Here is a 55,000-nt window from a genome sequence, read left to right on the forward strand (position 1 = left end):
ACACCGTGTCATACTACGTAGTTTGTTCTGAGGAAAATGTAGGAAAAATTTAGTAAATTGTGCAAAGCCGAAGGGAAGAGACCAGCGTATGTAGCACGGAAGATATATATTTTTGTATCTTGCTGAAGAAGAAAAGGGCATCTAAACGACATTTCCAAGCTGTATGTTTTTTACCGTATTTTTATTCAGCCACTGACAAAACAGATTGTTTTCTAACTGCTGAAAGTTCCATGTATTTTTAGATGTTTATTTTCTGTATTTGGGTCTTTTCATTTAATATTAAACATTTGACAGTTGCCTCACCCTAATACTTGCAATTCTTTAATTTAAATTGTTGGTGTATCTTTAATATGCCAGCAACAGGGCCGTTGTTGCAATCTTCTTTCATTCGCAACAACATTCTGGCTGGTGATTAAATGAGGTAGACATAATGAAATGGCAGAGAAATGAAGATGAAATAAGACCATATTGGATTTTTTTTTTCTCAAGGATTTACCTCAAACTTCACTCTCAAGACAGACAGTATCAGTGAACTAGGCAGAAGTAGTACTTTATGCTATTGAAGGCCTGAACAATCTTGCTCCTTTTAGTTTTGTTGCACCTCTAAAAGCAGGCCAATTTACATTATTCCTTTTGGTCCATAGATTTTTGTGACATAAAATTTACGGCATAGTTCAAACCTCAGCCAGAAAAAACACTGAAAATGTCTGTTAGTTTGTTCAGGATCTTTGAAAAACTTGAAACTGATGTGACTAGCAGATGAGTTTGCAATCAGCATAACATAAATTACACTTGTTAATATCTTGTTTTGTGGATATTTTGTTGAAAAATACAAGTTAATAAGAATCATTTATCGACATGGCTTTGTTTTAATTATCCAAAACTCAATGCAAAATTTCTATTAGAAATCTGCATTTGGAAACCCATGACAGCAGTAACACAACACCATGAACATTTTCAGAATGCTTCATTAATGTGAATAAACCAAAACAATAAATAAGAAAAATAGTCTAGCAGACTAGCAAACTGCATACACTCTGCGATAACTGTGTTGGCCTAAAAAGTGGCATTTATACTTTGTTACAAATGTGTCGCAGTGCATTTTGAGCTTGTAATTTGTCTATTTTCAGAGTGCAATGATCAAGCATTCTTGTGACCTCCTACCACTATGGAATGGAGGTGACAATGGCCATGATGTAAGGCCAGGTAAGCAAAAGCCTGTCTGACTTGCCTCCTAACAGAACGGTCACTCAGCATGTATGAAAGGTTATTTATTTATTCATATATATATAGTGTAAGTGTATATATATTCTCAACAGCACGCACCAACATGTTGCCATAAAGGCAAACGGGCATGTAAGGGATGGACAAAATGCTACCTTTCTGAAAGGAACAGTCTGCAATAACATATACATGTAGACAAGGACAGAGAACCCCTATGTGGAATGTTATAGTAGATCTGAGATTTAAGAAAAAAATCATCTGGAAAAGAAAATGCAGCTATGGTACAATACATTCAGGGCATCTTAGACATGGGACACGTTAAGATACAGCATGTCACTGATCTATGGGTTCAATAAATGTATTTAATTGGTTATGGAATAACATCTATATATATAACAGCGACTGAACACAGCCTTGCTGTATCTAATCTGGTCCTTGGTTTGGTTCCCTGATATCTTCGTCTGGTCCTCCATCGGTAGCTGGAGAGGAGTCCTCCTCTGTGTCCGGACTAACCAGCTTGGCTCTGAACTCCATCCTAGCCTGACGGTTGGATTCCAGAAGTTCGTGCAGTTTGCCGTTCAGACTGTCATTACGTTCCTCTAAATCATCCAGGCAGGAGTTAATCTGATCCAGCATGGCGTTGATGGAAGCATATTCTGTCACGGAAAAGAGGAAACGTTAAAGTGCAGTGTAAAACTGTGAAACAATTTAGTTGAGATGAAGCCATCATTGGCATACTGTATCCTGATTAAACAATGACCGTGACACAAGTCCCACTGATGTCAATTACCAAGTAAACCATGAGTTTGTTTTACTGAATAGTGGATAAGGTTAGAAATAACATTTAGGGTTAGGCATAGTTTTACTGAGGTTACGTTTAGGAATAGGGGTAGGTTTTGGCACCATTTGACTGAGGTTAAGGTTAGGAATAAGGTAGGCTACAGGATTTGTGCCCGGGGTGACTGTGTTTTGGTATTCTTAGAGAGAGATGTACTGCAAACTGTAATGAAGGTGGTACTCTTATTTTGCTATTTCTATCACAAAGATGCACTAAAATGCATTAATTGAACGGGTTCCAAGGGCCTCCTCTCCAGCTAAATGATTTAAGGGTTAGGAACCAAATGGACCCTTAGGGCTATGCCAAATTAACATTGAGGATTTAACAGTGTAGTTTAAGGTCTTTCTGTGATTAAATAATTGTATACATTGATTGATTGAATAATAAGGATACTTTAACAATTTGCAAATAGTACAGTTGTACTGGTACGATTATACAGTGATGCAAAAGCACAACACAAAAAGGGCTTGTTTCCATTGTGGTCCTGTGTATTCAATTCATCAAGACATTCAAAAAATATCATCAACACTGTACAGTAAACTGTATGACCAGTCAAATGGATGAGTTCCGTGGATATCAATGGTAGAACGGTAGAGATTTAAGAGAGACACTAGAGTAAAGGCAATTGTTAATTCTCATGTTAAAATGTTTTCGATCTTCACACAGTTGACACAAGGGTGAGGATATTAAGGGATTTTAAGATTCAAGGTGACAGCAACATTACAGTAAACTAGATGGTACCTTCTTCGTTGAATTCATCATCGTCGATAATACCTTCATCTATCGAGATATCGGGATCTCCATTTGGTCCAGACATTTCTGAGGTTTAATACGGGTTTATAACAGATCCTGTTTGTGTTTAATCTTGGACACCACCGTGTAGGATGTTTAGTTTGTTCATATGCTGCCCCTGTCGGCTTTATTTTCATCAAACTACATGACAATGGATCCAACAAACTAAAGCAGAGCAATTGAGAAACCACGCAAACAAAGACAAACTGTGTAATCCATAGAAATGTGGATGTTAGTGAATCAGTCAAGATCGAGGAGCTTATTTGTTGTTCGCAAGAAGAATCATGGGATTATAAACACCCTTTTACTTTACTTAGTCTTATTTTCACAATTGTTTGAAATGTAATTCTATGAACTTCTTTCCATCAGGGTCAAATTTTTTAATTCCGGTAGCTGGCTTCCTTTGTCGCCTCTGCAAAAGGTTCTATAATTTTCAATCTCCGGGTCTACACTCCCACTGCAAGTCCTTGAAGCATTTTCAAAACCTCAAGGTTAGTCTCTTAAGACTTTATTACAGTAACTTGATTTAGGGCCAGTAGAGGTTGGGAGAGGCCCTCATTGCGCGCTACTCAAAGATTTGCCATTTCAGATCATGGCAAGTGACAAGCCAGTGGGACAATGACATGAGTTATATTTCGTTGTTTTCGGGTGTTTTGTATTTATCATTTTAAAAATGATTTAAACTAGTGAAAACAGCCGATCTACAAGCACACAATGCCTCGCAAGTACATTTTATAGATGATAAATACAAAACGGTTTTGGGCATACAAGGTTTCCACCCGACAACGACTATATGCTATAAATATAAGGTGCTGGGAGTGAAAATTATAATGTAGGGGTGCCTCGGATTAAAAAAATATTCATGGGGTGCCCTGAGACAAAAAAGTTTGGGAACCCCTGACACAGGGCTTAAGTGGTTAAAGTACAACAACATCTACACTCAGAATATACACAGACACAGCCTATAGATACTGTGTATAGGTCATTACATTTTTCTCAAAATGATTTTTGTTTTTACATTGTGAAATGATTTAAAAAATGTTGCCAAAAAGAGAGAGAGAGAAAAAAAATGCTGACATTGACGTGACTCCTTTCTAAATAATAGGACTTGTTATTGCATTGGGTTCCGCCCTCTGTTCAACTCAGTGAGTTGAGAATGGAAACACTGCCCTCATGTGGATTCTTTCATATCACACTGTAACACTGTTAGTGAACAAACACTCGGTGGGAAGGATTCCTGTCACAATATAGAGCCGTTTAACACTGTTACTGAACAAGCACTCTATAGCAATGATTACTGCAGCAGCGGCAGCAGTGTTGTTTCTCCAACACAGACTGGTTGGACTTCCTGGTCAGGTGAGCAGGCTGGGTGTGAATTCCTTGGCTACAGCGACATCTGTTGATGGGGACCTACTGATTGGTTTTATTTCACCAGACTCTACCTAGCTCCAGTGGGTTGGGGCGGCCGCGGCCGCTTCGCGGCCGCTGCCAGAGCACGCAGTCCGGCTTGGGTGCCCTCCGAGACCTCGGTGTCTGAGTCTGGAGCTCTGTGAAAAAAAAGAAAAAAGAAAAAAAGCCAGCTGCTGAGCGGGCGTGCGTGCGTGCGTGCTTGCGTGCGTTCAGTGCAATGTGAATGCATGTGACCAATTGATAGGAAGATAGATAGATACGTAATAAACATGAACTAAAAGGAGATCCCAGTAATGTTTTTGGCTTATTTCCACAGGGAAGTCATTCATGAATGAACGAATTATTGATATAGGACTGTCATAGGTACAGTGTCATTGACAGTACAGTTCACTGGTACAAGGTCAACTAAAAGGTGATCCTAGAAAAGACTAAGTCAGGGGGAAACAATTTAAAAAATAAAACAATAAAAACAGCCGATCTACAAGGCTGCATGTGGGCTTGTGGATCAGCTGTTTTGGGTAAATGTGGGTTTGTATTGATCCCTTTATCGAGTGATTGATTGAAGACTTTACGACAAGTTTCATGACAGTACAGTTCACTGGTACAAGCTCAACTAAAAGGAGCTTTATTTATTGAATGAATTATTTCCCTGTCTCCACACCAGGCCCAACTGCGCCGCCACTGACTGATAAATTGCGACCGTCGGGTCGCAGTTACTATCGAAACCTCGACCGGCTGTCTGTCTGTCCGTCACACTTTTGCCCTGCTCATATCTCTGCAACCGCTGCCCCGATCCGTGCCAAATTTGGCACACACAGTCCTTGCCTGCCAAACTACGATTCTCACATGGCCCTCCTCTTCTAGCGCCACCATGAGGCCAAAACTCATTCTGGACACTGCTCCTACAAATCTTGCCCTAAAATCACACAAATCGGTACACACTTGCTCTACGCTCATGTCATCAACATGGATCTGTCCCATGTAGCGCCACCTTCAGGCCGATTTTTTTAAACCCATTTTTGGACACTACTTCTACAGATTTTGCCCTAAAATCACGCAAATCGCTACGCAGTCAGTATATATTAGGGAGTCTTACTGGTTTAATTATTTATTTCCCGACTATGTTTCCGAGACTGATTATTTATTTATTTATTTCCCGACTATGTTTCCGAGACTGATTATTTATTTATTTATTTATTTCCTGACTGTTTCCGAGACTGATTATTTATGTAATTAATTATTTATTTATTTCCGCCCCTGGACTCCGCCCCCCCCAGGCGTCTGCCTATCGATCGGCTGGGCTTTAAAGAGCCATAACTCCGTTTTGCAGCGTGCTACCGTCTCCAAACTCGCTTTCTGGCTTCTCGTGTTACTGGTATTAAATACCACATACAAGCTCACGGAAGCTCCATCCAACTTCTGCGCAATGCATTATGGGATGTTGGAAAGTTGTGGATACTAGCAACAGAGTATTTAAATAAATAAATAAATAAATATATAATGAATGAACGAACACATGAATAAATAAATAAATAAACAAAGAAAGTGTGTGTGTGTGTGTGTGCATGCATGCATGCGTGCGTGCGTGCGTGCGTAATTACTGCCTCCTCGTTAAGAACCCCACACATTTAGGCAAATTCTTTCTTTCTTTCTTCCTTCCTTCCTTCCTTCCTTCCTTCCTTCCTGTAAATGAGGCCGCATGACAAGCGTTCTCGTCACCGCGCTGACGGGGTAATTACACGCAAATACAAGGGGTGGAGTCGAACTTAACGAGTGGGCGTGGTTTCAACTACAAGCTCACAACGCGTCACATCAAGACGCGTTGTGAGCTTGTAGATCTGCTATTAACGAGTGGGCGTGGTTTCAACAAGAGGGAGGACTCTGACTTAACGAGTGGGCCTAACGTAATGAGTTTTGTGGGCGTCGCACGCATTAATTATGTAAATTAAGCCGACTTATGCAAATGGGGGGGCGGGGCATGGTTTGGAAATGCATTTGGGTATGGTTCGCATACATTATGCTCGCATACATTATGCTAATGAGGGCGTTAAGGTGGGTTTCCCAGCGCGTAAAAAATGCAGACGACCGTATGTAAATGAAGGGGAGGAGCTTAGTCGACGTATGCAAATTGGGGGCGGGGCATGGTTTGGAAATGCGTTTGGGTATGGTTCGCATACATTATGCTCGCATACATTATGCTAATGAGGGCGTTAAGGTGGGTTTCCCAGCGCGTAAAAAATGCAGACGACCGTATGTAAATGAAGGGGAGGAGCTTAGTCGACGTATGAAAATTGGGGGCGGTGCATGGTTTGGAAATGTGTGTGGGTGTGGTTCGCATAAATTATGCTAATGAGGCTGTTAAGTGGCGTTTCCCAGCGCGTAAAATATGCAGACGACCGTATGTAAATGAAGGGGAGGAGCTTAGGCGACGTATGCAAATTGGGGGCGGGGCATGGTTTGGAAATGCGTGTGGGCGTGGTTTGCAGACATTATGCTCGCATACATTATGCTAATGAGGGCGTTAAGGTGGGTTTCCCAGCGCGTAAAAAATGCAGACGACCGTATGTAAATGAAGGGGAGGAGCTTAGTCGACGTATGAAAATTGGGGCGGGGCATGGTTTGGAAATGCGTTTGGGTGTGGTTCGCATACATTATGCTAATGAGGGTGTTAAGGTAGGTTTCCCAGCGCGTAAAAAATGTAGATGACCGTATGTAAATGAAGGGGAGGAGCTTAGTCGACGTATGCAAATTGGGGGCGGGGCATGGTTTGTAAATGCGTGTGGGCGTGGTTTGCAGACATTATGCTCGCATACATTATGCTAATGAGGGCGTTAAGGTGGGTTTCCCAGCGCGTAAAAAATGCAGACGACCGTATGTAAATGAAGGGGAGGAGCTTAGTCGACGTATGAAAATTGGGGCGGGGCATGGTTTGGAAATGCGTTTGGGTGTGGTTCGCATACATTATGCTAATGAGGGTGTTAAGGTAGGTTTCCCAGCGCGTAAAAAATGTAGATGACCGTATGTAAATGAAGGGGAGGAGCTTAGTCGACGTATGCAAATTGGGGGCGGGGCATGGTTTGGAAATGCATTTGGGTATGGTTCGCATACATTATGCTCGCATACATTATGCTAATGAGGGCGTTAAGGTGGGTTTCCCAGCGCGTAAAAAATGCAGACGACCGTATGTAAATGAAGGGGAGGAGCTTAGTCGACGTATGCAAATTGGGGGCGGGGCATGGTTTGGAAATGCGTTTGGGTATGGTTCGCATACATTATGCTCGCATACATTATGCTAATGAGGGCGTTAAGGTGGGTTTCCCAGCGCGTAAAAAATGCAGACGACCGTATGTAAATGAAGGGGAGGAGCTTAGTCGACGTATGAAAATTGCGGGCGGTGCATGGTTTGGAAATGTGTGTGGGTGTGGTTCGCATAAATTATGCTAATGAGGCTGTTAAGTGGCGTTTCCCAGCGCGTAAAATATGCAGACGACCGTATGTAAATGAAGGGGAGGAGCTTAGTCGACGTATGCAAATTGGGGGCGGGGCATGGTTTGTAAATGCGTGTGGGCGTGGTTCGCAGACATTATGCTCGCATACATTATGCTAATGAGGGCGTTAAGGTGGGTTTCCCAGCGCGTAAAAAATGCAGACGACCGTATGTAAATGAAGGGGAGGAGCTTAGTCGACGTATGAAAATTGGGGCGGGGCATGGTTTGGAAATGCGTTTGGGTGTGGTTCGCATACATTATGCTAATGAGGGTGTTAAGGTAGGTTTCCCAGCGCGTAAAAAATGTAGATGACCGTATGTAAATGAAGGGGAGGAGCTTAGTCGACGTATGCAAATTGGGGGCGGGGCATGGTTTGTAAATGCGTGTGGGCGTGGTTTGCAGACATTATGCTCGCATACATTATGCTAATGAGGGCGTTAAGGTGGGTTTCCCAGCGCGTAAAAAATGCAGACGACCGTATGTAAATGAAGGGGAGGAGCTTAGTCGACGTATGAAAATTGGGGCGGGGCATGGTTTGGAAATGCGTTTGGGTGTGGTTCGCATACATTATGCTAATGAGGGTGTTAAGGTAGGTTTCCCAGCGCGTAAAAAATGTAGATGACCGTATGTAAATGAAGGGGAGGAGCTTAGTCGACGTATGCAAATTGGGGGCGGGGCATGGTTTGGAAATGCATTTGGGTATGGTTCGCATACATTATGCTCGCATACATTATGCTAATGAGGGCGTTAAGGTGGGTTTCCCAGCGCGTAAAAAATGCAGACGACCGTATGTAAATGAAGGGGAGGAGCTTAGTCGACGTATGCAAATTGGGGGCGGGGCATGGTTTGGAAATGCGTTTGGGTATGGTTCGCATACATTATGCTCGCATACATTATGCTAATGAGGGCGTTAAGGTGGGTTTCCCAGCGCGTAAAAAATGCAGACGACCGTATGTAAATGAAGGGGAGGAGCTTAGTCGACGTATGAAAATTGCGGGCGGTGCATGGTTTGGAAATGTGTGTGGGTGTGGTTCGCATAAATTATGCTAATGAGGCTGTTAAGTGGCGTTTCCCAGCGCGTAAAATATGCAGACGACCGTATGTAAATGAAGGGGAGGAGCTTAGGCGACGTATGCAAATTGGGGGCGGGGCATGGTTTGGAAATGCGTGTGGGCGTGGTTTGCAGACATTATGCTCGCATACATTATGCTAATGAGGGCGTTAAGGTGGGTTTCCCAGCGCGTAAAAAATGCAGACGACCGTATGTAAATGAAGGGGAGGAGCTTAGTCGACGTATGAAAATTGGGGCGGGGCATGGTTTGGAAATGCGTTTGGGTGTGGTTCGCATACATTATGCTAATGAGGGTGTTAAGGTAGGTTTCCCAGCGCGTAAAAAATGTAGATGACCGTATGTAAATGAAGGGGAGGAGCTTAGTCGACGTATGCAAATTGGGGGCGGGGCATGGTTTGGAAATGCATTTGGGTATGGTTCGCATACATTATGCTCGCATACATTATGCTAATGAGGGCGTTAAGGTGGGTTCCCCAGCGCGTAAAAAATGCAGACGACCGTATGTAAATGAAGGGGAGGAGCTTAGTCGACGTATGCAAATTGGGGCGGGGCATGGTTTGGAAATGCGTGTGGGCGTGGTTTGCAGACATTATGCTCGCATACATTATGCTAATGAGGGCGTTAAGGTGGGTTTCCCAGCGCGTAAAAAATGCAGACGACCGTATGTAAATGAAGGGGAGGAGCTTAGTCGACGTATGAAAATTGGGGCGGGGCAGGGTTTGGAAATGCGTTTGGGTGTGGTTCGCATACATTATGCTAATGAGGGTGTTAAGGTAGGTTTCCCAGCGCGTAAAAAATGTAGATGACCGTATGTAAATGAAGGGGAGGAGCTTAGTCGACGTATGCAAATTGGGGGCGGGGCATGGTTTGGAAATGCATTTGGGTATGGTTCGCATACATTATGCTCGCATACATTATGCTAATGAGGGCGTTAAGGTGGGTTCCCCAGCGCGTAAAAAATGCAGACGACCGTATGTAAATGAAGGGGAGGAGCTTAGTCGACGTATGAAAATTGGGGCGGGGCATGGTTTGGAAATGCGTTTGGGTGTGGTTCGCATACATTATGCTCGCATACATTATGCTAATGAGGGTGTTAAGGTAGGTTTCCCAGCGCGTAAAAAATGCAGACGACCGTATGTAAATGAAGGGGAGGAGCTTAGTCGACGTATGAAAATTGGGGCTGGTGCATGGTTTGGAAATGCGTGTGGGCGTGTTGCGCATACATTATGCTTGCATACATTATGCTAATGAGGGCGTTAAGGTGGGTTTCCCAGGGCTTAAAAAATACAGATGACCGTAGTGAGCATTCGTTCCACGAACGCATTCATTCAATGAATGAATGAATAAATAAATAAAGTGCACGTGCACACACGTGTGTGCGTGCTTGCGTGCGTGCGTGCGTGCGTGCGAGCGAGCGAGCGAACGAACGCACGTGCACACACGCACGCACGCACGCACGCACGCACGCACGCACGCACGCACGCACGCACGCACACTTTATTATTTATTCATTCATTCACGCACGCACACACGCATGCACACTTTATTTTTTAATTAATTCATGAATACAGCCTGCGATATGCGTGAAATCTTGCAAGCACATTCCCACTAGGTCAAGGAACAGATGCCTCCCTTCTCACATTGGCCTGTTATAGCGCCACCAGCGGGTCAACTTTTGCATAACACATTTTTGGAACAAAATGCCTCAAATCATGCATGCAGCTAATTTCAGTAACGTCAAAGAGAGCACTGCCTGCGATCTTGACATTTTGTACTTTTATAGACATTGTTTTCTGGCTTGAAGCGAGCCCACAATTGTTTCGAAGGAACAATATTTTCTAGTTTCCATATGATATGCACATGTATTCAGGGGGGTAACTACCGCTGACGCAGCTGACGCATGCGCATTAGGGCCCGGGACGTCCAGGGGCACACGCAGGTGGAGGAGAAAAAATAAATAATCTAATAATAACAATGTATACAGACGGAGCCGCTTCTGTCCTGATCTGTTGCATTTCCTGTAGTAGGCTGCTACCATTTCAAAATAAAACATGTGTTGAATGATCACTTTACAAATATCCAATACAATGACTCTTGTTTTGAAATGTCCACTGGTATGACAGGAAGCTATGACAGGGCCCCTTAGTGCTGCTGACGGAACACAGGCTGAAGAGACGTTCTGAACTTCTGAAGTAAAAACAACACTCTCGGGCATTATGGAATATAAAGTTTCAACACACGACTTTGGGGAACAGTTAATATTTGCCATGCTCTCTAAAACCAAGACACTGTGGAATATGGAACAAAACGTGCCCAACTGGTCTTGTTGTTGTCATCCACCTTACTTTAGCAGGTGAGTTAAGTAATTAATATAAATAATGCTGGTTTGCAGTGATGCATCACTGTCAATTAAACTGTGTGCTGTCATTAATGTAGGCCTAGTTGTCTTAATGGATGATATTTATAATGCTGTTTTGGAAAAACGGCGTGGTGATGTTTGTAGTGTGAAGACTAATGTCAGAGTTGTTGTGTTGGAGTGCCATAGGGAAGAGTTCATTAGCACCACAGAGAGATGGAGACAGTGAGACACTACTTGGTTGGGCTACATATTGTCATGAATTAGATGGCGAGTGTGTTGATGTCTTCTGTTGGAGCCTGGTGTCCCGCATTTGCGCTGTCTGCATTTGCGCTGTAGAAAAAAGGTGGTGGTGGTTGTTGTTGTTGTTGTTGTTGTTGTTGTTGTTGTGGGGCACTTGGTGAAAATCTTGCATCGGGGCACACCGGGGGCTAGTTTCGCCACTGTGTATGTCCAAAAAAAAATGATTTAAACTAGTCAAAACAGCCGATCTACAAGCACACAACGCCTCGCACTGTAGATCTGCTGTTTTCACTACTTTTTGTGCAAACAGTAAAATTTTTACTTTTGTGCAAACAGTTTCATTTTTTCCTAATGGCCCGGCCTGGACCGACCGATAATGAACCGGCCGTTCGGGAGTTGTCCCGCTTTTCCCAATGGCCAGCACGTCCCTGGAGGTTACACATTTCTCCCACATTAAAGGAGTGTCTTTGTTGTTATTGCAAAGTACTATTATATAGCATATAGGTGTTATTGTTTTGTTTTAATTGTTTTGAGAAGCTGCTATAGTACATGCCTCTTTGTGGTTCGGTAAAATTATTTTTATTGATTCAATGAATGTAATGTCTCAAACCATTCCAGATCTCTAAATGCACGTGTGCGTATGACACTAACATACATTTATGTACTGTACATCAAGTTAGTTGTTATTCTAATACATTTACTTAAAAATAAACTGTGGTACTCTTTCACTTAATAGAAGTACAGAAGCCTGCACAACCAGCGGGTTTCATCAAAGTCCACTACAGCCTTTGCCTCTGAAGACCACCTCAGCTCTGTATCAGACACCACCACAGACTTGGATGGAAGTGGCAGCCACATCATCACTGACTCCAGTGAGGTTGATGACGTAAAGAGTAATAATCAGTTCATGCGGCCTACTGTTACCATCACCCGAGTGAGACTACCAAAAGACCGCCAGAGAAAAAAGAAACCAGAATCCACCTCAATGCCACAGAGTATCGACACCGCTGCTACAGCAGGTTCCAGCTCCACACACCCAGCTTTTGACCCTGTCACCACGATGGAGCATGCAGTGTCCCAGGCTTGTGTAGCTTGGGAGAGTTCATCTGAACTGTGTGAAGGGCCACTGTCACAAGCACTGGAGGCTGTTGAAGAGGCCACAGAACAGCAGGTTCAAGAAGCTTCTGTTTCACCAGAGGAGATTTCTGTACCAGAGAAGACTGTTGTACCAGAGAAGGCCAGTACAGGGAAGGCCAAAGCAACAAACAAAAGGAGGTCAGGCCGGGCAACATCAAGACGCTGAAGATCATATTGGTAAAAAAAGAAAAGAAAAAAAAAAGAATACAATTGCTGCCTTAGGGCTTAGGCTACCCAACAAATGGTGTAACAGTCTCTATTAAGTTAACGGTTTTATGAAGCAGACTGGCCTGTTTTTCAGTTATTTATATTTTAAGATTAACTTCACCCCAAGTCACATAATTCAGGAAACTTGTGTTGCAGTGGCCTCTACAGGTTGAAACTTTCAACTAGGTTACACTGCTGGTAACCTCGCCTACCAGGCTTTCTGGGGGAAAGCCTGGTGTTCGTTCACAACAGGCCGTTTGGTTTCCGCTAAAGCGCGGAAACCACTTGAAGAAGTGGCGTCGCTTTGATTTAGTTCCCTCCGTTTGTTTCCCCAATCCCTATTAAAATGCTGGAGCAGCCTAGTGTAGTCTTGCCAGTCGCTAACAGTTGGACAAAAAGATGCATATACCAAACAATTTTTTCAAAAGCAAAACTACTCCGCATCAAGGAGGTTATTAGGTAGGCCCTAAAAGTATGTCCTTGAGCGCAGGAGAATATTTTGGGTTAAAACTGAATCCGGTTTGATCTTTCCGGCAAATTGTAGTCCTTTGAGTACTACAACATGACGTGTTGTGGTTTCCGCTCCAGACCGGTTACAACCCCGAAAGGTGAAGTGATCCCAGACTACACTGCTGGCCATACCCCAACATCTATCTACATGACACCTGAAAAACATCTATTAACTATTACATCTTTATTGGGTTGTCGCCAGCATTGCCAGGTAGAGGGCAGACCTTATGGGGTGGGATGGGCTGTTGGGGCTTGCTCAGGGGCACTTCGACTTGTACTGTATACTCCCGGGGAGTCCCTTTAGGCAAACGCGAGACATTCTGATTACCAGACGGCCTCGGCCACTCTACACACTAAGTTACGGTCACCCCCCAACCTAGTTGAAAGTTCCAACCTCCACTAAGTGCATCAAGTCTACGATGAAAAGTATACAGTACTAGCTCAGACCTGTCACCTAATGCGAGATATGATTAACCACATGGAACCTATGGAAGAATAGGCGAACACATATTGAAAATAGCAGATCTGGATAGCAAGCTCATAACGTGTCGTATTGCGTTGTTAGCTTATAGATGGGCTATTTTTGCAACAAGCTCAAAGCGTGTTGCAATGTGGTGTGTTTTGAGCTATATTTAAGGATTGTTGTTCTTTCAAAGAATTTGCCTAAATTTAGGATGCCAGGGTTAGTAAGTGTGGTTAACAAGATCCAGGAGAAACCTTTCATTGGTTCATGTCATACCCTGGTGGTCTGGCATAATCCATTGAGTATGTACGACAATTTCCCAAAGCATACTATGGTTTGTTTGATTTTCAAAGAAGCCATTCAATTCCATAAATGTTAGTAGCCTACATGGGGGAAAAAAAAGTCTTGGTCAAAGTTTGTTATTGTTGTGTTTTAATTATTTAAGTGTGAATATAAAAAGTAAGTGCAAAAATAGTCCCCGCAGAATTTATGAACAGAATTTAATTGTCCATGACTAATTGCTTTAGATTGTTAGTTTGTTACACAAATGTACTTCTAATGGTTTCGAAGGATGTGGTGCAATCCACAGCTCCTCCTGGCTTAGTGTTCGAAGTGTGCTTGAGCAAGACACTGAACCATGACTGCTCCCTGGGTGCTGTTCAATAGTGCCCGCGGCTCCTAATTGCTAGGATGAGTTAAATGCAGAGGACAAATTCCTGGTGTGTGCAAATGTACTTGAACAATAATACAACAACAATAACGCTTCAATATGGGATACTCTCCATTTCAAATAGTCATTTTAGTCCTTTGGACCATTTGGTATCTTTACCGTTGTTGGAGAGATGGTTGGAGGATTTTTTTTTATGGGTAGTATTAGGACAGCTGTGAACTCTGCTAGTTCTGTGACAGATGCAAATAAAAGCCCGTCTGAAATCACATGAGCAAAGGCTCAGTAGCGTAATTTTCTTTCTGCCGCAGGGACAGGAATCCTGGACTTCAGCTTTAGTAGTCATACATTTTCATTTGAAAATGTCTAAACAAAATGCGGTGTACTGTAGATTGTAAAAAATGAATCTGTAGGAAATTATGGAGGCGTTGTTGATTGACTGGCTGCTTGTGAAAGCTGTGATGTAAGGCCAGGATCTCTGTTTTGTCAGTTTTCTTGCTGAATTAATTTTTCTTTTATTGGAAAACGTACTTGAATACCTTTCTCTTTGTACGGAAGAGGATTAGGGCCACTTGAAAATGTTATTGGAGTTCTGAGATTAAAGTCAGAATTTCTCAGAAGTCTGAGAATAAATTCAGGAATTATGGAATGGCATTATTTAATCTCGGAATTCTGAACTTCTCTTACTTTGTTTCTTACTCGCCACTGCTAAACTGTTGAGCTTGGCTACTTTTTCAGTATGATGAGCTACATTTGTGTTCCAATCTGATGTAGCAAATAAAAACAACAAAAACAGAACATCCATTATGAATGTATTATTTGATGGATACATTTATGAACACCGAATATCTTCATGGTGATATTGTTACTTTTTCCTTTCTTTTTTCTTTTTTTCAGGAGATTTCGATTCTTAGTAGTAGTTTTGATCATTTCAAATTATTTGGGGTTTAAAACAGGAATATTTTGTTCCATGTGAATTGTAATAACTAGTCCCATGCCCTTAAATTCATAATGAAAATGTACCAGTTAGGCCTATACAGTATCACAATATACATTTTCTTTGTAATGCCATGTTTAATTTGGCTTTTAAGTACTATCCACCAGGCACTGAGTTGACCAAAGTTTTTATTTCCCAATCCTGCTAGTTGAAGTTGTAGTAGTAGACTAACCTTTTAGAAGGAACATGTTTGTTTCCCATTATGATTCAATGCATTGTCTACTTGACATCGACAATGCAGATGTTGAAGTTGTATTTCATCCCTAATATTTTTTTCCATGACCACATTTGCGGGTTTTGAGATTTCCTGTAAAAAGAAATACCTAATATTTTCCTGGATTGCACGCAATGACATGCTTGGACATACATCTACACCACAAAAATAGCATTGTATTAGAGTAAACAATCCTAAACCCCAAACTAAGCTCACAATGTGTCGCAGATGCAACACGTTGTGAGCTCATAGATGTATTTCTGACACGCAACACCATCATACGATGGAGCATAAATTAGGCAATTAACATCACTTCTATCATTGTAACATGTGGGCTTTATTGACTGAGATGTCATAGTTCATACCCTGATAATAGAGAAGTATTTCTTGTAACTATAATAAACTAAGTTGAACTGTGTAGTCAATAATCATCCCTTTTAGTCACGGTGTCAACTCACTCACACCGTGTCATACTACGTAGTTTGTTCTGAGGAAAATGTAGGAAAGATTTAGTAAATTGTGCAAAGCCGAAGGGAAGAGACCAGCGTATGTAGCACGGAAGATATATATTTTTGTATCTTGCTGAAGAAGAAAAGGGCATCTAAACGACATTTCCAAGCTGTATGTTTTTTACCGTATTTTTATTCAGCCACTGACAAAACAGATTGTTTTCTAACTGCTGAAAGTTCCATGTATTTTTAGATGTTTATTTTCTGTATTTGGGTCTTTTCATTTAATATTAAACATTTGACAGTTGCCTCACCCTAATACTTGCAATTCTTTAATTTAAATTGTTGGTGTATCTTTAATATGCCAGCAACAGGGCCGTTGTTGCAATCTTCTTTCATTCGCAACAACATTCTGGCTGGTGATTAAATGAGGTAGACATAATGAAATGGCAGAGAAATGAAGATGAAATAAGACCATATTGGATTTTTTTTTTCTCAAGGATTTACCTCAAACTTCACTCTCAAGACAGACAGTATCAGTGAACTAGGCAGAAGTAGTACTTTATGCTATTGAAGGCCTGAACAATCTTGCTCCTTTTAGTTTTGTTGCACCTCTAAAAGCAGGCCAATTTACATTATTCCTTTTGGTCCATAGATTTTTGTGACATAAAATTTACGGCATAGTTCAAACCTCAGCCAGAAAAAAAACTGAAAATGTCTGTTAGTTTGTTCAGGATCTTTGAAAAACTTGAAACTGATGTGACTAGCAGATGAGTTTGCAATCAGCATAACATAAATTACACTTGTTAATATCTTGTTTTGTGGATATTTTGTTGAAAAATACAAGTTAATAAGAATCATTTATCGACATGGCTTTGTTTTAATTATCCAAAACTCAATGCAAAATTTCTATTAGAAATCTGCATTTGGAAACCCATGACAGCAGTAACACAACACCATGAACATTTTCAGAATGCTTCATTAATGTGAATAAACCAAAACAATAAATAAGAAAAATAGTCTAGCAGACTAGCAAACTGCATACACTCTGCGATAACTGTGTTGGCCTAAAAAGTGGCATTTATACTTTGTTACAAATGTGTCGCAGTGCATTTTGAGCTTGTAATTTGTCTATTTTCAGAGTGCAATGATCAAGCATTCTTGTGACCTCCTACCACTATGGAATGGAGGTGACAATGGCCATGATGTAAGGCCAGGTAAGCAAAAGCCTGTCTGACTTGCCTAACTCCTAACAGAACGGTCACTCAGCATGTATGAAAGGTTATTTATTTATTCATATATATATAGTGTAAGTGTATATATATATTTTCAACAGCACGCACCAACATGTTGCCATAAAGGCAAACGGGCATGTAAGGGATGGACAAAATGCTACCTTTCTGAAAGGAACAGTCTGCAATAACATATACATGTAGACAAGGACAGAGAACCCCTATGTGGAATGTTATAGTAGATCTGAGATTTAAGAAAAAAATCATCTGGAAAAGAAAATGCAGCTATGGTACAATACATTCAGGGCATCTTAGACATGGGACACGTTAAGATACAGCATGTCACTGATCTATGGGTTCAATAAATGTATTTAATTGGTTATGGAATAACATCTATATATATAACAGCGACTGAACACAGCCTTGCTGTATCTAATCTGGTCCTTGGTTTGGTTCCCTGATATCTTCGTCTGGTCCTCCATCGGTAGCTGGAGAGGAGTCCTCCTCTGTGTCCGGACTAACCAGCTTGGCTCTGAACTCCATCCTAGCCTGACGGTTGGATTCCAGAAGTTCGTGCAGTTTGCCGTTCAGACTGTCATTACGTTCCTCTAAATCATCCAGGCAGGAGTTAATCTGATCCAGCATGGCGTTGATGGAAGCATATTCTGTCACGGAAAAGAGGAAACGTTAAAGTGCAGTGTAAAACTGTGAAACAATTTAGTTGAGATGAAGCCATCATTGGCATACTGTATCCTGATTAAACAATGACCGTGACACAAGTCCCACTGATGTCAATTACCAAGTAAACCATGAGTTTGTTTTACTGAATAGTGGATAAGGTTAGAAATAACATTTAGGGTTAGGCATAGTTTTACTGAGGTTACGTTTAGGAATAGGGGTAGGTTTTGGCACCATTTGACTGAGGTTAAGGTTAGGAATAAGGTAGGCTACAGGATTTGTGCCCGGGGTGACTGTGTTTTGGTATTCTTAGAGAGAGATGTACTGCAAACTGTAATGAAGGTGGTACTCTTATTTTGCTATTTCTATCACAAAGATGCACTAAAATGCATTAATTGAACGGGTTCCAAGGGCCTCCTCTCCAGCTAAATGATTTAAGGGTTAGGAACCAAATGGACCCTTAGGGCTATGCCAAATTAACATTGAGGATTTAACAGTGTAGTTTAAGGTCTTTCTGTGATTAAATAATTGTATACATTGATTGATTGAATAATAAGGATACTTTAACAATTTGCAAATAGTACAGTTGTACTGGTACGATTATACAGTGATGCAAAAGCACAACACAAAAAGGGCTTGTTTCCATTGTGGTCCTGTGTATTCAATTCATCAAGACATTCAAAAAATATCATCAACACTGTACAGTAAACTGTATGACCAGTCAAATGGATGAGTTCCGTGGATATCAATGGTAGAACGGTAGAGATTTAAGAGAGACACTAGAGTAAAGGCAATTGTTAATTCTCATGTTAAAATGTTTTCGATCTTCACACAGTTGACACAAGGGTGAGGATATTAAGGGATTTTAAGATTCAAGGTGACAGCAACATTACAGTAAACTAGATGGTACCTTCTTCGTTGAATTCATCATCGTCGATAATACCTTCATCTATCGAGATATCGGGATCTCCATTTGGTCCAGACATTTCTGAGGTTTAATACGGGTTTATAACAGATCCTGTTTGTGTTTAATCTTGGACACCACCGTGTAGGATGTTTAGTTTGTTCATATGCTGCCCCTGTCGGCTTTATTTTCATCAAACTACATGACAATGGATCCAACAAACTAAAGCAGAGCAATTGAGAAACCACGCAAACAAAGACAAACTGTGTAATCCATAGAAATGTGGATGTTAGTGAATCAGTCAAGATCGAGGAGCTTATTTGTTGTTCGCAAGAAGAATCATGGGATTATAAACACCCTTTTACTTTACTTAGTCTTATTTTCACAATTGTTTGAAATGTAATTCTATGAACTTCTTTCCATCAGGGTCAAATTTTGTAATTCCGGTAGCTGGCTTCCTTTGTCGCCTCTGCAAAAGGTTCTATAATTTTCAATCTCCGGGTCTACACTCCCACTGCAAGTCCTTGAAGCATTTTCAAAACCTCAAGGTTAGTCTCTTAAGACTTTATTACAGTAACTTGATTTAGGGCCAGTAGAGGTTACCAGGGACGTGCTGGGCCTCTGATTCAGCTCGGGAAATAGAGTTGGGAGAGGCCCTCATTGCGCGCTACTCAAAGATTTGCCATTTCAGATCATGGCAAGTGACAAGCCAGTGGGACAATGACATGAGTTATATTTCGTTGTTTTCGGGTGTTTTGTATTTATCATTTTAAAAATGATTTAAACTAGTGAAAACAGCCGATCTACAAGCACACAATGCCTCGCAAGTACATTTTATAGATGATAAATACAAAACGGTTTTGGACATACAAGGTTTCCACCCGACAACGACTATATGCTATAAATATAAGGTGCTGGGAGTGAAAATTATAATGTAGGGGTGCCTCGGATTAAAAAAATATTCATGGGGTGCCCTGAGACAAAAAAGTTTGGGAACCCCTGACACAGGGCTTAAGTGGTTAAAGTACAACAACATCTACACTCAGAATATACACAGACACAGCCTATAGATACTGTGTATAGGTCATTACATTTTTCTCAAAATGATTTTTGTTTTTACATTGTGAAATGATTTAAAAAATGTTGCCAAAAAGAGAGAGAGAGAAAAAAAATGCTGACATTGACGTGACTCCTTTCTAAATAATAGGACTTGTTATTGCATTGGGTTCCGCCCTCTGTTCAACTCAGTGAGTTGAGAATGGAAACACTGCCCTCATGTGGATTCTTTCATATCACACTGTAACACTGTTAGTGAACAAACACTCGGTGGGAAGGATTCCTGTCACAATATAGAGCCGTTTAACACTGTTACTGAACAAGCACTCTATAGCAATGATTACTGCAGCAGCGGCAGCAGTGTTGTTTCTCCAACACAGACTGGTTGGACTTCCTGGTCAGGTGAGCAGGCTGGGTGTGAATTCCTTGGCTACAGCGACATCTGTTGATGGGGACCTACTGATTGGTTTTATTTCACCAGACTCTACCTAGCTCCAGTGGGTTGGGGCGGCCGCGGCCGCTTCGCGGCCGCTGCCAGAGCACGCAGTCCGGCTTGGGTGCCCTCCGAGACCTCGGTGTCTGAGTCTGGAGCTCTGTGAAAAAAAAGAAAAAAGAAAAAAAGCCAGCTGCTGAGCGGGCGTGCGTGCGTGCGTGCTTGCGTGCGTTCAGTGCAATGTGAATGCATGTGACCAATTGATAGGAAGATAGATAGATACGTAATAAACATGAACTAAAAGGAGATCCCAGTAATGTTTTTGGCTTATTTCCACAGGGAAGTCATTCATGAATGAACGAATTATTGATATAGGACTGTCATAGGTACAGTGTCATTGACAGTACAGTTCACTGGTACAAGGTCAACTAAAAGGTGATCCTAGAAAAGACTAAGTCAGGGGGAAACAATTTAAAAAATAAAACAATAAAAACAGCCGATCTACAAGGCTGCATGTGGGCTTGTGGATCAGCTGTTTTGGGTAAATGTGGGTTTGTATTGATCCCTTTATCGAGTGATTGATTGAAGACTTTACGACAAGTTTCATGACAGTACAGTTCACTGGTACAAGCTCAACTAAAAGGAGCTTTATTTATTGAATGAATTATTTCCCTGTCTCCACACCAGGCCCAACTGCGCCGCCACTGACTGATAAATTGCGACCGTCGGGTCGCAGTTACTATCGAAACCTCGACCGGCTGTCTGTCTGTCCGTCACACTTTTGCCCTGCTCATATCTCTGCAACCGCTGCCCCGATCCGTGCCAAATTTGGCACACACAGTCCTTGCCTGCCAAACTACGATTCTCACATGGCCCTCCTCTTCTAGCGCCACCATGAGGCCAAAACTCATTCTGGACACTGCTCCTACAAATCTTGCCCTAAAATCACACAAATCGGTACACACTTGCTCTACGCTCATGTCATCAACATGGATCTGTCCCATGTAGCGCCACCTTCAGGCCGATTTTTTTAAACCCATTTTTGGACACTACTTCTACAGATTTTGCCCTAAAATCACGCAAATCGCTACGCAGTCAGTATATATTAGGGAGTCTTACTGGTTTAATTATTTATTTCCCGACTATGTTTCCGAGACTGATTATTTATTTATTTATTTCCCGACTATGTTTCCGAGACTGATTATTTATTTATTTATTTATTTCCTGACTGTTTCCGAGACTGATTATTTATGTAATTAATTATTTATTTATTTCCGCCCCTGGACTCCGCCCCCCCCAGGCGTCTGCCTATCGATCGGCTGGGCTTTAAAGAGCCATAACTCCGTTTTGCAGCGTGCTACCGTCTCCAAACTCGCTTTCTGGCTTCTCGTGTTACTGGTATTAAATACCACATACAAGCTCACGGAAGCTCCATCCAACTTCTGCGCAATGCATTATGGGATGTTGGAAAGTTGTGGATACTAGCAACAGAGTATTTAAATAAATAAATAAATAAATATATAATGAATGAACGAACACATGAATAAATAAATAAATAAACAAAGAAAGTGTGTGTGTGTGTGTGTGCATGCATGCATGCGTGCGTGCGTGCGTGCGTAATTACTGCCTCCTCGTTAAGAACCCCACACATTTAGGCAAATTCTTTCTTTCTTTCTTCCTTCCTTCCTTCCTTCCTTCCTTCCTTCCTGTAAATGAGGCCGCATGACAAGCGTTCTCGTCACCGCGCTGACGGGGTAATTACACGCAAATACAAGGGGTGGAGTCGAACTTAACGAGTGGGCGTGGTTTCAACTACAAGCTCACAACGCGTCACATCAAGACGCGTTGTGAGCTTGTAGATCTGCTATTAACGAGTGGGCGTGGTTTCAACAAGAGGGAGGACTCTGACTTAACGAGTGGGCCTAACGTAATGAGTTTTGTGGGCGTCGCACGCATTAATTATGTAAATTAAGCCGACTTATGCAAATGGGGGGGCGGGGCATGGTTTGGAAATGCATTTGGGTATGGTTCGCATACATTATGCTCGCATACATTATGCTAATGAGGGCGTTAAGGTGGGTTTCCCAGCGCGTAAAAAATGCAGACGACCGTATGTAAATGAAGGGGAGGAGCTTAGTCGACGTATGCAAATTGGGGGCGGGGCATGGTTTGGAAATGCGTTTGGGTATGGTTCGCATACATTATGCTCGCATACATTATGCTAATGAGGGCGTTAAGGTGGGTTTCCCAGCGCGTAAAAAATGCAGACGACCGTATGTAAATGAAGGGGAGGAGCTTAGTCGACGTATGAAAATTGGGGGCGGTGCATGGTTTGGAAATGTGTGTGGGTGTGGTTCGCATAAATTATGCTAATGAGGCTGTTAAGTGGCGTTTCCCAGCGCGTAAAATATGCAGACGACCGTATGTAAATGAAGGGGAGGAGCTTAGGCGACGTATGCAAATTGGGGGCGGGGCATGGTTTGGAAATGCGTGTGGGCGTGGTTTGCAGACATTATGCTCGCATACATTATGCTAATGAGGGCGTTAAGGTGGGTTTCCCAGCGCGTAAAAAATGCAGACGACCGTATGTAAATGAAGGGGAGGAGCTTAGTCGACGTATGAAAATTGGGGCGGGGCATGGTTTGGAAATGCGTTTGGGTGTGGTTCGCATACATTATGCTAATGAGGGTGTTAAGGTAGGTTTCCCAGCGCGTAAAAAATGTAGATGACCGTATGTAAATGAAGGGGAGGAGCTTAGTCGACGTATGCAAATTGGGGGCGGGGCATGGTTTGTAAATGCGTGTGGGCGTGGTTCGCAGACATTATGCTCGCATACATTATGCTAATGAGGGCGTTAAGGTGGGTTTCCCAGCGCGTAAAAAATGCAGACGACCGTATGTAAATGAAGGGGAGGAGCTTAGTCGACGTATGAAAATTGGGGCGGGGCATGGTTTGGAAATGCGTTTGGGTGTGGTTCGCATACATTATGCTAATGAGGGTGTTAAGGTAGGTTTCCCAGCGCGTAAAAAATGTAGATGACCGTATGTAAATGAAGGGGAGGAGCTTAGTCGACGTATGCAAATTGGGGGCGGGGCATGGTTTGTAAATGCGTGTGGGCGTGGTTTGCAGACATTATGCTCGCATACATTATGCTAATGAGGGCGTTAAGGTGGGTTTCCCAGCGCGTAAAAAATGCAGACGACCGTATGTAAATGAAGGGGAGGAGCTTAGTCGACGTATGAAAATTGGGGCGGGGCATGGTTTGGAAATGCGTTTGGGTGTGGTTCGCATACATTATGCTAATGAGGGTGTTAAGGTAGGTTTCCCAGCGCGTAAAAAATGTAGATGACCGTATGTAAATGAAGGGGAGGAGCTTAGTCGACGTATGCAAATTGGGGGCGGGGCATGGTTTGGAAATGCATTTGGGTATGGTTCGCATACATTATGCTCGCATACATTATGCTAATGAGGGCGTTAAGGTGGGTTTCCCAGCGCGTAAAAAATGCAGACGACCGTATGTAAATGAAGGGGAGGAGCTTAGTCGACGTATGCAAATTGGGGGCGGGGCATGGTTTGGAAATGCGTTTGGGTATGGTTCGCATACATTATGCTCGCATACATTATGCTAATGAGGGCGTTAAGGTGGGTTTCCCAGCGCGTAAAAAATGCAGACGACCGTATGTAAATGAAGGGGAGGAGCTTAGTCGACGTATGAAAATTGCGGGCGGTGCATGGTTTGGAAATGTGTGTGGGTGTGGTTCGCATAAATTATGCTAATGAGGCTGTTAAGTGGCGTTTCCCAGCGCGTAAAATATGCAGACGACCGTATGTAAATGAAGGGGAGGAGCTTAGTCGACGTATGCAAATTGGGGGCGGGGCATGGTTTGTAAATGCGTGTGGGCGTGGTTCGCAGACATTATGCTCGCATACATTATGCTAATGAGGGCGTTAAGGTGGGTTTCCCAGCGCGTAAAAAATGCAGACGACCGTATGTAAATGAAGGGGAGGAGCTTAGTCGACGTATGAAAATTGGGGCGGGGCATGGTTTGGAAATGCGTTTGGGTGTGGTTCGCATACATTATGCTAATGAGGGTGTTAAGGTAGGTTTCCCAGCGCGTAAAAAATGTAGATGACCGTATGTAAATGAAGGGGAGGAGCTTAGTCGACGTATGCAAATTGGGGGCGGGGCATGGTTTGTAAATGCGTGTGGGCGTGGTTTGCAGACATTATGCTCGCATACATTATGCTAATGAGGGCGTTAAGGTGGGTTTCCCAGCGCGTAAAAAATGCAGACGACCGTATGTAAATGAAGGGGAGGAGCTTAGTCGACGTATGAAAATTGGGGCGGGGCATGGTTTGGAAATGCGTTTGGGTGTGGTTCGCATACATTATGCTAATGAGGGTGTTAAGGTAGGTTTCCCAGCGCGTAAAAAATGTAGATGACCGTATGTAAATGAAGGGGAGGAGCTTAGTCGACGTATGCAAATTGGGGGCGGGGCATGGTTTGGAAATGCATTTGGGTATGGTTCGCATACATTATGCTCGCATACATTATGCTAATGAGGGCGTTAAGGTGGGTTTCCCAGCGCGTAAAAAATGCAGACGACCGTATGTAAATGAAGGGGAGGAGCTTAGTCGACGTATGCAAATTGGGGGCGGGGCATGGTTTGGAAATGCGTTTGGGTATGGTTCGCATACATTATGCTCGCATACATTATGCTAATGAGGGCGTTAAGGTGGGTTTCCCAGCGCGTAAAAAATGCAGACGACCGTATGTAAATGAAGGGGAGGAGCTTAGTCGACGTATGAAAATTGCGGGCGGTGCATGGTTTGGAAATGTGTGTGGGTGTGGTTCGCATAAATTATGCTAATGAGGCTGTTAAGTGGCGTTTCCCAGCGCGTAAAATATGCAGACGACCGTATGTAAATGAAGGGGAGGAGCTTAGGCGACGTATGCAAATTGGGGGCGGGGCATGGTTTGGAAATGCGTGTGGGCGTGGTTTGCAGACATTATGCTCGCATACATTATGCTAATGAGGGCGTTAAGGTGGGTTTCCCAGCGCGTAAAAAATGCAGACGACCGTATGTAAATGAAGGGGAGGAGCTTAGTCGACGTATGAAAATTGGGGCGGGGCATGGTTTGGAAATGCGTTTGGGTGTGGTTCGCATACATTATGCTAATGAGGGTGTTAAGGTAGGTTTCCCAGCGCGTAAAAAATGTAGATGACCGTATGTAAATGAAGGGGAGGAGCTTAGTCGACGTATGCAAATTGGGGGCGGGGCATGGTTTGGAAATGCATTTGGGTATGGTTCGCATACATTATGCTCGCATACATTATGCTAATGAGGGCGTTAAGGTGGGTTCCCCAGCGCGTAAAAAATGCAGACGACCGTATGTAAATGAAGGGGAGGAGCTTAGTCGACGTATGCAAATTGGGGCGGGGCATGGTTTGGAAATGCGTGTGGGCGTGGTTTGCAGACATTATGCTCGCATACATTATGCTAATGAGGGCGTTAAGGTGGGTTTCCCAGCGCGTAAAAAATGCAGACGACCGTATGTAAATGAAGGGGAGGAGCTTAGTCGACGTATGAAAATTGGGGCGGGGCAGGGTTTGGAAATGCGTTTGGGTGTGGTTCGCATACATTATGCTAATGAGGGTGTTAAGGTAGGTTTCCCAGCGCGTAAAAAATGTAGATGACCGTATGTAAATGAAGGGGAGGAGCTTAGTCGACGTATGCAAATTGGGGGCGGGGCATGGTTTGGAAATGCATTTGGGTATGGTTCGCATACATTATGCTCGCATACATTATGCTAATGAGGGCGTTAAGGTGGGTTCCCCAGCGCGTAAAAAATGCAGACGACCGTATGTAAATGAAGGGGAGGAGCTTAGTCGACGTATGAAAATTGGGGCGGGGCATGGTTTGGAAATGCGTTTGGGTGTGGTTCGCATACATTATGCTCGCATACATTATGCTAATGAGGGTGTTAAGGTAGGTTTCCCAGCGCGTAAAAAATGCAGACGACCGTATGTAAATGAAGGGGAGGAGCTTAGTCGACGTATGAAAATTGGGGCTGGTGCATGGTTTGGAAATGCGTGTGGGCGTGTTGCGCATACATTATGCTTGCATACATTATGCTAATGAGGGCGTTAAGGTGGGTTTCCCAGGGCTTAAAAAATACAGATGACCGTAGTGAGCATTCGTTCCACGAACGCATTCATTCAATGAATGAATGAATAAATAAATAAAGTGCACGTGCACACACGTGTGTGCGTGCTTGCGTGCGTGCGTGCGTGCGTGCGAGCGAGCGAGCGAACGAACGCACGTGCACACACGCACGCACGCACGCACGCACGCACGCACGCACGCACGCACGCACGCACGCACACTTTATTATTTATTCATTCATTCACGCACGCACACACGCATGCACACTTTATTTTTTAATTAATTCATGAATACAGCCTGCGATATGCGTGAAATCTTGCAAGCACATTCCCACTAGGTCAAGGAACAGATGCCTCCCTTCTCACATTGGCCTGTTATAGCGCCACCAGCGGGTCAACTTTTGCATAACACATTTTTGGAACAAAATGCCTCAAATCATGCATGCAGCTAATTTCAGTAACGTCAAAGAGAGCACTGCCTGCGATCTTGACATTTTGTACTTTTATAGACATTGTTTTCTGGCTTGAAGCGAGCCCACAATTGTTTCGAAGGAACAATATTTTCTAGTTTCCATATGATATGCACATGTATTCAGGGGGGTAACTACCGCTGACGCAGCTGACGCATGCGCATTAGGGCCCGGGACGTCCAGGGGCACACGCAGGTGGAGGAGAAAAAATAAATAATCTAATAATAACAATGTATACAGACGGAGCCGCTTCTGTCCTGATCTGTTGCATTTCCTGTAGTAGGCTGCTACCATTTCAAAATAAAACATGTGTTGAATGATCACTTTACAAATATCCAATACAATGACTCTTGTTTTGAAATGTCCACTGGTATGACAGGAAGCTATGACAGGGCCCCTTAGTGCTGCTGACGGAACACAGGCTGAAGAGACGTTCTGAACTTCTGAAGTAAAAACAACACTCTCGGGCATTATGGAATATAAAGTTTCAACACACGACTTTGGGGAACAGTTAATATTTGCCATGCTCTCTAAAACCAAGACACTGTGGAATATGGAACAAAACGTGCCCAACTGGTCTTGTTGTTGTCATCCACCTTACTTTAGCAGGTGAGTTAAGTAATTAATATAAATAATGCTGGTTTGCAGTGATGCATCACTGTCAATTAAACTGTGTGCTGTCATTAATGTAGGCCTAGTTGTCTTAATGGATGATATTTATAATGCTGTTTTGGAAAAACGGCGTGGTGATGTTTGTAGTGTGAAGACTAATGTCAGAGTTGTTGTGTTGGAGTGCCATAGGGAAGAGTTCATTAGCACCACAGAGAGATGGAGACAGTGAGACACTACTTGGTTGGGCTACATATTGTCATGAATTAGATGGCGAGTGTGTTGATGTCTTCTGTTGGAGCCTGGTGTCCCGCATTTGCGCTGTCTGCATTTGCGCTGTAGAAAAAAGGTGGTGGTGGTTGTTGTTGTTGTTGTTGTTGTTGTTGTTGTTGTGGGGCACTTGGTGAAAATCTTGCATCGGGGCACACCGGGGGCTAGTTTCGCCACTGTGTATGTCCAAAAAAAAATGATTTAAACTAGTCAAAACAGCCGATCTACAAGCACACAACGCCTCGCACTGTAGATCTGCTGTTTTCACTACTTTTTGTGCAAACAGTAAAATTTTTACTTTTGTGCAAACAGTTTCATTTTTTCCTAATGGCCCGGCCTGGACCGACCGATAATGAACCGGCCGTTCGGGAGTTGTCCCGCTTTTCCCAATGGCCAGCACGTCCCTGGAGGTTACACATTTCTCCCACATTAAAGGAGTGTCTTTGTTGTTATTGCAAAGTACTATTATATAGCATATAGGTGTTATTGTTTTGTTTTAATTGTTTTGAGAAGCTGCTATAGTACATGCCTCTTTGTGGTTCGGTAAAATTATTTTTATTGATTCAATGAATGTAATGTCTCAAACCATTCCAGATCTCTAAATGCACGTGTGCGTATGACACTAACATACATTTATGTACTGTACATCAAGTTAGTTGTTATTCTAATACATTTACTTAAAAATAAACTGTGGTACTCTTTCACTTAATAGAAGTACAGAAGCCTGCACAACCAGCGGGTTTCATCAAAGTCCACTACAGCCTTTGCCTCTGAAGACCACCTCAGCTCTGTATCAGACACCACCACAGACTTGGATGGAAGTGGCAGCCACATCATCACTGACTCCAGTGAGGTTGATGACGTAAAGAGTAATAATCAGTTCATGCGGCCTACTGTTACCATCACCCGAGTGAGACTACCAAAAGACCGCCAGAGAAAAAAGAAACCAGAATCCACCTCAATGCCACAGAGTATCGACACCGCTGCTACAGCAGGTTCCAGCTCCACACACCCAGCTTTTGACCCTGTCACCACGATGGAGCATGCAGTGTCCCAGGCTTGTGTAGCTTGGGAGAGTTCATCTGAACTGTGTGAAGGGCCACTGTCACAAGCACTGGAGGCTGTTGAAGAGGCCACAGAACAGCAGGTTCAAGAAGCTTCTGTTTCACCAGAGGAGATTTCTGTACCAGAGAAGACTGTTGTACCAGAGAAGGCCAGTACAGGGAAGGCCAAAGCAACAAACAAAAGGAGGTCAGGCCGGGCAACATCAAGACGCTGAAGATCATATTGGTAAAAAAAGAAAAGAAAAAAAAAAGAATACAATTGCTGCCTTAGGGCTTAGGCTACCCAACAAATGGTGTAACAGTCTCTATTAAGTTAACGGTTTTATGAAGCAGACTGGCCTGTTTTTCAGTTATTTATATTTTAAGATTAACTTCACCCCAAGTCACATAATTCAGGAAACTTGTGTTGCAGTGGCCTCTACAGGTTGAAACTTTCAACTAGGTTACACTGCTGGTAACCTCGCCTACCAGGCTTTCTGGGGGAAAGCCTGGTGTTCGTTCACAACAGGCCGTTTGGTTTCCGCTAAAGCGCGGAAACCACTTGAAGAAGTGGCGTCGCTTTGATTTAGTTCCCTCCGTTTGTTTCCCCAATCCCTATTAAAATGCTGGAGCAGCCTAGTGTAGTCTTGCCAGTCGCTAACAGTTGGACAAAAAGATGCATATACCAAACAATTTTTTCAAAAGCAAAACTACTCCGCATCAAGGAGGTTATTAGGTAGGCCCTAAAAGTATGTCCTTGAGCGCAGGAGAATATTTTGGGTTAAAACTGAATCCGGTTTGATCTTTCCGGCAAATTGTAGTCCTTTGAGTACTACAACATGACGTGTTGTGGTTTCCGCTCCAGACCGGTTACAACCCCGAAAGGTGAAGTGATCCCAGACTACACTGCTGGCCATACCCCAACATCTATCTACATGACACCTGAAAAACATCTATTAACTATTACATCTTTATTGGGTTGTCGCCAGCATTGCCAGGTAGAGGGCAGACCTTATGGGGTGGGATGGGCTGTTGGGGCTTGCTCAGGGGCACTTCGACTTGTACTGTATACTCCCGGGGAGTCCCTTTAGGCAAACGCGAGACATTCTGATTACCAGACGGCCTCGGCCACTCTACACACTAAGTTACGGTCACCCCCCAACCTAGTTGAAAGTTCCAACCTCCACTAAGTGCATCAAGTCTACGATGAAAAGTATACAGTACTAGCTCAGACCTGTCACCTAATGCGAGATATGATTAACCACATGGAACCTATGGAAGAATAGGCGAACACATATTGAAAATAGCAGATCTGGATAGCAAGCTCATAACGTGTCGTATTGCGTTGTTAGCTTATAGATGGGCTATTTTTGCAACAAGCTCAAAGCGTGTTGCAATGTGGTGTGTTTTGAGCTATATTTAAGGATTGTTGTTCTTTCAAAGAATTTGCCTAAATTTAGGATGCCAGGGTTAGTAAGTGTGGTTAACAAGATCCAGGAGAAACCTTTCATTGGTTCATGTCATACCCTGGTGGTCTGGCATAATCCATTGAGTATGTACGACAATTTCCCAAAGCATACTATGGTTTGTTTGATTTTCAAAGAAGCCATTCAATTCCATAAATGTTAGTAGCCTACATGGGGGAAAAAAAAGTCTTGGTCAAAGTTTGTTATTGTTGTGTTTTAATTATTTAAGTGTGAATATAAAAAGTAAGTGCAAAAATAGTCCCCGCAGAATTTATGAACAGAATTTAATTGTCCATGACTAATTGCTTTAGATTGTTAGTTTGTTACACAAATGTACTTCTAATGGTTTCGAAGGATGTGGTGCAATCCACAGCTCCTCCTGGCTTAGTGTTCGAAGTGTGCTTGAGCAAGACACTGAACCATGACTGCTCCCTGGGTGCTGTTCAATAGTGCCCGCGGCTCCTAATTGCTAGGATGAGTTAAATGCAGAGGACAAATTCCTGGTGTGTGCAAATGTACTTGAACAATAATACAACAACAATAACGCTTCAATATGGGATACTCTCCATTTCAAATAGTTATTTTAGTCCTTTGGACCATTTGGTATCTTTACCGTTGTTGGAGAGATGGTTGGAGGATTTTTTTGTATGGGTAGTATTAGGACAGCTGTGAACTCTGCTAGTTCTGTGACAGATGCAAATAAAAGCCCGTCTGAAATCACATGAGCAAAGGCTCAGTAGCGTAATTTTCTTTCTGCCGCAGGGACAGGAATCCTGGACTTCAGCTTTAGTAGTCATACATTTTCATTTGAAAATGTCTAAACAAAATGCGGTGTACTGTAGATTGTAAAAAATGAATCTGTAGGAAATTATGGAGGCGTTGTTGATTGACTGGCTGCTTGTGAAAGCTGTGATGTAAGGCCAGGATCTCTGTTTTGTCAGTTTTCTTGCTGAATTAATTTTTCTTTTATTGGAAAACGTACTTGAATACCTTTCTCTTTGTACGGAAGAGGATTAGGGCCACTTGAAAATGTTATTGGAGTTCTGAGATTAAAGTCAGAATTTCTCAGAAGTCTGAGAATAAATTCAGGAATTATGGAATGGCATTATTTAATCTCGGAATTCTGAACTTCTCTTACTTTGTTTCTTACTCGCCACTGCTAAACTGTTGAGCTTGGCTACTTTTTCAGTATGATGAGCTACATTTGTGTTCCAATCTGATGTAGCAAATAAAAACAACAAAAACAGAACATCCATTATGAATGTATTATTTGATGGATACATTTATGAACACCGAATATCTTCATGGTGATATTGTTACTTTTTCCTTTCTTTTTTCTTTTTTTCAGGAGATTTCGATTCTTAGTAGTAGTTTTGATCATTTCAAATTATTTGGGGTTTAAAACAGGAATATTTTGTTCCATGTGAATTGTAATAACTAGTCCCATGCCCTTAAATTCATAATGAAAATGTACCAGTTAGGCCTATACAGTATCACAATATACATTTTCTTTGTAATGCCATGTTTAATTTGGCTTTTAAGTACTATCCACCAGGCACTGAGTTGACCAAAGTTTTTATTTCCCAATCCTGCTAGTTGAAGTTGTAGTAGTAGACTAACCTTTTAGAAGGAACATGTTTGTTTCCCATTATGATTCAATGCATTGTCTACTTGACATCGACAATGCAGATGTTGAAGTTGTATTTCATCCCTAATATTTTTTTCCATGACCACATTTGCGGGTTTTGAGATTTCCTGTAAAAAGAAATACCTAATATTTTCCTGGATTGCACGCAATGACATGCTTGGACATACATCTACACCACAAAAATAGCATTGTATTAGAGTAAACAATCCTAAACCCCAAACTAAGCTCACAATGTGTCGCAGATGCAACACGTTGTGAGCTCATAGATGTATTTCTGACACGCAACACCATCATACGATGGAGCATAAATTAGGCAATTAACATCACTTCTATCATTGTAACATGTGGGCTTTATTGACTGAGATGTCATAGTTCATACCCTGATAATAGAGAAGTATTTCTTGTAACTATAATAAACTAAGTTGAACTGTGTAGTCAATAATCATCCCTTTTAGTCACGGTGTCAACTCACTCACACCGTGTCATACTACGTAGTTTGTTCTGAGGAAAATGTAGGAAAGATTTAGTAAATTGTGCAAAGCCGAAGGGAAGAGACCAGCGTATGTAGCACGGAAGATATATATTTTTGTATCTTGCTGAAGAAGAAAAGGGCATCTAAACGACATTTCCAAGCTGTATGTTTTTTACCGTATTTTTATTCAGCCACTGACAAAACAGATTGTTTTCTAACTGCTGAAAGTTCCATGTATTTTTAGATGTTTATTTTCTGTATTTGGGTCTTTTCATTTAATATTAAACATTTGACAGTTGCCTCACCCTAATACTTGCAATTCTTTAATTTAAATTGTTGGTGTATCTTTAATATGCCAGCAACAGGGCCGTTGTTGCAATCTTCTTTCATTCGCAACAACATTCTGGCTGGTGATTAAATGAGGTAGACATAATGAAATGGCAGAGAAATGAAGATGAAATAAGACCATATTGGATTTTTTTTTTCTCAAGGATTTACCTCAAACTTCACTCTCAAGACAGACAGTATCAGTGAACTAGGCAGAAGTAGTACTTTATGCTATTGAAGGCCTGAACAATCTTGCTCCTTTTAGTTTTGTTGCACCTCTAAAAGCAGGCCAATTTACATTATTCCTTTTGGTCCATAGATTTTTGTGACATAAAATTTACGGCATAGTTCAAACCTCAGCCAGAAAAAAAACTGAAAATGTCTGTTAGTTTGTTCAGGATCTTTGAAAAACTTGAAACTGATGTGACTAGCAGATGAGTTTGCAATCAGCATAACATAAATTACACTTGTTAATATCTTGTTTTGTGGATATTTTGTTGAAAAATACAAGTTAATAAGAATCATTTATCGACATGGCTTTGTTTTAATTATCCAAAACTCAATGCAAAATTTCTATTAGAAATCTGCATTTGGAAACCCATGACAGCAGTAACACAACACCATGAACATTTTCAGAATGCTTCATTAATGTGAATAAACCAAAACAATAAATAAGAAAAATAGTCTAGCAGACTAGCAAACTGCATACACTCTGCGATAACTGTGTTGGCCTAAAAAGTGGCATTTATACTTTGTTACAAATGTGTCGCAGTGCATTTTGAGCTTGTAATTTGTCTATTTTCAGAGTGCAATGATCAAGCATTCTTGTGACCTCCTACCACTATGGAATGGAGGTGACAATGGCCATGATGTAAGGCCAGGTAAGCAAAAGCCTGTCTGACTTGCCTAACTCCTAACAGAACGGTCACTCAGCATGTATGAAAGGTTATTTATTTATTCATATATATATAGTGTAAGTGTATATATATATTTTCAACAGCACGCACCAACATGTTGCCATAAAGGCAAACGGGCATGTAAGGGATGGACAAAATGCTACCTTTCTGAAAGGAACAGTCTGCAATAACATATACATGTAGACAAGGACAGAGAACCCCTATGTGGAATGTTATAGTAGATCTGAGATTTAAGAAAAAAATCATCTGGAAAAGAAAATGCAGCTATGGTACAATACATTCAGGGCATCTTAGACATGGGACACGTTAAGATACAGCATGTCACTGATCTATGGGTTCAATAAATGTATTTAATTGGTTATGGAATAACATCTATATATATAACAGCGACTGAACACAGCCTTGCTGTATCTAATCTGGTCCTTGGTTTGGTTCCCTGATATCTTCGTCTGGTCCTCCATCGGTAGCTGGAGAGGAGTCCTCCTCTGTGTCCGGACTAACCAGCTTGGCTCTGAACTCCATCCTAGCCTGACGGTTGGATTCCAGAAGTTCGTGCAGTTTGCCGTTCAGACTGTCATTACGTTCCTCTAAATCATCCAGGCAGGAGTTAATCTGATCCAGCATGGCGTTGATGGAAGCATATTCTGTCACGGAAAAGAGGAAACGTTAAAGTGCAGTGTAAAACTGTGAAACAATTTAGTTGAGATGAAGCCATCATTGGCATACTGTATCCTGATTAAACAATGACCGTGACACAAGTCCCACTGATGTCAATTACCAAGTAAACCATGAGTTTGTTTTACTGAATAGTGGATAAGGTTAGAAATAACATTTAGGGTTAGGCATAGTTTTACTGAGGTTACGTTTAGGAATAGGGGTAGGTTTTGGCACCATTTGACTGAGGTTAAGGTTAGGAATAAGGTAGGCTACAGGATTTGTGCCCGGGGTGACTGTGTTTTGGTATTCTTAGAGAGAGATGTACTGCAAACTGTAATGAAGGTGGTACTCTTATTTTGCTATTTCTATCACAAAGATGCACTAAAATGCATTAATTGAACGGGTTCCAAGGGCCTCCTCTCCAGCTAAATGATTTAAGGGTTAGGAACCAAATGGACCCTTAGGGCTATGCCAAATTAACATTGAGGATTTAACAGTGTAGTTTAAGGTCTTTCTGTGATTAAATAATTGTATACATTGATTGATTGAATAATAAGGATACTTTAACAATTTGCAAATAGTACAGTTGTACTGGTACGATTATACAGTGATGCAAAAGCACAACACAAAAAGGGCTTGTTTCCATTGTGGTCCTGTGTATTCAATTCATCAAGACATTCAAAAAATATCATCAACACTGTACAGTAAACTGTATGACCAGTCAAATGGATGAGTTCCGTGGATATCAATGGTAGAACGGTAGAGATTTAAGAGAGACACTAGAGTAAAGGCAATTGTTAATTCTCATGTTAAAATGTTTTCGATCTTCACACAGTTGACACAAGGGTGAGGATATTAAGGGATTTTAAGATTCAAGGTGACAGCAACATTACAGTAAACTAGATGGTACCTTCTTCGTTGAATTCATCATCGTCGATAATACCTTCATCTATCGAGATATCGGGATCTCCATTTGGTCCAGACATTTCTGAGGTTTAATACGGGTTTATAACAGATCCTGTTTGTGTTTAATCTTGGACACCACCGTGTAGGATGTTTAGTTTGTTCATATGCTGCCCCTGTCGGCTTTATTTTCATCAAACTACATGACAATGGATCCAACAAACTAAAGCAGAGCAATTGAGAAACCACGCAAACAAAGACAAACTGTGTAATCCATAGAAATGTGGATGTTAGTGAATCAGTCAAGATCGAGGAGCTTATTTGTTGTTCGCAAGAAGAATCATGGGATTATAAACACCCTTTTACTTTACTTAGTCTTATTTTCACAATTGTTTGAAATGTAATTCTATGAACTTCTTTCCATCAGGGTCAAATTTTGTAATTCCGGTAGCTGGCTTCCTTTGTCGCCTCTGCAAAAGGTTCTATAATTTTCAATCTCCGGGTCTACACTCCCACTGCAAGTCCTTGAAGCATTTTCAAAACCTCAAGGTTAGTCTCTTAAGACTTTATTACAGTAACTTGATTTAGGGCCAGTAGAGGTTACCAGGGACGTGCTGGGCCTCTGATTCAGCTCGGGAAATAGAGTTGGGAGAGGCCCTCATTGCGCGCTACTCAAAGATTTGCCATTTCAGATCATGGCAAGTGACAAGCCAGTGGGACAATGACATGAGTTATATTTCGTTGTTTTCGGGTGTTTTGTATTTATCATTTTAAAAATGATTTAAACTAGTGAAAACAGCCGATCTACAAGCACACAATGCCTCGCAAGTACATTTTATAGATGATAAATACAAAACGGTTTTGGACATACAAGGTTTCCACCCGACAACGACTATATGCTATAAATATAAGGTGCTGGGAGTGAAAATTATAATGTAGGGGTGCCTCGGATTAAAAAAATATTCATGGGGTGCCCTGAGACAAAAAAGTTTGGGAACCCCTGACACAGGGCTTAAGTGGTTAAAGTACAACAACATCTACACTCAGAATATACACAGACACAGCCTATAGATACTGTGTATAGGTCATTACATTTTTCTCAAAATGATTTTTGTTTTTACATTGTGAAATGATTTAAAAAATGTTGCCAAAAAGAGAGAGAGAGAAAAAAAATGCTGACATTGACGTGACTCCTTTCTAAATAATAGGACTTGTTATTGCATTGGGTTCCGCCCTCTGTTCAACTCAGTGAGTTGAGAATGGAAACACTGCCCTCATGTGGATTCTTTCATATCACACTGTAACACTGTTAGTGAACAAACACTCGGTGGGAAGGATTCCTGTCACAATATAGAGCCGTTTAACACTGTTACTGAACAAGCACTCTATAGCAATGATTACTGCAGCAGCGGCAGCAGTGTTGTTTCTCCAACACAGACTGGTTGGACTTCCTGGTCAGGTGAGCAGGCTGGGTGTGAATTCCTTGGCTACAGCGACATCTGTTGATGGGGACCTACTGATTGGTTTTATTTCACCAGACTCTACCTAGCTCCAGTGGGTTGGGGCGGCCGCGGCCGCTTCGCGGCCGCTGCCAGAGCACGCAGTCCGGCTTGGGTGCCCTCCGAGACCTCGGTGTCTGAGTCTGGAGCTCTGTGAAAAAAAAGAAAAAAGAAAAAAAGCCAGCTGCTGAGCGGGCGTGCGTGCGTGCGTGCTTGCGTGCGTTCAGTGCAATGTGAATGCATGTGACCAATTGATAGGAAGATAGATAGATACGTAATAAACATGAACTAAAAGGAGATCCCAGTAATGTTTTTGGCTTATTTCCACAGGGAAGTCATTCATGAATGAACGAATTATTGATATAGGACTGTCATAGGTACAGTGTCATTGACAGTACAGTTCACTGGTACAAGGTCAACTAAAAGGTGATCCTAGAAAAGACTAAGTCAGGGGGAAACAATTTAAAAAATAAAACAATAAAAACAGCCGATCTACAAGGCTGCATGTGGGCTTGTGGATCAGCTGTTTTGGGTAAATGTGGGTTTGTATTGATCCCTTTATCGAGTGATTGATTGAAGACTTTACGACAAGTTTCATGACAGTACAGTTCACTGGTACAAGCTCAACTAAAAGGAGCTTTATTTATTGAATGAATTATTTCCCTGTCTCCACACCAGGCCCAACTGCGCCGCCACTGACTGATAAATTGCGACCGTCGGGTCGCAGTTACTATCGAAACCTCGACCGGCTGTCTGTCTGTCCGTCACACTTTTGCCCTGCTCATATCTCTGCAACCGCTGCCCCGATCCGTGCCAAATTTGGCACACACAGTCCTTGCCTGCCAAACTACGATTCTCACATGGCCCTCCTCTTCTAGCGCCACCATGAGGCCAAAACTCATTCTGGACACTGCTCCTACAAATCTTGCCCTAAAATCACACAAATCGGTACACACTTGCTCTACGCTCATGTCATCAACATGGATCTGTCCCATGTAGCGCCACCTTCAGGCCGATTTTTTTAAACCCATTTTTGGACACTACTTCTACAGATTTTGCCCTAAAATCACGCAAATCGCTACGCAGTCAGTATATATTAGGGAGTCTTACTGGTTTAATTATTTATTTCCCGACTATGTTTCCGAGACTGATTATTTATTTATTTATTTCCCGACTATGTTTCCGAGACTGATTATTTATTTATTTATTTATTTCCTGACTGTTTCCGAGACTGATTATTTATGTAATTAATTATTTATTTATTTCCGCCCCTGGACTCCGCCCCCCCCAGGCGTCTGCCTATCGATCGGCTGGGCTTTAAAGAGCCATAACTCCGTTTTGCAGCGTGCTACCGTCTCCAAACTCGCTTTCTGGCTTCTCGTGTTACTGGTATTAAATACCACATACAAGCTCACGGAAGCTCCATCCAACTTCTGCGCAATGCATTATGGGATGTTGGAAAGTTGTGGATACTAGCAACAGAGTATTTAAATAAATAAATAAATAAATATATAATGAATGAACGAACACATGAATAAATAAATAAATAAACAAAGAAAGTGTGTGTGTGTGTGTGTGCATGCATGCATGCGTGCGTGCGTGCGTGCGTAATTACTGCCTCCTCGTTAAGAACCCCACACATTTAGGCAAATTCTTTCTTTCTTTCTTCCTTCCTTCCTTCCTTCCTTCCTTCCTTCCTGTAAATGAGGCCGCATGACAAGCGTTCTCGTCACCGCGCTGACGGGGTAATTACACGCAAATACAAGGGGTGGAGTCGAACTTAACGAGTGGGCGTGGTTTCAACTACAAGCTCACAACGCGTCACATCAAGACGCGTTGTGAGCTTGTAGATCTGCTATTAACGAGTGGGCGTGGTTTCAACAAGAGGGAGGACTCTGACTTAACGAGTGGGCCTAACGTAATGAGTTTTGTGGGCGTCGCACGCATTAATTATGTAAATTAAGCCGACTTATGCAAATGGGGGGGCGGGGCATGGTTTGGAAATGCATTTGGGTATGGTTCGCATACATTATGCTCGCATACATTATGCTAATGAGGGCGTTAAGGTGGGTTTCCCAGCGCGTAAAAAATGCAGACGACCGTATGTAAATGAAGGGGAGGAGCTTAGTCGACGTATGCAAATTGGGGGCGGGGCATGGTTTGGAAATGCGTTTGGGTATGGTTCGCATACATTATGCTCGCATACATTATGCTAATGAGGGCGTTAAGGTGGGTTTCCCAGCGCGTAAAAAATGCAGACGACCGTATGTAAATGAAGGGGAGGAGCTTAGTCGACGTATGAAAATTGGGGGCGGTGCATGGTTTGGAAATGTGTGTGGGTGTGGTTCGCATAAATTATGCTAATGAGGCTGTTAAGTGGCGTTTCCCAGCGCGTAAAATATGCAGACGACCGTATGTAAATGAAGGGGAGGAGCTTAGGCGACGTATGCAAATTGGGGGCGGGGCATGGTTTGGAAATGCGTGTGGGCGTGGTTTGCAGACATTATGCTCGCATACATTATGCTAATGAGGGCGTTAAGGTGGGTTTCCCAGCGCGTAAAAAATGCAGACGACCGTATGTAAATGAAGGGGAGGAGCTTAGTCGACGTATGAAAATTGGGGCGGGGCATGGTTTGGAAATGCGTTTGGGTGTGGTTCGCATACATTATGCTAATGAGGGTGTTAAGGTAGGTTTCCCAGCGCGTAAAAAATGTAGATGACCGTATGTAAATGAAGGGGAGGAGCTTAGTCGACGTATGCAAATTGGGGGCGGGGCATGGTTTGTAAATGCGTGTGGGCGTGGTTCGCAGACATTATGCTCGCATACATTATGCTAATGAGGGCGTTAAGGTGGGTTTCCCAGCGCGTAAAAAATGCAGACGACCGTATGTAAATGAAGGGGAGGAGCTTAGTCGACGTATGAAAATTGGGGCGGGGCATGGTTTGGAAATGCGTTTGGGTGTGGTTCGCATACATTATGCTAATGAGGGTGTTAAGGTAGGTTTCCCAGCGCGTAAAAAATGTAGATGACCGTATGTAAATGAAGGGGAGGAGCTTAGTCGACGTATGCAAATTGGGGGCGGGGCATGGTTTGTAAATGCGTGTGGGCGTGGTTTGCAGACATTATGCTCGCATACATTATGCTAATGAGGGCGTTAAGGTGGGTTTCCCAGCGCGTAAAAAATGCAGACGACCGTATGTAAATGAAGGGGAGGAGCTTAGTCGACGTATGAAAATTGGGGCGGGGCATGGTTTGGAAATGCGTTTGGGTGTGGTTCGCATACATTATGCTAATGAGGGTGTTAAGGTAGGTTTCCCAGCGCGTAAAAAATGTAGATGACCGTATGTAAATGAAGGGGAGGAGCTTAGTCGACGTATGCAAATTGGGGGCGGGGCATGGTTTGGAAATGCATTTGGGTATGGTTCGCATACATTATGCTCGCATACATTATGCTAATGAGGGCGTTAAGGTGGGTTTCCCAGCGCGTAAAAAATGCAGACGACCGTATGTAAATGAAGGGGAGGAGCTTAGTCGACGTATGCAAATTGGGGGCGGGGCATGGTTTGGAAATGCGTTTGGGTATGGTTCGCATACATTATGCTCGCATACATTATGCTAATGAGGGCGTTAAGGTGGGTTTCCCAGCGCGTAAAAAATGCAGACGACCGTATGTAAATGAAGGGGAGGAGCTTAGTCGACGTATGAAAATTGCGGGCGGTGCATGGTTTGGAAATGTGTGTGGGTGTGGTTCGCATAAATTATGCTAATGAGGCTGTTAAGTGGCGTTTCCCAGCGCGTAAAATATGCAGACGACCGTATGTAAATGAAGGGGAGGAGCTTAGTCGACGTATGCAAATTGGGGGCGGGGCATGGTTTGTAAATGCGTGTGGGCGTGGTTCGCAGACATTATGCTCGCATACATTATGCTAATGAGGGCGTTAAGGTGGGTTTCCCAGCGCGTAAAAAATGCAGACGACCGTATGTAAATGAAGGGGAGGAGCTTAGTCGACGTATGAAAATTGGGGCGGGGCATGGTTTGGAAATGCGTTTGGGTGTGGTTCGCATACATTATGCTAATGAGGGTGTTAAGGTAGGTTTCCCAGCGCGTAAAAAATGTAGATGACCGTATGTAAATGAAGGGGAGGAGCTTAGTCGACGTATGCAAATTGGGGGCGGGGCATGGTTTGTAAATGCGTGTGGGCGTGGTTTGCAGACATTATGCTCGCATACATTATGCTAATGAGGGCGTTAAGGTGGGTTTCCCAGCGCGTAAAAAATGCAGACGACCGTATGTAAATGAAGGGGAGGAGCTTAGTCGACGTATGAAAATTGGGGCGGGGCATGGTTTGGAAATGCGTTTGGGTGTGGTTCGCATACATTATGCTAATGAGGGTGTTAAGGTAGGTTTCCCAGCGCGTAAAAAATGTAGATGACCGTATGTAAATGAAGGGGAGGAGCTTAGTCGACGTATGCAAATTGGGGGCGGGGCATGGTTTGGAAATGCATTTGGGTATGGTTCGCATACATTATGCTCGCATACATTATGCTAATGAGGGCGTTAAGGTGGGTTTCCCAGCGCGTAAAAAATGCAGACGACCGTATGTAAATGAAGGGGAGGAGCTTAGTCGACGTATGCAAATTGGGGGCGGGGCATGGTTTGGAAATGCGTTTGGGTATGGTTCGCATACATTATGCTCGCATACATTATGCTAATGAGGGCGTTAAGGTGGGTTTCCCAGCGCGTAAAAAATGCAGACGACCGTATGTAAATGAAGGGGAGGAGCTTAGTCGACGTATGAAAATTGCGGGCGGTGCATGGTTTGGAAATGTGTGTGGGTGTGGTTCGCATAAATTATGCTAATGAGGCTGTTAAGTGGCGTTTCCCAGCGCGTAAAATATGCAGACGACCGTATGTAAATGAAGGGGAGGAGCTTAGGCGACGTATGCAAATTGGGGGCGGGGCATGGTTTGGAAATGCGTGTGGGCGTGGTTTGCAGACATTATGCTCGCATACATTATGCTAATGAGGGCGTTAAGGTGGGTTTCCCAGCGCGTAAAAAATGCAGACGACCGTATGTAAATGAAGGGGAGGAGCTTAGTCGACGTATGAAAATTGGGGCGGGGCATGGTTTGGAAATGCGTTTGGGTGTGGTTCGCATACATTATGCTAATGAGGGTGTTAAGGTAGGTTTCCCAGCGCGTAAAAAATGTAGATGACCGTATGTAAATGAAGGGGAGGAGCTTAGTCGACGTATGCAAATTGGGGGCGGGGCATGGTTTGGAAATGCATTTGGGTATGGTTCGCATACATTATGCTCGCATACATTATGCTAATGAGGGCGTTAAGGTGGGTTCCCCAGCGCGTAAAAAATGCAGACGACCGTATGTAAATGAAGGGGAGGAGCTTAGTCGACGTATGCAAATTGGGGCGGGGCATGGTTTGGAAATGCGTGTGGGCGTGGTTTGCAGACATTATGCTCGCATACATTATGCTAATGAGGGCGTTAAGGTGGGTTTCCCAGCGCGTAAAAAATGCAGACGACCGTATGTAAATGAAGGGGAGGAGCTTAGTCGACGTATGAAAATTGGGGCGGGGCAGGGTTTGGAAATGCGTTTGGGTGTGGTTCGCATACATTATGCTAATGAGGGTGTTAAGGTAGGTTTCCCAGCGCGTAAAAAATGTAGATGACCGTATGTAAATGAAGGGGAGGAGCTTAGTCGACGTATGCAAATTGGGGGCGGGGCATGGTTTGGAAATGCATTTGGGTATGGTTCGCATACATTATGCTCGCATACATTATGCTAATGAGGGCGTTAAGGTGGGTTCCCCAGCGCGTAAAAAATGCAGACGACCGTATGTAAATGAAGGGGAGGAGCTTAGTCGACGTATGAAAATTGGGGCGGGGCATGGTTTGGAAATGCGTTTGGGTGTGGTTCGCATACATTATGCTCGCATACATTATGCTAATGAGGGTGTTAAGGTAGGTTTCCCAGCGCGTAAAAAATGCAGACGACCGTATGTAAATGAAGGGGAGGAGCTTAGTCGACGTATGAAAATTGGGGCTGGTGCATGGTTTGGAAATGCGTGTGGGCGTGTTGCGCATACATTATGCTTGCATACATTATGCTAATGAGGGCGTTAAGGTGGGTTTCCCAGGGCTTAAAAAATACAGATGACCGTAGTGAGCATTCGTTCCACGAACGCATTCATTCAATGAATGAATGAATAAATAAATAAAGTGCACGTGCACACACGTGTGTGCGTGCTTGCGTGCGTGCGTGCGTGCGTGCGAGCGAGCGAGCGAACGAACGCACGTGCACACACGCACGCACGCACGCACGCACGCACGCACGCACGCACGCACGCACGCACGCACACTTTATTATTTATTCATTCATTCACGCACGCACACACGCATGCACACTTTATTTTTTAATTAATTCATGAATACAGCCTGCGATATGCGTGAAATCTTGCAAGCACATTCCCACTAGGTCAAGGAACAGATGCCTCCCTTCTCACATTGGCCTGTTATAGCGCCACCAGCGGGTCAACTTTTGCATAACACATTTTTGGAACAAAATGCCTCAAATCATGCATGCAGCTAATTTCAGTAACGTCAAAGAGAGCACTGCCTGCGATCTTGACATTTTGTACTTTTATAGACATTGTTTTCTGGCTTGAAGCGAGCCCACAATTGTTTCGAAGGAACAATATTTTCTAGTTTCCATATGATATGCACATGTATTCAGGGGGGTAACTACCGCTGACGCAGCTGACGCATGCGCATTAGGGCCCGGGACGTCCAGGGGCACACGCAGGTGGAGGAGAAAAAATAAATAATCTAATAATAACAATGTATACAGACGGAGCCGCTTCTGTCCTGATCTGTTGCATTTCCTGTAGTAGGCTGCTACCATTTCAAAATAAAACATGTGTTGAATGATCACTTTACAAATATCCAATACAATGACTCTTGTTTTGAAATGTCCACTGGTATGACAGGAAGCTATGACAGGGCCCCTTAGTGCTGCTGACGGAACACAGGCTGAAGAGACGTTCTGAACTTCTGAAGTAAAAACAACACTCTCGGGCATTATGGAATATAAAGTTTCAACACACGACTTTGGGGAACAGTTAATATTTGCCATGCTCTCTAAAACCAAGACACTGTGGAATATGGAACAAAACGTGCCCAACTGGTCTTGTTGTTGTCATCCACCTTACTTTAGCAGGTGAGTTAAGTAATTAATATAAATAATGCTGGTTTGCAGTGATGCATCACTGTCAATTAAACTGTGTGCTGTCATTAATGTAGGCCTAGTTGTCTTAATGGATGATATTTATAATGCTGTTTTGGAAAAACGGCGTGGTGATGTTTGTAGTGTGAAGACTAATGTCAGAGTTGTTGTGTTGGAGTGCCATAGGGAAGAGTTCATTAGCACCACAGAGAGATGGAGACAGTGAGACACTACTTGGTTGGGCTACATATTGTCATGAATTAGATGGCGAGTGTGTTGATGTCTTCTGTTGGAGCCTGGTGTCCCGCATTTGCGCTGTCTGCATTTGCGCTGTAGAAAAAAGGTGGTGGTGGTTGTTGTTGTTGTTGTTGTTGTTGTTGTTGTTGTGGGGCACTTGGTGAAAATCTTGCATCGGGGCACACCGGGGGCTAGTTTCGCCACTGTGTATGTCCAAAAAAAAATGATTTAAACTAGTCAAAACAGCCGATCTACAAGCACACAACGCCTCGCACTGTAGATCTGCTGTTTTCACTACTTTTTGTGCAAACAGTAAAATTTTTACTTTTGTGCAAACAGTTTCATTTTTTCCTAATGGCCCGGCCTGGACCGACCGATAATGAACCGGCCGTTCGGGAGTTGTCCCGCTTTTCCCAATGGCCAGCACGTCCCTGGAGGTTACACATTTCTCCCACATTAAAGGAGTGTCTTTGTTGTTATTGCAAAGTACTATTATATAGCATATAGGTGTTATTGTTTTGTTTTAATTGTTTTGAGAAGCTGCTATAGTACATGCCTCTTTGTGGTTCGGTAAAATTATTTTTATTGATTCAATGAATGTAATGTCTCAAACCATTCCAGATCTCTAAATGCACGTGTGCGTATGACACTAACATACATTTATGTACTGTACATCAAGTTAGTTGTTATTCTAATACATTTACTTAAAAATAAACTGTGGTACTCTTTCACTTAATAGAAGTACAGAAGCCTGCACAACCAGCGGGTTTCATCAAAGTCCACTACAGCCTTTGCCTCTGAAGACCACCTCAGCTCTGTATCAGACACCACCACAGACTTGGATGGAAGTGGCAGCCACATCATCACTGACTCCAGTGAGGTTGATGACGTAAAGAGTAATAATCAGTTCATGCGGCCTACTGTTACCATCACCCGAGTGAGACTACCAAAAGACCGCCAGAGAAAAAAGAAACCAGAATCCACCTCAATGCCACAGAGTATCGACACCGCTGCTACAGCAGGTTCCAGCTCCACACACCCAGCTTTTGACCCTGTCACCACGATGGAGCATGCAGTGTCCCAGGCTTGTGTAGCTTGGGAGAGTTCATCTGAACTGTGTGAAGGGCCACTGTCACAAGCACTGGAGGCTGTTGAAGAGGCCACAGAACAGCAGGTTCAAGAAGCTTCTGTTTCACCAGAGGAGATTTCTGTACCAGAGAAGACTGTTGTACCAGAGAAGGCCAGTACAGGGAAGGCCAAAGCAACAAACAAAAGGAGGTCAGGCCGGGCAACATCAAGACGCTGAAGATCATATTGGTAAAAAAAGAAAAGAAAAAAAAAAGAATACAATTGCTGCCTTAGGGCTTAGGCTACCCAACAAATGGTGTAACAGTCTCTATTAAGTTAACGGTTTTATGAAGCAGACTGGCCTGTTTTTCAGTTATTTATATTTTAAGATTAACTTCACCCCAAGTCACATAATTCAGGAAACTTGTGTTGCAGTGGCCTCTACAGGTTGAAACTTTCAACTAGGTTACACTGCTGGTAACCTCGCCTACCAGGCTTTCTGGGGGAAAGCCTGGTGTTCGTTCACAACAGGCCGTTTGGTTTCCGCTAAAGCGCGGAAACCACTTGAAGAAGTGGCGTCGCTTTGATTTAGTTCCCTCCGTTTGTTTCCCCAATCCCTATTAAAATGCTGGAGCAGCCTAGTGTAGTCTTGCCAGTCGCTAACAGTTGGACAAAAAGATGCATATACCAAACAATTTTTTCAAAAGCAAAACTACTCCGCATCAAGGAGGTTATTAGGTAGGCCCTAAAAGTATGTCCTTGAGCGCAGGAGAATATTTTGGGTTAAAACTGAATCCGGTTTGATCTTTCCGGCAAATTGTAGTCCTTTGAGTACTACAACATGACGTGTTGTGGTTTCCGCTCCAGACCGGTTACAACCCCGAAAGGTGAAGTGATCCCAGACTACACTGCTGGCCATACCCCAACATCTATCTACATGACACCTGAAAAACATCTATTAACTATTACATCTTTATTGGGTTGTCGCCAGCATTGCCAGGTAGAGGGCAGACCTTATGGGGTGGGATGGGCTGTTGGGGCTTGCTCAGGGGCACTTCGACTTGTACTGTATACTCCCGGGGAGTCCCTTTAGGCAAACGCGAGACATTCTGATTACCAGACGGCCTCGGCCACTCTACACACTAAGTTACGGTCACCCCCCAACCTAGTTGAAAGTTCCAACCTCCACTAAGTGCATCAAGTCTACGATGAAAAGTATACAGTACTAGCTCAGACCTGTCACCTAATGCGAGATATGATTAACCACATGGAACCTATGGAAGAATAGGCGAACACATATTGAAAATAGCAGATCTGGATAGCAAGCTCATAACGTGTCGTATTGCGTTGTTAGCTTATAGATGGGCTATTTTTGCAACAAGCTCAAAGCGTGTTGCAATGTGGTGTGTTTTGAGCTATATTTAAGGATTGTTGTTCTTTCAAAGAATTTGCCTAAATTTAGGATGCCAGGGTTAGTAAGTGTGGTTAACAAGATCCAGGAGAAACCTTTCATTGGTTCATGTCATACCCTGGTGGTCTGGCATAATCCATTGAGTATGTACGACAATTTCCCAAAGCATACTATGGTTTGTTTGATTTTCAAAGAAGCCATTCAATTCCATAAATGTTAGTAGCCTACATGGGGGAAAAAAAAGTCTTGGTCAAAGTTTGTTATTGTTGTGTTTTAATTATTTAAGTGTGAATATAAAAAGTAAGTGCAAAAATAGTCCCCGCAGAATTTATGAACAGAATTTAATTGTCCATGACTAATTGCTTTAGATTGTTAGTTTGTTACACAAATGTACTTCTAATGGTTTCGAAGGATGTGGTGCAATCCACAGCTCCTCCTGGCTTAGTGTTCGAAGTGTGCTTGAGCAAGACACTGAACCATGACTGCTCCCTGGGTGCTGTTCAATAGTGCCCGCGGCTCCTAATTGCTAGGATGAGTTAAATGCAGAGGACAAATTCCTGGTGTGTGCAAATGTACTTGAACAATAATACAACAACAATAACGCTTCAATATGGGATACTCTCCATTTCAAATAGTCATTTTAGTCCTTTGGACCATTTGGTATCTTTACCGTTGTTGGAGAGATGGTTGGAGGATTTTTTTTTATGGGTAGTATTAGGACAGCTGTGAACTCTGCTAGTTCTGTGACAGATGCAAATAAAAGCCCGTCTGAAATCACATGAGCAAAGGCTCAGTAGCGTAATTTTCTTTCTGCCGCAGGGACAGGAATCCTGGACTTCAGCTTTAGTAGTCATACATTTTCATTTGAAAATGTCTAAACAAAATGCGGTGTACTGTAGATTGTAAAAAATGAATCTGTAGGAAATTATGGAGGCGTTGTTGATTGACTGGCTGCTTGTGAAAGCTGTGATGTAAGGCCAGGATCTCTGTTTTGTCAGTTTTCTTGCTGAATTAATTTTTCTTTTATTGGAAAACGTACTTGAATACCTTTCTCTTTGTACGGAAGAGGATTAGGGCCACTTGAAAATGTTATTGGAGTTCTGAGATTAAAGTCAGAATTTCTCAGAAGTCTGAGAATAAATTCAGGAATTATGGAATGGCATTATTTAATCTCGGAATTCTGAACTTCTCTTACTTTGTTTCTTACTCGCCACTGCTAAACTGTTGAGCTTGGCTACTTTTTCAGTATGATGAGCTACATTTGTGTTCCAATCTGATGTAGCAAATAAAAACAACAAAAACAGAACATCCATTATGAATGTATTATTTGATGGATACATTTATGAACACCGAATATCTTCATGGTGATATTGTTACTTTTTCCTTTCTTTTTTCTTTTTTTCAGGAGATTTCGATTCTTAGTAGTAGTTTTGATCATTTCAAATTATTTGGGGTTTAAAACAGGAATATTTTGTTCCATGTGAATTGTAATAACTAGTCCCATGCCCTTAAATTCATAATGAAAATGTACCAGTTAGGCCTATACAGTATCACAATATACATTTTCTTTGTAATGCCATGTTTAATTTGGCTTTTAAGTACTATCCACCAGGCACTGAGTTGACCAAAGTTTTTATTTCCCAATCCTGCTAGTTGAAGTTGTAGTAGTAGACTAACCTTTTAGAAGGAACATGTTTGTTTCCCATTATGATTCAATGCATTGTCTACTTGACATCGACAATGCAGATGTTGAAGTTGTATTTCATCCCTAATATTTTTTTCCATGACCACATTTGCGGGTTTTGAGATTTCCTGTAAAAAGAAATACCTAATATTTTCCTGGATTGCACGCAATGACATGCTTGGACATACATCTACACCACAAAAATAGCATTGTATTAGAGTAAACAATCCTAAACCCCAAACTAAGCTCACAATGTGTCGCAGATGCAACACGTTGTGAGCTCATAGATGTATTTCTGACACGCAACACCATCATACGATGGAGCATAAATTAGGCAATTAACATCACTTCTATCATTGTAACATGTGGGCTTTATTGACTGAGATGTCATAGTTCATACCCTGATAATAGAGAAGTATTTCTTGTAACTATAATAAACTAAGTTGAACTGTGTAGTCAATAATCATCCCTTTTAGTCACGGTGTCAACTCACTCACACCGTGTCATACTACGTAGTTTGTTCTGAGGAAAATGTAGGAAAGATTTAGTAAATTGTGCAAAGCCGAAGGGAAGAGACCAGCGTATGTAGCACGGAAGATATATATTTTTGTATCTTGCTGAAGAAGAAAAGGGCATCTAAACGACATTTCCAAGCTGTATGTTTTTTACCGTATTTTTATTCAGCCACTGACAAAACAGATTGTTTTCTAACTGCTGAAAGTTCCATGTATTTTTAGATGTTTATTTTCTGTATTTGGGTCTTTTCATTTAATATTAAACATTTGACAGTTGCCTCACCCTAATACTTGCAATTCTTTAATTTAAATTGTTGGTGTATCTTTAATATGCCAGCAACAGGGCCGTTGTTGCAATCTTCTTTCATTCGCAACAACATTCTGGCTGGTGATTAAATGAGGTAGACATAATGAAATGGCAGAGAAATGAAGATGAAATAAGACCATATTGGATTTTTTTTTTCTCAAGGATTTACCTCAAACTTCACTCTCAAGACAGACAGTATCAGTGAACTAGGCAGAAGTAGTACTTTATGCTATTGAAGGCCTGAACAATCTTGCTCCTTTTAGTTTTGTTGCACCTCTAAAAGCAGGCCAATTTACATTATTCCTTTTGGTCCATAGATTTTTGTGACATAAAATTTACGGCATAGTTCAAACCTCAGCCAGAAAAAAAACTGAAAATGTCTGTTAGTTTGTTCAGGATCTTTGAAAAACTTGAAACTGATGTGACTAGCAGATGAGTTTGCAATCAGCATAACATAAATTACACTTGTTAATATCTTGTTTTGTGGATATTTTGTTGAAAAATACAAGTTAATAAGAATCATTTATCGACATGGCTTTGTTTTAATTATCCAAAACTCAATGCAAAATTTCTATTAGAAATCTGCATTTGGAAACCCATGACAGCAGTAACACAACACCATGAACATTTTCAGAATGCTTCATTAATGTGAATAAACCAAAACAATAAATAAGAAAAATAGTCTAGCAGACTAGCAAACTGCATACACTCTGCGATAACTGTGTTGGCCTAAAAAGTGGCATTTATACTTTGTTACAAATGTGTCGCAGTGCATTTTGAGCTTGTAATTTGTCTATTTTCAGAGTGCAATGATCAAGCATTCTTGTGACCTCCTACCACTATGGAATGGAGGTGACAATGGCCATGATGTAAGGCCAGGTAAGCAAAAGCCTGTCTGACTTGCCTAACTCCTAACAGAACGGTCACTCAGCATGTATGAAAGGTTATTTATTTATTCATATATATATAGTGTAAGTGTATATATATATTTTCAACAGCACGCACCAACATGTTGCCATAAAGGCAAACGGGCATGTAAGGGATGGACAAAATGCTACCTTTCTGAAAGGAACAGTCTGCAATAACATATACATGTAGACAAGGACAGAGAACCCCTATGTGGAATGTTATAGTAGATCTGAGATTTAAGAAAAAAATCATCTGGAAAAGAAAATGCAGCTATGGTACAATACATTCAGGGCATCTTAGACATGGGACACGTTAAGATACAGCATGTCACTGATCTATGGGTTCAATAAATGTATTTAATTGGTTATGGAATAACATCTATATATATAACAGCGACTGAACACAGCCTTGCTGTATCTAATCTGGTCCTTGGTTTGGTTCCCTGATATCTTCGTCTGGTCCTCCATCGGTAGCTGGAGAGGAGTCCTCCTCTGTGTCCGGACTAACCAGCTTGGCTCTGAACTCCATCCTAGCCTGACGGTTGGATTCCAGAAGTTCGTGCAGTTTGCCGTTCAGACTGTCATTACGTTCCTCTAAATCATCCAGGCAGGAGTTAATCTGATCCAGCATGGCGTTGATGGAAGCATATTCTGTCACGGAAAAGAGGAAACGTTAAAGTGCAGTGTAAAACTGTGAAACAATTTAGTTGAGATGAAGCCATCATTGGCATACTGTATCCTGATTAAACAATGACCGTGACACAAGTCCCACTGATGTCAATTACCAAGTAAACCATGAGTTTGTTTTACTGAATAGTGGATAAGGTTAGAAATAACATTTAGGGTTAGGCATAGTTTTACTGAGGTTACGTTTAGGAATAGGGGTAGGTTTTGGCACCATTTGACTGAGGTTAAGGTTAGGAATAAGGTAGGCTACAGGATTTGTGCCCGGGGTGACTGTGTTTTGGTATTCTTAGAGAGAGATGTACTGCAAACTGTAATGAAGGTGGTACTCTTATTTTGCTATTTCTATCACAAAGATGCACTAAAATGCATTAATTGAACGGGTTCCAAGGGCCTCCTCTCCAGCTAAATGATTTAAGGGTTAGGAACCAAATGGACCCTTAGGGCTATGCCAAATTAACATTGAGGATTTAACAGTGTAGTTTAAGGTCTTTCTGTGATTAAATAATTGTATACATTGATTGATTGAATAATAAGGATACTTTAACAATTTGCAAATAGTACAGTTGTACTGGTACGATTATACAGTGATGCAAAAGCACAACACAAAAAGGGCTTGTTTCCATTGTGGTCCTGTGTATTCAATTCATCAAGACATTCAAAAAATATCATCAACACTGTACAGTAAACTGTATGACCAGTCAAATGGATGAGTTCCGTGGATATCAATGGTAGAACGGTAGAGATTTAAGAGAGACACTAGAGTAAAGGCAATTGTTAATTCTCATGTTAAAATGTTTTCGATCTTCACACAGTTGACACAAGGGTGAGGATATTAAGGGATTTTAAGATTCAAGGTGACAGCAACATTACAGTAAACTAGATGGTACCTTCTTCGTTGAATTCATCATCGTCGATAATACCTTCATCTATCGAGATATCGGGATCTCCATTTGGTCCAGACATTTCTGAGGTTTAATACGGGTTTATAACAGATCCTGTTTGTGTTTAATCTTGGACACCACCGTGTAGGATGTTTAGTTTGTTCATATGCTGCCCCTGTCGGCTTTATTTTCATCAAACTACATGACAATGGATCCAACAAACTAAAGCAGAGCAATTGAGAAACCACGCAAACAAAGACAAACTGTGTAATCCATAGAAATGTGGATGTTAGTGAATCAGTCAAGATCGAGGAGCTTATTTGTTGTTCGCAAGAAGAATCATGGGATTATAAACACCCTTTTACTTTACTTAGTCTTATTTTCACAATTGTTTGAAATGTAATTCTATGAACTTCTTTCCATCAGGGTCAAATTTTGTAATTCCGGTAGCTGGCTTCCTTTGTCGCCTCTGCAAAAGGTTCTATAATTTTCAATCTCCGGGTCTACACTCCCACTGCAAGTCCTTGAAGCATTTTCAAAACCTCAAGGTTAGTCTCTTAAGACTTTATTACAGTAACTTGATTTAGGGCCAGTAGAGGTTACCAGGGACGTGCTGGGCCTCTGATTCAGCTCGGGAAATAGAGTTGGGAGAGGCCCTCATTGCGCGCTACTCAAAGATTTGCCATTTCAGATCATGGCAAGTGACAAGCCAGTGGGACAATGACATGAGTTATATTTCGTTGTTTTCGGGTGTTTTGTATTTATCATTTTAAAAATGATTTAAACTAGTGAAAACAGCCGATCTACAAGCACACAATGCCTCGCAAGTACATTTTATAGATGATAAATACAAAACGGTTTTGGACATACAAGGTTTCCACCCGACAACGACTATATGCTATAAATATAAGGTGCTGGGAGTGAAAATTATAATGTAGGGGTGCCTCGGATTAAAAAAATATTCATGGGGTGCCCTGAGACAAAAAAGTTTGGGAACCCCTGACACAGGGCTTAAGTGGTTAAAGTACAACAACATCTACACTCAGAATATACACAGACACAGCCTATAGATACTGTGTATAGGTCATTACATTTTTCTCAAAATGATTTTTGTTTTTACATTGTGAAATGATTTAAAAAATGTTGCCAAAAAGAGAGAGAGAGAAAAAAAATGCTGACATTGACGTGACTCCTTTCTAAATAATAGGACTTGTTATTGCATTGGGTTCCGCCCTCTGTTCAACTCAGTGAGTTGAGAATGGAAACACTGCCCTCATGTGGATTCTTTCATATCACACTGTAACACTGTTAGTGAACAAACACTCGGTGGGAAGGATTCCTGTCACAATATAGAGCCGTTTAACACTGTTACTGAACAAGCACTCTATAGCAATGATTACTGCAGCAGCGGCAGCAGTGTTGTTTCTCCAACACAGACTGGTTGGACTTCCTGGTCAGGTGAGCAGGCTGGGTGTGAATTCCTTGGCTACAGCGACATCTGTTGATGGGGACCTACTGATTGGTTTTATTTCACCAGACTCTACCTAGCTCCAGTGGGTTGGGGCGGCCGCGGCCGCTTCGCGGCCGCTGCCAGAGCACGCAGTCCGGCTTGGGTGCCCTCCGAGACCTCGGTGTCTGAGTCTGGAGCTCTGTGAAAAAAAAGAAAAAAGAAAAAAAGCCAGCTGCTGAGCGGGCGTGCGTGCGTGCGTGCTTGCGTGCGTTCAGTGCAATGTGAATGCATGTGACCAATTGATAGGAAGATAGATAGATACGTAATAAACATGAACTAAAAGGAGATCCCAGTAATGTTTTTGGCTTATTTCCACAGGGAAGTCATTCATGAATGAACGAATTATTGATATAGGACTGTCATAGGTACAGTGTCATTGACAGTACAGTTCACTGGTACAAGGTCAACTAAAAGGTGATCCTAGAAAAGACTAAGTCAGGGGGAAACAATTTAAAAAATAAAACAATAAAAACAGCCGATCTACAAGGCTGCATGTGGGCTTGTGGATCAGCTGTTTTGGGTAAATGTGGGTTTGTATTGATCCCTTTATCGAGTGATTGATTGAAGACTTTACGACAAGTTTCATGACAGTACAGTTCACTGGTACAAGCTCAACTAAAAGGAGCTTTATTTATTGAATGAATTATTTCCCTGTCTCCACACCAGGCCCAACTGCGCCGCCACTGACTGATAAATTGCGACCGTCGGGTCGCAGTTACTATCGAAACCTCGACCGGCTGTCTGTCTGTCCGTCACACTTTTGCCCTGCTCATATCTCTGCAACCGCTGCCCCGATCCGTGCCAAATTTGGCACACACAGTCCTTGCCTGCCAAACTACGATTCTCACATGGCCCTCCTCTTCTAGCGCCACCATGAGGCCAAAACTCATTCTGGACACTGCTCCTACAAATCTTGCCCTAAAATCACACAAATCGGTACACACTTGCTCTACGCTCATGTCATCAACATGGATCTGTCCCATGTAGCGCCACCTTCAGGCCGATTTTTTTAAACCCATTTTTGGACACTACTTCTACAGATTTTGCCCTAAAATCACGCAAATCGCTACGCAGTCAGTATATATTAGGGAGTCTTACTGGTTTAATTATTTATTTCCCGACTATGTTTCCGAGACTGATTATTTATTTATTTATTTCCCGACTATGTTTCCGAGACTGATTATTTATTTATTTATTTATTTCCTGACTGTTTCCGAGACTGATTATTTATGTAATTAATTATTTATTTATTTCCGCCCCTGGACTCCGCCCCCCCCAGGCGTCTGCCTATCGATCGGCTGGGCTTTAAAGAGCCATAACTCCGTTTTGCAGCGTGCTACCGTCTCCAAACTCGCTTTCTGGCTTCTCGTGTTACTGGTATTAAATACCACATACAAGCTCACGGAAGCTCCATCCAACTTCTGCGCAATGCATTATGGGATGTTGGAAAGTTGTGGATACTAGCAACAGAGTATTTAAATAAATAAATAAATAAATATATAATGAATGAACGAACACATGAATAAATAAATAAATAAACAAAGAAAGTGTGTGTGTGTGTGTGTGCATGCATGCATGCGTGCGTGCGTGCGTGCGTAATTACTGCCTCCTCGTTAAGAACCCCACACATTTAGGCAAATTCTTTCTTTCTTTCTTCCTTCCTTCCTTCCTTCCTTCCTTCCTTCCTGTAAATGAGGCCGCATGACAAGCGTTCTCGTCACCGCGCTGACG

At 42.2% G+C, this 55,000-nt stretch overlaps 4 protein-coding genes across 4 annotated transcripts; all 4 read right to left on the reverse strand.

The window, feature by feature from the left end:
• Positions 1 to 896: 896 nt before the first annotated feature.
• On the reverse strand, positions 897 to 3,117 carry LOC308280606 (bublin coiled-coil protein-like). Its single transcript, XM_080754941.1, has 2 exons — positions 2,804 to 3,117; positions 897 to 1,880 (listed from the first exon to the last, which is right to left on the reverse strand). Exons 1-2 carry the CDS (start codon positions 2,877 to 2,879, stop codon positions 1,648 to 1,650), a joined length of 309 nt encoding a protein of 102 aa, XP_080611067.1. The 5' UTR covers positions 2,880 to 3,117; the 3' UTR covers positions 897 to 1,647.
• Positions 3,118 to 16,974: 13,857 nt separating this feature from the next.
• On the reverse strand, positions 16,975 to 19,201 carry LOC308280610 (bublin coiled-coil protein-like). The gene is made up of 2 exons (XM_080754944.1): positions 18,888 to 19,201; positions 16,975 to 17,964 (listed from the first exon to the last, which is right to left on the reverse strand). Exons 1-2 carry the CDS (start codon positions 18,961 to 18,963, stop codon positions 17,732 to 17,734), a joined length of 309 nt encoding a protein of 102 aa, XP_080611070.1. The 5' UTR covers positions 18,964 to 19,201; the 3' UTR covers positions 16,975 to 17,731.
• Positions 19,202 to 33,413: 14,212 nt separating this feature from the next.
• LOC308280609 (bublin coiled-coil protein-like) lies at positions 33,414 to 35,640 on the reverse strand. The gene is made up of 2 exons (XM_080754943.1): positions 35,327 to 35,640; positions 33,414 to 34,403 (listed from the first exon to the last, which is right to left on the reverse strand). The coding sequence occupies exons 1-2, from the start codon at positions 35,400 to 35,402 to the stop codon at positions 34,171 to 34,173; spliced, it is 309 nt and encodes a 102-aa protein (XP_080611069.1). The 5' UTR covers positions 35,403 to 35,640; the 3' UTR covers positions 33,414 to 34,170.
• A 14,212-nt stretch (positions 35,641 to 49,852) lies between these two features.
• Positions 49,853 to 52,079, reverse strand: LOC308280608 (bublin coiled-coil protein-like). Its single transcript, XM_080754942.1, has 2 exons — positions 51,766 to 52,079; positions 49,853 to 50,842 (listed from the first exon to the last, which is right to left on the reverse strand). The coding sequence occupies exons 1-2, from the start codon at positions 51,839 to 51,841 to the stop codon at positions 50,610 to 50,612; spliced, it is 309 nt and encodes a 102-aa protein (XP_080611068.1). The 5' UTR covers positions 51,842 to 52,079; the 3' UTR covers positions 49,853 to 50,609.
• Between the last annotated feature and the right edge of the window lie 2,921 nt (positions 52,080 to 55,000).

The sequence above is a fragment of the Nannobrachium achirus genome (genome assembly GCF_963921795.1).
Source record: "Nannobrachium achirus genome assembly, contig: SCAFFOLD_417, whole genome shotgun sequence".
In the NCBI taxonomy this organism is placed as follows: Eukaryota; Metazoa; Chordata; class Actinopteri; order Myctophiformes; family Myctophidae; genus Nannobrachium; species Nannobrachium achirus.

Bases quoted from the DNA above. Each gene is read 5' to 3' on its own strand.
- LOC308280608 (XM_080754942.1), bottom strand. From the start codon at position 51,841: ATGTCTGGACCAAATGGAGATCCCGATATCTCGATAGATGAAGGTATT. The intron at 50,843-51,765 runs GTACCATCTAGT...TTTCCGTGACAG, and splicing joins TGATGAATTCAACGAAGAAG to AATATGCTTCCATCAACGCC.
- LOC308280606 (XM_080754941.1), bottom strand. From the start codon at position 2,879: ATGTCTGGACCAAATGGAGATCCCGATATCTCGATAGATGAAGGTATT. The intron at 1,881-2,803 runs GTACCATCTAGT...TTTCCGTGACAG, and splicing joins TGATGAATTCAACGAAGAAG to AATATGCTTCCATCAACGCC.
- LOC308280610 (XM_080754944.1), bottom strand. From the start codon at position 18,963: ATGTCTGGACCAAATGGAGATCCCGATATCTCGATAGATGAAGGTATT. The intron at 17,965-18,887 runs GTACCATCTAGT...TTTCCGTGACAG, and splicing joins TGATGAATTCAACGAAGAAG to AATATGCTTCCATCAACGCC.
- LOC308280609 (XM_080754943.1), bottom strand. From the start codon at position 35,402: ATGTCTGGACCAAATGGAGATCCCGATATCTCGATAGATGAAGGTATT. The intron at 34,404-35,326 runs GTACCATCTAGT...TTTCCGTGACAG, and splicing joins TGATGAATTCAACGAAGAAG to AATATGCTTCCATCAACGCC.